The sequence below is a fragment of the Melanostigma gelatinosum genome, assembly GCF_949748355.1.
Source record: "Melanostigma gelatinosum genome assembly, chromosome: 11".
Classification (NCBI taxonomy): Eukaryota; Metazoa; Chordata; class Actinopteri; order Perciformes; family Zoarcidae; genus Melanostigma; species Melanostigma gelatinosum.
In genome coordinates, this window is record NC_136644.1 from 17150467 (window position 1) to 17211414 (window position 60948).

Here is a 60948-nt window from a genome sequence, read left to right on the forward strand (position 1 = left end):
GTTAGATGAGATGATTGATGCCATTCAACTACAGGGATATAGCCTGGTTATAATTAGCATAACTTAGCATAAACTCTGGAAACAAGCGGAAACATCTAGCGTGGCTCTGCCTCATGTTTAAAATCCACGTAGCAGCATGTCTAAAGCTTGCTAAAATGTTTTAACTGGTTTGTCTATTCCATACACAAACATAAATGAAAGAGGATCTCATGAAACAGACACTTACCATACTATTCCTGAGCATATAGAAAGTTTCCTAATATTTGGGGTCTTGAAAAGATCCACAATGGTGTACTTCTTATCTAAGGTTTCACCTTGTGCAGATTCCAGTAATTCCTATTAGAAAGCAAACTGTTTTTTCACAACATTTTCTGCACATGACCGTAGTCTTCTATCACTGTGAGATTGTCAGTTAACCAACGTTAAAATGTACCGTTTGTGTGATGGTGGTCATATACTTAATTCTGTTGTTCATCTTGGCACATTGCATTAAGTAATGATGGGCAGCGTCTGTCTTCCCGTTTGCCAGGAGCCACCTCGCTGACTCTGGAAGCCACCTGAAGAAATAAGTGTGGTGAGTTCAGTGTCTTCTGATAGGATTCAGCTTTTTATGCTGCAAAGTGAAAAATATTAAACTTTAATACCTCCAAGTAAGGATGGACAGTATTAAGGGGGAGGTCACTGCTACAATAAGCATCCTCCAATGATGTACATAGTATGCAATTCCAACCAGAAGCATGTTTCCAAGTGTCCAATCCAGGCTTATGATTATACCAGAAAAGGTTCTGTGTGCCAAGCCAAACCACTCAACATCTGGAGGAATGTCAGCACAGATGAAAAGTCAGATCGAAATGTTTTCACTTTTAATTTCTTGAAACTAAAACCATTATTATTCTATTATATTCTATTTTCCTCATCTCATTGTTTTAGAAGGCTACTTACTTAGAGCAATAGAGATGATACTTATTCCTGCGAGTGACATTCCTGTAAAAAACCTCATGATGACAAACATCACATACGATGGGGAGAATGCACTCAGGACTGCAAATGTCAAGGACGACAAATAAGACGCCAATAGCAGCGGCCGTCGGCCAAACCTGGTCATGAAAAGAAAATGTTAAAAGCAATGATTGTGTTCAAAATAATGAGATAGAGATGAACCAAATATTATTCTCAACTCATGAGATCGGACATCATTTGCTCTGTTTGTTAAGAGGAACATGCTGAACAACACTTTTAAGCAAGTCAAGCCTGTAAAATACGTTAGATTATTGACATTTTCTTCTTCTTCGTCTTCTACTTATCATTATTATCTTTTACACACACAGCTTATGCAAGCTGAAATACCCCTGATGACACCACCAGGGTTAATTTTTCTGATTTTGGAAAGCCACAAAATGAATCAGACCTATAAAACTGCAAGTGTAAAATTGATGCAGTTAATCTTATCTGACATGTTTTAGAGTGTCAGTGTCTTTTTGGAATATAGAGGACATACTGGGTCTGTTCTTTAGCAATCTTACCTATCGCTGAGATACCCAAATAACGGGGCTCCGCACATAACACCAATGAAGAAAATGGTGACTGTTGCCTTGTTCATCCCTTTTCTGCTGCACACGAGATCCCACTGCAAATAATTCATTAAAAGCATTTTAAAAGCTCAACCTTTATTTTGGTGTCAACTACACATCTTTAAAATGCTGTGACTGTGTCTTGCACGGTTGCGATGCGTTCTTAGCCACAAAACTCTGTCCACAGACACACAAACGCACACTGTGAAAACAATACCAGCGTCACTGCAGCTGCTGGTAATTAGTAATTTTGGAGTTCTCCATCATGGAAGTTGAACTTGGTCAAAACCAAAATTTGTCCGACTTTTTGCATTTTATTAAAAAGAATTCAACCACATTGAATGCTGACAAACATTTGATTCCAATAAATATATGGAATATAATATTGATCAAAACATACACAACATGAAAGAATACTGTTAAATTGAAGACACTTACTTCTGTTGCCAAAGTAGATTTAAATGTGCTGTTGTCATACACCCATCCGTTCTGACACTGAACAGTAGCTGCATCTTCACTGCTGTTCAAGCCTGACAGATGTTGATATTGGAGCTTTGAAAACATCTGACAGGAGCTCAGAGTCCCGTCCTGATCTGCTGGTACACCAACAGACAGTTTCTGTTCCCGAGTTAAATTCCCGAAGATGCCTCCATCATCCAGAGCAACGACGTTGCAGTGGTGAGAGGGAACAGCTGCCATGAAGTTATTCAGCAGGAAGTGACATGGCAGAGTAATTCGAGATAGCATCTGAATCAACACTAGCTGGATTTGGAATTTTCCAAATCCGTCAATTTCTGAAAGTATGCTGTCAAATTTCATTGTGCTACTGTGCTTTCAGTCGCCAAGAAGCTAAATGTTCAGACAAGTGAGGTGCGGTAAGGTGGCAGACGCATAACAAGATACATTTACCAACAACACGTTAATGATTGTTGGAATGCTGTTAAGCATTCCAACTATTGTTATCCTGTTCTTTAATCCTCTTTTTTTTAAATTGTATTTTTTCCGTCCCCCTTTTTTTAAACTCTTCTTCTTCTTCTTCATTTTTTAAGCTACAGAAACCATTCAACGATTAAAATGTTCAGCTATTTCAGGAGAGGGGTGCTCTGTCTCTTCATATTTCTAATCTTTAAACTTTTTGAATTATTAAGCTTTTTGCAATTTTATTTTGAATGGAATGTCTATGGAGAACATTTTCAAATCCTCTTAATCTTTTTCAACTTTCAAATCCTCATTCACTTCCTCACACTTTCAGCTACAGACACTATTTCAACTTTAAAATGTTGAGAAAACCCTGGTCTATTACCCCATGTACAAATCTCCCTGTCGAGTCCAAGCTCCAAATACTCTGTCAATACTTTATCATCACACATCTGCTCATAATAAACTATTGTCTTCATCATTTTTTTCTTCATCTTACTCGTCTCTCCTGATTGAAATGATATACTACAAATGAGCATTGTTGCCTTATAATAATAAGCTACTGTCTGCATTTAACATGTGAATGAAGCAGGGACAAAGAAAAAGTGACAGTGTCTCTTGTTCCTCCTATCAGGCAATTTAAAGCAACAACCTGAAGGCCTGGAGTCATTAAATGTCGCAGGGGTTTTAGTCTTAGCAACAGGGGCAATAGTTGAATGTTTCCATAACTTTGGGACTGTGTTGCTCAAAAGACAGCATACAAATAAAATGAAGGACGCTACAAGGCTGATCAGATTGTTGTTGCCACAGATATTGTCGTGGTGTTCTCACTGACAGCTACAAGTACATTTGCAGTCATGCTTCATTTTTCTTCTTCTGGCTTCTTCTATGGTGTTCGACTTCCGTCAGTGCAGAACATCATTTAGACAGTACACCTTTGGATATGGTTTAAGTATTTATTGGGATTTTCACAATATTATTCAGACTTCATACATTGCATAACAAATATACTGTGGACAGACTGAGTATCACTGTCAATGTCAATGAATGTGATTTTCATTGAATCTCCTTCTTCCTCATGGATTGTCCCCTGCAATATAGATACACCTTAATTTAGTCATATCATGAATTCATTTGAGTTCAGGAAAGGACATGGACAACAATCTTTGAGACCTGCAAATCATTAAATCCTGTCAATTTTTTAGGAAGATGTGTAAACTGTAAAAGTACAAGAATTACCCATAACCCACTTGCCTTCATGGGGTTGATTGGATTATTCTTTAGTAAGTTCAGTGAGCTGGCTAATAATTTACAGTAGCTTTAATATTAAAATACATGTCATCTTCCTTTCCTTATTACCTTGGTTTCTCAATATCCTCAATGCTCTCTGGCAGTCGGGCGTTTAATGTTTCAGGCAGGAGCCAAGACACTAAACCGGATCCGACTGCCACTGTACAATAAATGATTGCAGGGAGGAGATGCCATACGTCCTCCAATAGCATGATGAGTGGAGAGATGGACACGCCCAGCTGCGCCAGAAAAGAAGCGTAGCCTAAACCATTCTGTCTGAAAAATGAAAGCACTGAGGTAAATGTAAATCATTGTCTGTGGTGAAAAAGGCTCCATAAGTTTGTTGTTAACTAACCGTATGACTGTAGGAAAGAGTTCAGTTGTGTAGAGGAAGAGGATCGTGAATGAGGCTTCTGACATGGCTTTTCCAAGGACTGCCACGACAGTACGAATGGCCCACTTATCTGAGGGAAGATGTTTCGATATTTAATCAGAAACATTCTCAGATATGTTGACAATTTTTTGTTGAATTTTGATTTAAATAAAAAGAACCTTTTGCAACAAAAATGTTGATGAAGAGAGAGAGGCCAGTTAACAGCAGAGTTCCCATCTCACCAGACCTTCTACCAGCTTTCTCCAGGAAGAAATACACACCGATCTTCATTGGCACTTCGATTATTGCAAATATGATTTGTGTGAGGTATGGGTCTAGTCCAAACCCGGTGATATTCAGACATATCCCATAATATGTTAATGCAACTCCAAACCTAGAAAATGGAACAAAGTATATAAACTTGCTGACGTGATCATTTTAACCTTGACTGTAATTAAAAACATGGCTGATTTCAGTGCCATTGCAAACAGACAGCAGTCATTTTAGCCTCACAGCTACAATGCATTATAATATGTTGGTATCCTCAATCATCCTTTAATTATATACAACATTGCATAATATGTGAAATATATCACATTAACATGTACGTATTGATATCTTTATTAGAGGGATAATTGTCAATATTTAACATTTACTCGTGTTTGATCAATGTCCTCAGTATGTTCAAATAATAGTTCAACATTTTGGAAAATATGCTTATTTGCTTTCTCTCTCAGGGTTAGATGAGATGATTGATGCCATTCAACTACAGGGATATAGCCTGGTTATAATTAGCATAACTTAGCATAAACTCTGGAAACAAGCGGAAACATCTAGCGTGGCTCTGCCTCATGTTTAAAATCCACGTAGCAGCATGTCTAAAGCTTGCTAAAATGTTTTAACTGGTTTGAATGAATGAATGAATTTTATTTATATAGCGCTTTTCACAGACAGTGCTATCACAAAGTGCTTAACAGAGCAGACATTTAAAAGCATAAAAAACACAATGTGACCCTAAGGTCAATAAATTACATACACAGAGTGAATAAAAAATGTTAAAGAATAAAATAAAAATAAAATAAAAATGTAAAACAAATATTAAGAGCAGGTCTAGGACATGGGTTTACTTTTACACAAACGCCAGCCTAAACAGGTGGGTTTTGAGCTGGCTTTTAAAAGTATCCACAGTATCTGCGAGGCGTAGAGTTGCAGGCAGAGCATTCCAGAGCCTCGGGGCCACTGCCTCAAAGGCTCGGTCACCACGGGTCTTAAATCGTGTGCGTGGGACTGACAGAAGACCTAGAGCAGGGATTCCCAAAGTGGGGTGCGCGCACCCCTGGGGGTGCGCGAGCTGCCTCTAGGGGGTGCGCGAGAGGAAAAGTGTAATGGCGGTGCAGTCCTGTCTCCTAAAAATTACGTTCCCCCAAAACTAAAATGCATTCTCAATTACGTTTTACCATGAACGTATTTTCTCCCTGATCACGTTTGTGTTTGACGTACAAATACGTTTCTCATCAACATATCTTTGCTGTACTCTAGTCTTTATTATGTTTCTGTGATCTGCCTCGCCTCTACCCCGCCACCCACAAGTTATTGACCCGCCGCCTGTTCCGAGGGCTGACAGACCTGACGATCGGGTGCCTCACGGCGGGGACGGCTGGAGACCTCGCGTCCCAGCGCCAACGGGTGAGCGAGCGCCACTCGGAACCATAAAACCAAGTCCCGGATTTCACCCGGGGGACATTCTGGAGGTATTGTGACCGGGTGATGTGCCTCGTTGCTGGGGAGGTATGAGCCGAGAGTGGCGGGGTGTTATTACAACTCTGTGTTGTTCCCGTGCGTCGATGAGCGCATTTCTGCCGGAGACAGGCGGCGTGTTGTGGTGGTATTCTGACCGCGTAATAGGGAGAAGGTAGAGGCGGTGGTGGAGAGGGGAAAATGTTAAAGAGATGGTGGAATGTATGATTGGAGAGAGAGAAGCGAAAAAGTTGGACGTGATCCCGGTGTCCAACAACACTGTCGCGCGCATCGATGCTTTGTCCGAAGACATCCTGGCTACATTGGTCGGTCGCGTGAAGAAGAGTGAGTTTTACTCTCTGCAAGTAGACGAGCCTACAGATGTGGCCAGTCTGGCCAATCGTCCGTTACCTTCGTAACGTTACGTCCGTTACCTTTTGGAAGGCACGGTGCAGGAAGAGTTTTTGTGTTTTTTATCTTGTAAACAAACGCCACGCGCGAGCAAACTGTTCTCTCATTCGTCCGATTTTTATGCGGCTCTGTTGCTTTTTTTTTTTTAAGGTGTGTGTGTGTGTGTGGGGGGGGGGGGGTTGGGGGTGCGTGAACCCGGTCGGGATGTAGAAGGGGGTGCGTGGCCTAAAAAGTTTGGGAACCGCTGACCTAGAGCATTTGACCTGAGAGTGCGGGCGGGTGAATAGGGGCGAAGTAGATCAGCTACATAAGTCGGAGCCTGACCGTGAAGTGCTCTGTAAGTGATGGTGAGAATTTTGAAGTGTATCCTAGATGCTACAGGGAGCCAGTGGAGAGATCGGAGTACGGGGGTGATGTGAGACCGTCGGTTTGTCCTGGTGAGTAATCTGGCGGCAGCGTTTTGGATGACCTGCAGACGGTTAAGAGCAGATACACTGAGTGATGTGAAAAGTGAGTTGCAGTAGTCAATGCGAGAGGAGATAAATGTGTGTATGATCATTTCTAATTCAGGCGTTGATAATACAGATCTCAGTTTACTGATATTTCTTAGATGGAAGAAACATGACCTGGACAGCTGCTTAACATGAGGGTCAAATGACATGGAGCGATCAAAGAAAATCCCAAGATTGCGCAGGTTGCAATGGGAAGCAGAGGAGAGAGGACTAATAATCTGCCTGATCATGGGGACAAACTCCTCTGGAGCAATAACTAGGACCTCCGTCTTAGAGTCGTTGAGTTGCAGGCAGTTTTCTGCCGTCCAGTCTCTGATGGCATTGACACAGTCCAGGAGCCTAGTTAATGTGAATGCCTCGCTGGGTTTGAATGACAGATGAAGTTGGATGTCGTCTGCATATAAGTGATAGGACACATTATAGCTTTTTATGATCGGTCCCAAAGGTAACAGATAAAGGGAAAATAACAGAGGCCCCAGAACCGAGCCCTGCGGTACACCACAAGACAGTGGAGAGGTAACAGACACAAAAGCACCCACAGAGACATTGAAACTTCTGTCACTGAGGTAAGATGTAAACCAGTCTAACGCTATGCCAGTTATGCCCACCCAATCACGTAGCCTCTTAATCAGGATGTCATGGTCTACAGTGTCAAATGCAGAACTTAGGTCCAGAAGAACTAACACTGAGCAGTCACCTGCATCAGCACACATGATAATGTCATTTGAAACCCTCAGGAGAGCGGTTTCAGTAGAGTGTTGCTTACGAAACCCAGACTGGAACTTGTCGTACATGTTGTGCCTCTCCAGTGCAGCAGTAAGTTGTTTGGCCACCACTTTCTCTAAATGTTTGGACAGGAAAGGCAGTTTTGATATGGGCCTGTAGTTCATGGGCAAAGCTGGATCTAAGTTAGGTTTCTTTAATATGGGCTGGATAGTGGCATGTTTGAAATAGGAAGGGACAATTCCTGTAGACAATGAGGAATTGACAATAGATGTTACTGCAGGGCCAATAGTTAACAGAACGTTCTTAAATAGAGAGGATGGAATTATATCCAGAGGGCAAGATGATGGCTTTGTTTTGTTAATTAAGTCCATCAGGTCTTGAAGGCTGATAGGCTGGAAAGAGCCCATAACAGCAGGAGATTGCGAGGAGCTACAAGTAGCCGAACAGATCCCAGGCTGAATGCCAGACCTAATACCTTTTACCTTATCATTAAAATAGATCAGGAATTTGTTGCAATCGTCAACAGAATAGCATGGTACAGTGGAGACAGGTGGTGAAACAATTCCTCTAATTGTGTCAAACAGAATCTTGGGATTTTTCTTTGAAGAAGAGATTAGGTTGGCAAAATAAGCAGTTCTAGCTTCCTTTACTGTGGTATTAAAAGAAACTCTTAGGTCTTTGAGATATAAACGATGCACTTCTAGCCCAGTAGCTTTCCAGAGCCGCTCTGCCCTGCGACACTTCTGTCTCACGCTGCACACAGCTTCTGTCATCCACGGAGTAGTGTTATAGGCAGCCCTGGTCCTTTCCTTAAGAGGTGCCACTTTATCCAGCAAAGTGGTGCAATGTTCATTAAATGACTGTATCAAGTGTTCAACATCATTGAGATTTGTGTAAAAGTCACAGCAGAAGTGCATCGAGAACTGATCAGCTGTACTCTGAGTAATAATGCGTGAGTGGAATGTTTGTTTCAGACACAAGGGGTCAGCATTGACAGAAAGATCAAAGAAAATACATTTATGGTCACTGATCAATAGGTCCTCACAACGGGTATTATCAATATCAAGACCCAGAGAAAACACAAGGTCCAAGGTGTGACCACCCCTGTGAGTGGCGCCAGAAACATGTTGCGTGAAATTAAAAGATTCAGTAATATTGAGAAACTCAGTAGCTATACAGTCTGTGGTATCATTGACATGCAGATTAAAATCACCAACCAGAAGCACTTTGTCTAGCTTGATAATAGAGGTCAGAAAGTCTGTGAATTTGTGGTTTGTGGTTTGTCTATTCCATACACAAACATAAATGAAAGAGAATCTCATGAAACAGACACTTACCATACTATTCCTGAGCATATAGAAAGTTTCCTAATATTTGGGGTCTTGAAAAGATCCACAATGGTGTACTTCTTATCTAAGGTGTCACCTTGTGCAGATTCCAGTAATTCCTATTAGAAAGCAAACTGTTTTTTCACAACATTTTCTGCACATGACCGTAGTCTTCTATCACTGTGAGATTGTCAGTTAACCAACGTTAAAATGTACCGTTTGTGTGATGGTGGTCATATACTTAATTCTGTTGTTCATCTTGGCACATTGCATTAAGTAATGATGGGCAGCGTCTGTCTTCCCGTTTGCCAGGAGCCACCTCGCTGACTCTGGAAGCCACCTGAAGAAATAAGTGTGGTGAGTTCAGTGTCTTCTGATAGGATTCAGCTTTTTATGCTGCAAAGTGAAAAATATTAAACTTTAATACCTCCAAGTAAGGATGGACAGTATTAAGGGGGAGGTCACTGCCACAATAAGCATCCTCCAATGATGTACATAGTATGCAATTCCAACCAGAAGCATGGTTCCAAGTGTCCAATCCAGGCTTATGATTATACCAGAAAAGGTTCTGTGTGCCAAGCCAAACCACTCAACATCTGGAGGAATGTCAGCACAGATGAAAAGTCAGATCGAAATGTTTCACTTTTAATTTCTTGAAACTAAAACCATTATTATTCTATTATATTCTATTTTCCTCATCTCATTGTTTTAGAAGGCTACTTACTTAGAGCAATAGAGATGATATTTATTCCTGCGAGTGACATTCCTGTAAAAAACCTCATGATGACAAACATCACATACGATGGGGAGAATGCACTCAGGACTGCAAATGTCAAGGACGACAAATAAGACGCCAATAGCAGCGGCCGTCGGCCAAACCTGGTCATGAAAAGAAAATGTTAAAAGCAATGATTGTGTTCAAAATAATGAGATAGAGATGAACCAAATATTATTCTCAACTCATGAGATCGGACATCATTTGCTCTCTGTTTGTTAAGAGGAACATGCTGAACAACACTTTTAAGCAAGTCAAGCCTGTGAAATACGTTACATTATTGACATTTTCTTCTTCTTCGTCTTCTTCTTATCATTATTATCTTTTACACACACAGCTTATGCAAGCTGAAATACCCCTGATGACACCACCAGGGTTAATTTTTCTGATTTTGGAAAGCCACAAAATGAATCAGACCTATAAAACTGCAAGTGTAAAATTGATGCAGTTAATCTTATCTGACATGTTTTAGAGTGTCAGTGTCTTTTTGGAATATAGAGGACATACTGGGTCTGTTCTTTAGCAATCTTACCTATCGCTGAGATACCCAAATAACGGGGCTCCGCACATAACACCAATGAAGAAAATGGTGACTGTTGCCTTGTTCATCCCTTTTCTGCTGCACACGAGATCCCACTGCAAATAATTCATTAAAAGCATTTTAAAAGCTCAACCTTTATTTTGATGTCAAAATCTTTAAAATGCTGTGACTGTGTCTTGCACGGTTGCGATGCGTTCTTAGCCACAAAACTCTGTCCACAGACACACAAACGCACACTGTGAAAACAATACCAGCGTCACTGCAGCTGCTGGTAATTAATAATTTTGGAGTTCTCCATCATGGAAGATTAACTTGGTCAAAACCAAAATTTGTCAGACTTTTTGCATTTCATTAAAAAGAATTCAACCACATTGAATGCTGACAAACATTTGATTCCAATAAATATATGGAATATAATATTGATCAAAACATACACAACATGAAAGAATACTGTTAAATTGAAGACACTTACTTCTGTTGCCAAAGTAGATTTAAATGTGCTGTTGTCATACACCCATCCGTTCTGACACTGAACAGTAGCTGCATCTTCACTGCTGTTCAAGCCTGACAGATGTTGATATTGGGGCTTTGAAAACATCTGACAGGAGCTCAGAGTCCCGTCCTGATCTGCTGGTACACCAACAGACAGTTTCTGTTCCCGAGTTAAATTCCCGAAGATGCCTCCATCATCCAGAGCAACGACGTTGCAGTGGTGAGAGGGAACAGCTGCCATGAAGTTATTCAGCAGGAAGTGACATGGCAGAGTAATTCGAGATAGCATCTGAATCAACACTAGCTGGATTTGGAATTTTCCAAATCCGTCAATTTCTGAAAGTATGCTGTCAAATTTCATTGTGCTACTGTGCTTTCAGTCGCCAAGAAGCTAAATGTTCAGACAAGTGAGGTGCGGTAAGGTGGCAGACGCATAACAAGATACATTCACCAGCAACACGTTAATCATTATGTTTGCTCTGCTGTGTTGGAGCATTTAATCACTCTAGGTTTGAAAAATGTTTGCAATATGAGATAGCTTTCAGCAGTGGCGGCTGGTGGAAAATGTTCTAGGTAGGGCCATCCTATCAATTTCAACAAACATCCCAGTATGATTTAATGCAAACTAATTAAAGTATCAAACACGCATTACTACTTAAATATGTAACGTTTATTCCAACATGAAAAAAGCAGTAAATAACACTTATAGAATATAATATAATACAACATGTTTATTTACTGAGATGCCCCTATGGACCTTGTTATAGGAGGTAAAGATCAGGAGAAATAATTATGAATACAGATGTTAAATTAAGCTATGATGAGTTTTCACTGTTAATTTAACATCTCTATTACATGTTGATGTCTCCATGACCAAGTTAAGCAGATGAGACTGAGGACAACTATGTAGAAGAAAAGATGTTCACTTTGCCTGATATGTAGCTTGACAGAGTTCTCCATGTGTGTCCTGGTGTTCTCATGTTTCCTTACCTCCTCATCAATCACTCCCTATCCTGGTGTTCTCATGTTTCCTTACCTCCTCATCCCTCACTCCCGTAACTGTCCGTGCTGGATCCGTCCCCGTTGTTTTAAAAAGCTAAATGAGTTATTAGCATGACGTCATCCAGCTAGCCAAACCTGTCTGGTGTACAGCTAGTACAGAAGCTTCGCATGTACTGCTTCCCTTTCCCGCGAGTCTGCTGTCTGATTGTGAGGTCAGGCTGATCTGATATCAGCTCATTGGCTGCAGAATCTCTGCCAAAGTTCACCTCTCAAACGAGACCTGGAGGAGGAGTGCTCGCGTTGGTGCTCACCTGTAGAGACTTCTCCTGACGAGAACGCGCAGCTAGGGGGGCCAAATCGTTCTGGCCCCACGCTGAATCTATTTGAGGGCGCTGATTGGCTAAATTGTATGTCACTCATTTATATCTTTAATCAGCAATTGGCTAAACGTTTTGGCTCTTTTGGGCCAAAACGATTTGGCCCCCCTAGCTGCGCGTTCTGAGACGTGTTGTGCACACAGGCGGAGCGCACGAGCAGAGAGCACACAGGCGGACAGGACAAGCAGGAAAAGCATATATTTTGCGCAGATTGTTTGTACACATTGTTTTTAGATTTTACACATTTTTTTTTTGTGTGGCTCATGGTGGGGCCAGGCCCCATGGCCCTCTATTGAACAGCCGCCACTGGCTTTCAGTCTGTGTTGTAATTGTATCCTTCAGGCGAGGACACTAACACTTGATGCATGAGCAGGTCCTTTCCCCGGGGAAAGCGGGGCAGGCTCACACCTAACACGGTGGTAACGCCGTCGGTAGTCTGACCAATCGTTGTGGGTTTTAGTGTCCCACAGAAGTGTCAGAAATCCGTTAGGATTTCGGAATAATAGTCTTTCTGAGAGTCCTGCTTTTAAACCATGTTTTAATTTAGTATTTTCTGTGTGTATGTAAATGATTGGCCCTATGGTCACATTGTGTTTTATATGTTTGTAATTCTGCCCTGTTAAGCACTTTGTGACTTATGTCTGTAATAAGCACGTTATAAATGAATTGCACTTACTTACTTGTACGGTTACGCCCTAGGCGCTCTCAGTAGGATGTAACCCTAACACCCAGTATGAATAGTTACGTAGATCATCTATACCTCACTATTGCCAATTTTAAGTCTCTCGCTCAGCTCTGCTGGCTCCTTTTATGCTGGTCTGCTGGTACCTCCCTTATTTCTTGCGTCACTCAGAAATGATTCATCCTGCTTTTATGTCTGCAACAGAATGTAACTGGTTTGATCCTGTTTTGAACAGGAAGGATTATATAAGTTTTGAGTGACTATTTTACATAAAGCGTCTAAGCAGTTTATATGTGTAATTTCTTATATTATGAAATAAAACAGGTTATATGTTAAATCACTTATATCATGAAATAAAACAATTTACATGTTAATATTTATACTTTTTAAATCAAACAGGTTACTTTTATGCTTTCATATTTGTCGACAATCTTCTAACACACTGAATGGCGGTGATGAAGATCATAAAATGTGAGACGGAAGCGAAGCCAAATGACTTCCAGTACACTCCCAGAATGCAGAAGAAGAACTGATGACATTGAGCGAAGGTAGGGTACACCCTGGACAGGTCACCAGACTATTGCAGTGCATGACAGACCATTGATATTTCACCTTATACGGTCAATTTAGAATCATCAAATAACCTGCTGCACAGAAGGGCCGTCCAGCCCGGGATCGGCCCTCCTAATGTGAGGTGACCGTGCCAGCTACACCACCGTGCAGCTCCTGAAAATAAGATGTCAAGAGAAAAGATTGACTGACTGGATAGTATTAATTCACTTTCATTGCTTATTTGATGACGCAAACTGGGGCAAGTATGGAGGAGACATGGGAGAGTTGATATGATTGAGTGACAGTGATAAGAGGTTGTTGAAGAGTTTAAGGATTAATTGAGTCAGTATCTGTGGCTGGAGTGGGAAGACTTTTATTTTTTTTGCTGCTGGAGAGGAGAAAAGTCATATCTGTGAGATTATCGCACTACGGTAGCAGATTAAATAAATAATGTTGAATATGAATATATTCATATCGTCACATTTATGCTGTTATGTCATCAAAATGAATTGATTTAAAATAATAATGCAAAACTTTGTTTTTTAATTAAGGTACGTAATAATAAAACTATTAGATTCGATTATGAACTCTTGACAAGAAAATGCAATGATGAAATATCATCTTTACTGTCTATAAGATCTCCCAGCTGATGTCTTATGAGACCAAGAATGAAGCCATGAGGTCAAAGGAATGTCCTGCAGATTTCAGAGACATGATGGTGTTGGTCACTGATCCTGGAAAGGCTACACAAAAATGATGTTGCTTTGAAGGTTCCAACGATATAACTCTCAAATGGTATAAGCTTGGAACATCCAGGCTGGCTGGCCAAACTAAGCAATTTTAGGAAAAGGGTCACTCTGGCTAAACCCCAGAGATCCTGTGTGGAGAAACTTGGACAACCATCAACACTCCACTGATCTGGGCTTTATGGAGTGACCAGCCAGAAGTCTCTCCTTCTCCTCTCCTTGCAAACCAGAAAGCAGATTCTCTGGTCTGATGAAACCAAGATTGAACAGTTTGAACTTATTTCTAAGAGTATGTAAAACAAAAAATCGAAATTATTGTTTTTGCTCTGTCATTATGGGATATTGAGTGAGGATTGAGGGGGAAACGATGAATTTAAACGATTTCTATCAAAAGGCCGCAACGTAAAAAAAGAACAAGTTACTGAAAACTTTCTAAACGCTCTGTATGCTGCACTGTCATTTAAAACCAAAATACACACATATTAAAGGTTTTAATTGAGCCAAATGTGGCACTTTGTATTACTGAGAACACTTCTGTACCTTTAGAATTTGGGGTAAAACACTTTGCTTAAGTTAATGATCTGAGCACTACTTCTACTAAGTAAGAATGATCTCAACCTGGATTTGTGAGACTTCGTCTGACATCTAATAGATAGTAGTGGAACTGAACTGCTGCTCTCTAGTGGAGGTGATGAAAACTAGTTGGATCTCAAACTCAGTCAGACCAAAACACTTTATCTATAGCTACTGTATCTCTGTATCTCTAACTTTATACACAGTGGCATGACTACATCCAATAAAAACCATCTCATATGTTGGCTTAACAACTGAAAATAAGACTATAAAACAATTCATGTCCTCTTAAATGATTTGTCTATGAAATGTTACCATTCAAGTGAAACGTACTAAATAATGTTGAATGCTCTATGGCTGAGGAAAATCAAGAATGCTTGAGAAAAGCCTTGCATTGATAATGCTCCCAAATGTATTAACTGATCTGGATTCATGCTGATAAAATGTTCAATATTTTTGTCATCACAGGACACTGTAGCTTCCAAAGAACCACTCAGGTTCAAATAATAAACATAGAACTGAGTTTGTTTCGTACCTCAAAGAATGCTTTCGGACGGGATTACTGTGATTGACAGGTTGCTGCCGCTACCAGAACCATATACGGTGTCTCTACGTCACTCCTCCGCATTCAAAATATAGTAACTTCCATTTACCGGTTGCAAAAAACAACATGGCGATGGCGGTAAGCCAATATAGGGAACGGCAGTCCACAAACCAACGTGTGATGTCACGATGACGACGTCCACTTCAAGGTGTTTGAAACGGCAAATCACATTTTGTAGGTGCAACATTTTGAAACTGTTGTGCAAAATACAGAAAGTAAACAAACACACCTGTTGTCAGACTACATCCTCTTTAATATAAAAAAAGAAAAATCATTCTATGTAGTAAACTAAAATATTTTTTGACACAAAAAATGTGTGATGGATTTGGAGAGCGTTACATGTTGTGAATCTGGATGGTAAACATTTGAGGGAACATGTTTGCATCTAGTAAGAATCTAGTTAAAATTTAAGGTATAATTACATTTGGAAACTTCACCTCAAATGTTATTTCTGCCCCTTGTTGGAGGATGAATGCATTCACAACCACTGAATTAGTCATGACGTCAAGTAAAGAAAAATGTCCAATAAAAGCCTGATAAATATATTCATTTGTGTCGATAACCTAAATGAAGGACAGCTTAAGGCTCAGGGAAAGCAAATTACACTCATTTGTTTCTAAATACTTTGTCAGTTAAATCACCTTTTAAGACTCAATGTTTCTTGATGCAGTTGAGTCGTATACTGTTGCACAATCATAAGCATTTTGGTCAATTTCAGTTGAAACACTCATCGGGTTTTAGTAAACTGTGTACCACATGTTATGTATTTATCAGAGAATTACTTTTATACTGATCTGGATTCATGCTGATACAATATTCTTGTCCTCACAGGACACTGTAACCAAAGAACCACTCAGGTTCAAATAATAAAAACAACATAGCGATGGCGGTAAGCCAATATAGGGAACAGCAGTCCACAAACCAACATGTGACGTCGCGATGACGACGTCCACTTCTTATATTCAGTCAAAGTTTTGACAACCTTCAAGGTGTTTGAAACGGCAAATCACATTTTGTAGGTGCAACATTTTGAAACTCTTGTGCAAAATACAGAAAGTAAACAAACACAGCTGTTGTCAGACTACATCCTCTTTAATACAAAACAAAAATAATCATTCTATATTTTTTAATTATTCTGCTCTTTCTGTGGCGACTGTGGCCACAGCTGTTACATAGTAAGGTCCCTCTCTGAGATAAGTCTTCAGGCGAATGTAATACTGGCTGCCCAGTACGTCTGCTGCTGTTGATGAACCAACAAGGGACCCCACCAGCTCAAACTTAGCATCTTTGGCATCCTTTGTCAGACCCATTGACCGATCCAAAACGAACTCCATGAAACTGGGAGTGCTGATCATTAACTTCTGGCCCCACAGCTGAGTGGCAATGGCCTGGAAAACACACACAGATACCTACTGATGAAGACAGTAATATTACTGCAGCAACAATGATGGTATCATGCTTTTATGTAATCATCAAAAAAACAAGAAACATTTCATTCTCTACAGTTTTTTTTTTTGACAGGATATGAAGAGCTCAGTAACACAGGGAGAAAATGAAGTTGGAAATAGCGTAGCACTCACGGTGAATATCTGCAGAGCCCCACAGTGCAGCTCTGGGAACGGCTGAGTGCTGATGTTGCGGATCATGTCCATGGGCTGGTTAGACAAAAGATGGAACCAGGACTCTGTGAGGGCCAAGAGGTCTTCTGTCTGCTCCTCTGGCTGCAGTACAACATTAAACATTCAGAAACTGATCAACTTTGTTTCTGATGGCTTTTTAAGAAAAGAATCATAGCAATGACTGTTCCTCATGTGTGCACACACATACCTGTAGTGTGAGAAGTTGTGATATCGCATCCAAGCTGCGCACTCTGAGCTCTGCAGCTCCAGCACTGGCAAGCTGGCTCATCCTTGTTAACACAGTCTTGAACTTTTCTCCTGAGGACACACAGAGAATCAGTCTCAAAGAGCCCAACACATCTAATTACAAGAACTATTTACATTCGAGAGGGGCAATTGCTCATTTGGCTTTTACTAAACAAAAGCTGGGAGAACTTTGAAAAATTACAAAGATGACAAGCTAACCTGCTTTTTGAAGGACCTGCTTGCCCTCCACAGTAGTTCCGAGTAGTCCTAAAGTGTCCAGAGCCACACCGATCATTGCAGCGTCCGGGTCCAGAGCCATCTCAAACACCTTGTTCTGGAAGGCTGGGTAGGTTTCACAAACCTGCTGTGGGCTGTCCATAATGGCCAAGTTTCCAAAGAACTTCACCAAACCTAAAAGGAGTATTAATCAAACTGTAGAACTGAATTGCCACCTAAACATAATATTTCTGTGATTTCTAAAAAGAGACCCACCAGGAAGGTAGAGGGAGGAGAAAGGGTCGGTCTCTGCTCCCCTGATCATGTTAGAAAACTTGTCCATTATACCCTGCTGGGCCAAATACTGCCGACCATGCTGACTTTGGGCTAAAGTGGTCACCATCTCAATGGCTGTGGCTCTGGAGAAGAAAACAACAACAGATACACATTTACATAATGCCAGAAGAGTGGAGACAATTGCATAACAATAAAGCATCTCTTAATTTGCAGTAACTACATTATAATTTTCCTCACAATTTCAATTTCTAATCTTATTACCTGATCAATACATCACCTCCTGTCAATTCTCCAATCAGTTGAGAAATGAAGCCGCTTTTGGCACAGTAACCAAGGGAAATGGGAGATACAGACGAGATTTCAACCACCAGCTGCAAACAGCGAGAAAAGTCTTTATTAGGGATTCAATATGAGAGCTGTGTAATGTGGGTATATTACTATGCATTACAGACCGCATTACAACACCACAACACACAAAGTTGAACGTACCTCATATATTCTGTATCTGACTACGTCATTTGTGGCCATCACGTCCTTCATAACTTTCAGCAGGTCGCTCTGGAACAACATGTCTAACCCAGGCTTGGAGTGACTCAGTTTGGACAGGGACTTGATGGCCTAAGAAATAAAACAATCACTGCACCCGCCGTAGATTTATTACAATGTCATGCAGGATATTTCAGTGCTTGCTTAAATCAACCTGCTTCGCCACGGCCATGTTTTCCTCTCCGATGCAGTTGATCACCGCTCCAAGAATGTCATGGTTGTTGAGGATTTCAGTGGCAGCGTCTGGGTGCGCCACCATTCTACCAATCTGTCAGAAAAACATGAAAAACTTTGCAAAGTCAGTGGTTTAAAAGCAAGTGTGTGTGTGTGTGTGTGTGTGTGTGTGTGTGTGTGTGTGTGTGTGTGTGTGCGTGCGTGAAACCTACCTGTGTCACGGCCAGTACCTTCACCGTTTCATTAGGATGGGTCAGACCTTCGTGCAGCTCCACTCTGTAGTTCTGGGCCAGCGACACAGGGCTCAGGGCCAACAAGATGCGTTCAAGGATTTCCACACACAGCTCAACCTGCTCCCTGTGAACACAGCTCACATTAGTAACTAATTCATTAATCATTTGATCTTTAAAGTGTCAGAAAATAATGAAAAATATCATCACAATTACTCACACACGATACACATTAAAATTGCACCAAAGCACAAAGTTATTTTAGTGCATAGAAGACAAACACGCGTGACAAAGTACGTAATATGATTTTCATTTCAATAACAAAAGGCTCTACGATGGAAAATGTGTCACTGTATTATTAGTAGCATTGTAGCCGGTTAGCTTGCTAACAACTAGCACAGGTAAAAAGGCAACATTTGTAAGGTAACGCAAGCTATATAATGTACACTATCAGCACATCAACTTATTGTTAAAGTAACTGTTAATGACATTGATATTCAATACAACCAGGAGAGTGACTCAGCAGTCACCAGTTTACTAAACAATGTAAACAGATGCACTGTGTCAAACCAACCGTTCATTTGAGTGCAACAGAGAGAATATCACATTGAAACGTTGTCCGCTCAAAGTGTCTTTCAAAGTGCTGAGAGGAATCGACAATAAAGCTGTTTTTAAACTCTGTAACTCCTCAATTGGATCTTCAATATCGGAGATTTCTGCCAGTAAACCCTCTATGGAAGCCGCCATGACTTTTCAATGTTTTGGCGAACTCGTTATCTTCTTCATAGTTCACGCGGTTGGCATCCGACGTCATGGCGCATTACCGCCACCTGCTGGGCTGAGTGGGAGGCGTCACTCGATTTATGGATATTCTTCCAACCTGTCCACTTCAGTCAAATACAAATAATGGTAAAACATGTCTTTCTTGAAATCCACCGCTCCCTAAATGTTGTGTTAACTATTAAATGTCCTCTTTCCCCCCAAAGCAGGAAGGTGCTGTATGATCAAGTACATGCAAGCTACTCTCCACAACTTTGGTTTTTGATATTCAACCTAAGACCAATTTTCGCAAATAACACATTGCTTGCTCCTAATAATTTCATTGTTTGTCCTGGAGGAAACACAAATACTAACCACAAGTGCAATATCAGTACTTTTAATATAATGTATTTTCACAACTGCAGTGCTTGATAATGTGCATGTTTATGGGAACATGCATGAATGAGAAGTAATGTTACTGTCTATTCAGTTGTGCTTATGAGACGTCCTTTTTTGTGTAATCCTTTGTGAATTGCTTTACTTATTTTGTACTAAAGAGCTATAGCTTAATCCCCAACTTGAGCATGACCTTTAGCCTTAACTTGAATGTGGTACACTACAGCAAAATTAATTTCGTTCGAAAGTTTACTGTATATTTGATGTGGGTTTTGTATGCGCAGCATTTGACTATCGAACGGTGTTTTCACATTCCTCTGCAGAAAGGGACAAAGTTTCTCTTTTTTCACCTTAAATCAGAGTTCACCCCACTTTTGTACGCACTTAAAACATGTTTTGGGGTGTCCTTGATGTCCTTCTGGTATGATCAAACTGTTTATTCTCTGTATCATTAATATTGTAAGCATGATGCAGGAAACTCTTGATGAAGCATGTGACTTGGGGTGCAGGGTTACATGCTGCTAGAGTTTCATGAAAGTGGAAACCCTGTCGGTCAGCTATTGTTGTTGAAGCGACAACAGCAGGAGGTCCTCTGATCACAGACGGCTAATACACACAGAGAAACAACGAGGCTGTTAAGACAGGTGTCATGCAGGTACAGTTTTATTTATTTGCAGCTTAAACATTATAATGTAAGTTTAATTGGCTATACCTTCATGGTGATTCATACTCTGTCTTTTTTACTCTCATGCTCTAGTGCTCTCTGTGCAAGCTGCGAACCCACCAGTGGTGTTTCCTCCTTTTCAATGTCCTCCTCTTCCATGCCCTGTTGTTTGGGGCAGACTTTGTCGAGGAGTATCTCCTGCAGCCCACGCCTGGGGTCTACACTGATGGCATGGTAGTTGATGTAAGGGAGAGAGCAAGGAAACTAGATCTGAACAACGCTCGGGAGAACATTTCCCAGGACTACCCAATAACTAACCCTAACGCCTGCAGAAACTCTGACCTCTTCCTCCTCACTCTGGTCTTCAGCTCCACAGCTAATATCACCCAAAGAGATGCAGTCAGGAAGACATGGGCCAACCAAACGCTCATCCAAGGCTTCCCAGTGCGGATACTGTTTTTCCTCGGATCAACTGAGACTTTCGCTGCACAAAAGGCCCTCATGATAGAGTCTGACCGCCATGGGGACATGGTCCAGGGTCATGCTGTGGCTGACTCGTCCCTCCGTGGCCCAACAGAAAGGACAGTATTGGCACTCTGCTGGGTGATCGCCTTCTGCCCCGTGGCTCGCTTTGTTCTGCTGACCAAGGACTCTGTGTTTGTGAACCTCCCTGCCATCGGAGGCTACCTACTTGGGCTGCACATGCACCCTGAGGACATTTATTTAGGTAGGGTGATCCAACAAGACTCCCCTGACCGAGACCCTCACAGTCTTGGCTACCTGTCCCCAGTACTTTACCCTGAGAAGCACCTGCCTGAATACTGTGACGGGACGACCTATGTTCTATCCCAGGATGTGGTCCGAAAAGTGTATGTGGCGTCTGCAGCAGTCCGTGCACCCGTGCCTGTTGATGTTTTTGTGGGCCTTTGTGCTCAGAAGGCTGGTGTGACACCAATCCACAGCTCCAGGTTTTCAGGAGAGAAACATATCCGCTACAACGCCTGCTGTTACCGTTATCTGTTCAGCTCAGCAGTGATGGAAAGCCATGAACTAGAAACAGTGTGGGCAGAACTGGAGCAGAAGGGAAGATGCTCACTGTTACAGACCTACACTGGCCTGTTGATCTGCAAGACTCTCACATACCTGGATAAACTGTCCTTCAACTCCAAGGGCTAAACTGAATCACACAGTTAATTGATTAGATTATGTGTGATTAGTTCATGTGTGTGCTTGTCAGGGAAAGAGACTGACAGGAAGTGGGGTTGAATGAAGAAAGCGAAAGAATCTAAATTATTTTCTTGTCTTTGGGAAACCTGTGTGCTAGTGTTTGCATTCTGCCTGTCAGTATTGTTGATAGATAAATCTGTGTTACATACTTTGTACGACGGTGGCAAAGATCCCTAATAAAGGAAACATTCAACCTGGCACACTAATATATATCAACATTGCCAGATTTATGTAACTAAAAGTGCAGGGCAAATTTGACTACTAATAGGACAGGAAGAACAGTTGAGGAAGGATTGGTTCTTTTTTCTTTCTTTGAGTGGATTTTGCATCAGATTGTTCAAGTAAATAAAATCCAGGTGTATGACATTGTCCACTGTCTCACAGAGTCAATGCAGAGGGGATGGACATCACCAGAGAATGTGAAGTGAAACTAAAGTTAAATATGTCGTGTCAACTGTCACACTGTCATTACTAGGACACCTGAATGGAACGGAGCCATCGTAATGCCTTTGCTTTTCCTTTACTCATTCTTAAGTGACCATTACACATGCAGTATAACAAGCAGGTGAGTCAAGGAAATTGAACAGATGCCGTCAATACATGCCCACACTGTCCTGAGATGAGGTCTGTGTGGGTGGACAGTATAGAGACTCTTTAAAAGAATGACAACATTCTGTGGTATGATTTATGGCATATACGCTGCCAGGCATTGCTGTAATTTTACATTGAAATACCACAGAATGTCCAATAAACCTACCGAGCCTTAGGACAGATGTTGACCTCCGCTCTACAAAAGCAGGCCTAGTAGACAGCAAGCTGTCCGCTAACAACGCCCCGTAGCTGTTGTAAAATCACTGTCTCGCATGGCTTATTGCTTAAATACTTCACTTCTATCTATAATGCTCCATTTCTGAAACTATCATCAGCATTTCCCTGCATTACATAGAAAAAATATTAACGACACAATAAGTATTTTGGCAGCCCTGATTTAACATACATTTTAGTTTGTAACACTTCATGTTAGTTTACAATATACCCAGAAAAAAAGGAGGGCAGCTGCTCAATGAGAGACAATTGAATGTGCTCAATGCTTAATACACAAATACAAGCACTCGATAGCAATGCAGCCACTCAGATTTGCAACACACTTTTATATCGAGGGAGATCATCATTTCCAAAACAGGGCCAAACAAATGCATGGAAGCAGTACGAAGGAAATAAACAAACCATTGATTTATCTTCACTTGATAAGCAGAGTACTTTGCTGCAAGGAAAACGAAACAACTATTAATAAATACACAAGTAGACTATCAATTTTAATCTGACTGGAAATAATGACTGAATGTGACCACCGGGGTCTTTACTGCAACTGTAGAGTAGTTTCTCCATTCTCTATTACTTCTGCAAACCATGGTTTAAAACTCAGATTTAGTTCCATGTACGGGCATCCTGTCAAAGAACGACAGTCTTACCTCATCTATTTTCTGTACAGCACCTTTTTAATATGCAACCCTATTTCATAACCTAATTGACTGCTATGGGCAAATGCTTAATATGGCAACATGTGACTGTAGTGGTTGAAGAGCAACATGCGGTAAGTCTGTGTTCATTTTACAAATGGCAGTTTGTTCATTTTTGCATTTCTTTCAGTAGTTAACCAGCTAAAATATTATTAAAAGCATAACTCCTGCACTAATAACAAGCAAAGGCACATTTCAAATCACTCTAAAATATGAAAATTCATTATGTTGACGCGCTGCAGCAGAACGATGCTAACTGAGCTGTGTCTGAAGGAGGTTGGGGGCAGGAATACTTTTTTCTTCTCTCTCTTTAAATACGGTAGCATACATGAATGAGCAATCCTACACTATGAGCAAGGTGGCAGGACCTGAGCCTGAACATCTGGACTCCACAACAAGTGCTCAGATTCTTCGACTGATGAGGCTTTTCGTTATTTGGACAGACTTTTTGTCTTTTACAACTGCTTCAGGGATGATTACTGTGAGTAATGGATGATGTTTTACGACTAATTCCTTGATCCACCTTCCATCTTTTGATAGCGGCTGTCTTGTACCATAAGCCATATCGCTCTCTTTCATTAACCCTGCTGTTGAGAATTTAATTTAGTGAGATTATCTCATAGTCTGCCTGCTTTTGGGTCTGATGGACACATATGTGTAGTAGTAGAGGACCAGCCTAAACTTAGTCTCATATCTGTTCTGTTTTATTCTGTTCATTGAGATTCTATGGCTCTCTGCTGTACGATAAACTATTCAATAGTAAGATATATCTCTCTAATCGCTGCTGCACCGATTTAATTAATTATGGCTTCAATATAATTTAGTCAGTCTTTGTGTACTTACTGATTGCAACATCTATGTTGGTGAATACTGGTCCAAGCTGTGTATTCAGCGGATTGTTGTTCTGTTGTGAGGCTCATGATGGGAGTATTAAAACTGTATTTGTGGCTGTTTAACAGGTGTATGTTTCTCATTAGCGGTTGAAGTAAGGCAGTCTAATTGTGTGGAAACATCTAATCTGCTAAAGCTCAATCCTCACGGGGGTCATCCCCCAGACCAAGATTTCAGTCGTTAGTCAAGGATGCTGACTCCCTGTTTCCATGGCAATGAGTCAACATGCTGAAGTTACTGCCATACTAGGAAACAGAAACTCCTTCAGCACCAAAGTAAGGCTTGATGATGGTTGAGTGTTAAAACGAAGTGTAACCAAGTGTGAAGAGAAGCGTTGGCAGAAGACAAAGTGTCCAAGAGTCTGTGTCTTTCAATAATCCTGGAGCTGCATGTGTCATAGGGCCTCTTGATAGCAGAAATAGATGAAAAAAAAGTTATGGCGAGTGCAATTCACCTGAGCCTTCAACAGCCTTTAATCCAAAAGTTATCCAAAGCCATGCCAGATGCTGCAAATACATGTGTGCATGAACTGTATGTTTTATTGTTAATTGTTGTTTTTTGTCATCAATGATGTTCAGTCACTCCTGATGCAGTTGAGCAACAGCTACAATGTCCTACTTTCCTGTTTTTATGGATTAAATCTGTTTTTAGAGCAAATGCTCATAAGTGCGTGACAGGAGGGCCAGTAAATTACCATTACAAAAACAAAGTCAGCCAATATCTAATCTGGGAGACACTGTATCTAATAAGTATGCCTTATTGTAAATTTGTTGTAAACTAAATCTGTTTAACATTGAAATTCAAATGTGTTAATGAATATTGCAAAATAAATAGTTGTATTCCTATACACGACAGAGCGTAATCAACAAAGATACATTTGGTTTTCAATTGATTACAAATCATATCAAACCTTTATACGACATTCAAGATTTTCTGTCAGTGGATTTAATGCTTCTCTAAGTGTGTAAACCAGAGGAATTGACTAATTTGAACAGAAGTACATTTGTGAAATACAGATGGACTGAAGTGTGAAATCATGTAAATAACTGATTCCACTATAGATGTCAGTCTGTCTCACCACTTACCAAATGCTTTGTTTCATAAAGCTCTTAATAGATTTATAGATCTATAGATTGGTGTGACGATTATTTTCATATTTATTGGTCCACAATGGATGAATCCTCATGTCGACCTTTACTTCACCTCTAGTGCTACATGAGCCAATGTTCTCTTGTACAAATTATTCATGGATTCTAAAGTCGCAGATTGACATTTCAAGCATTATTTTTTAAGCATAAATGTCAACTCATAATCTTGCAGTTGGCAGATTGATATTGAACTTCCAGACCTCCACTGAAAAAACACTTTTAATTTGAAATTACATTCCCTCTCGCGCCACCTTCAGGACAAACCTCTACTCTTTCGACAAGAATCTAATAATAGCAAATCATCAGCTTGTAGTGTCCGACACTTGTGTTTTGTGACTTTAGTACAGGATGCTTGCATGCCTTTATGCCTTTAGAGTTAGATGCTAGTGACATTTATTAAATTGTTTTATTTTCTGGTTAGACTTTGGGCATATTTATTTTCTGAGTGCCTTCAGTTTTTGGCTCACCAAATTAAGTTATTGATTCTGTTGGATGTGTGCATCTGCAACTGCGTAGAAAAAAAAGTTATTGAGCATTTTGGAACACTGGCACTTTATTGGCCTCAAAACAAGTCTTTAGCTGTTTAGGTTGAGTGTTTGCTACTGTGGCTGCATGGTATCTGTTGAAGGAAGGACAATGGTGTCTTCACAGTGACATACAGCAAACAGCCTCAATCTCCACGAAGTTACTCTGACACTCAAGAACTTACACACAACAATCTGTTTATTGAACAGCTGGAATTTAGTATATTATAAATACTATGAAAACGTGAATTATGTGTGTAAACCCCCCCCCCCCAAAAAAATAAGTTTTTACAGTCTTTTTAGTTTTAATCTGGTGATCAGGAGGTGAATCTATCCAAGTCATTCTCTACAATGGCGCCACCCTCTGTTGGATGTCAGTATGTATGTTTGGACAATAAAGGGCTTGTGTTTTAGTAAAACCTTCATGTTTTGGATTCCCTGCAGTTGTCGAACCGGTAGCAGACGGCTGAAACATTCTTTGTTTTGAGCTCTGGTCTGGAGATAAACATTGGGTCAGAAGTAACATGAACAATTTCAGCATGATGTCGATTATTAATTTTACTAATATATTTTACCTAATATAATTATTATATTAGGTTATGAATTCAATAATCTCTGTTAACTTCCAAATACTAACCTGAAAAAAAGTCAAAGCAGCAAAACTTTGTTTTAATGTCAGTTTTAGCTAAAATGATTGTATGGAAAAACATTGACAGCAGCTGTTTTGCACTGGATAATTGTATCAATCGAATCATTTTCTACCATTGATTTTGATACAACAACTGATTACCAGAATAATTTGAGGGAATACTTTGGAAGCCTCTTTGATATATTAACTGTTGATATGATTTAACTTGAGTAACAAAACAAACACCGGCTTTAAGTGAGGGAGTAGGAGGCCTAGTATTTCTACTATGTATAAAACAAATAGTCTCTCAGATTCAGTTCTTAAATGGAGATGCGGATTGCAGTGCAGTTTGGTGCAGTGATAGATGAGAGCAGCGAAATGGAAGAAACCTCACTGTATAAACAGGAGTTTGGAAAACAGCCTCCCAATTGTTTTGCTTATCCCCTTGCTATTACATACCATTCCATGTAGAGCGATGGCAGCCCCGATGTAACTGCCAAAGAAAAGCTGCACTTCCTATTGGGGATAGGAATAATTCAGACAACTTCATGGTAGTTTGAAATACTAAAAAGTGTACTAATCTCTTTATCTGAACAATAATCCTTTAAATCAAAAGGAGTTGATGATCATAATTGTTAGAATTTGAATATTTCTACAAAAATGTCTGTGCAAAAATGTGAACTATTTTTCAAAAGGCTCCTTGGCCTGTTTGTTTTTGTGTTAATGAAGTGAAACCACATTAGAGATGGAACCAGAAGCTGAAGACCCAGACAACAATGATAACTCGGTCCCTTGGTCAGGTTCAGACGGTTCTGGGGAACTGTGTGATGATGCCAGTGATGAAGAGTACCCTTTTGACCCTCTACCTGCTCAAATCCTGAATTCTGATCTCGAGTCCCCAGCACGCCTTCAGTCACAAGACTGGGAATCTGCAGGTGAGCAACAGTCCCTGCCTGAACTCTGCGGAAGTGAAGAGGAGGCTTCATACCAAGAAGAGGACGACATCTACCTTAGTGAATCTGGAGAGTCCATTACAGAGTCTCCTCGAATCCAACCCTCACCCACATCACTGTCCCCACACCCAGAGCGCCCCAACTTCGAGCCTCACGCCGGCCAGATATCACAGCCGCATTCTTCTTCGTCCTCTTTTGGCCGTGCAGCTGACATGACCCTGGCCTTGACCCTGACCACAGAGCAGCCCCTGGGAGCCAGAGGTAGGCAGAGCCTAGGGACTGTGAACAGGAGGGTTGAATCTTCAGAGGAAGGAGGGAGTAGTGAAGCACCTCCTGCTTCTCTCTTCTTTGGAATTTCAAACAAGGCTGCTGAGCAGGCAGAGAAGTGGAACTCAGAGGCTGACACAGATCTCTGCAGACTGGACAGGCAGAGGGCAAGGTCCACACGTAAGTATCTGTCTTCTACCCTCATTTGTTAGACACATGAAGCTAGTAGTGCAAACTATACAGCATATTCCAAATTATTTTTGTTCTTAATTAAAAAAAATGTACAACTTATTAATAGACAAGATATCATTTTGTTTTGCTTGTTTTTTTTGGGATAATTACCTTAAATTACGTTTCTCTGCCTGTAATTATTGTTGGTGTTATATGAAGACTTCATTTCATATATAACTTGTGCAAAGCCCTATGGGTGCTGGTTATTTTCATGCTGTAACGTGGGGTCTATTTGAGGTGGACTTACAGGGAGAATTCCCATGGCTATAAAAGTCAGAGCGGGTTAAGAATAAAATATGACCATACGATGAGGCTGGCAGAAACAAATTTGACAGACACCAGCATGTGTCACCCCGGGCCTGTCACCCGATCCCTTTTCCAATCGTAAGACTTGACGGCAATGGAAAGTGAGCTCCTCATTTTTATTTCCTAATGGACTCCCCCAAGTTAGCTGTAAGTGAATATGATGCTTTTATTAGTGTGCTGGCTTCAGCAGGGGCCGATTTTAGATTTTTTTTTTTACTTCTTATTAGTGTGCTTGCTTTAAAATCCCCAAATATCAAGCATTAGTTCATTATTTTACTTTTCTGAGCATTGATCAGTTAAAAACTGTAGCTTCTTACATGTCCACTGACTGACAAAATATCAAAATGAAATGAGTATATGTTTACATCTTCCTCACCTCCCTTTTGTTCTCACTGTCCCTCCCTCTCTTTTGTCTCAGCGCTCAGTCACAACGAGAGCCAATCAGAAAGACACGTCAAGGAGACCAAGTCCAAATGTAAGCGTATCGCTCGGCTTCTAACGGATGCACCCAACCCTCAAAATAAGGGAGCCTTGCTGTTTAAAAAATGCCGCCAGAGGGTCAAGAAGTATATACTCGTGAGTTACGGGACTGGGGAGAAAAAGCTTGACAGCAAAGACCAAATAGAGGAGGAAACTGAAGTCAGATCAGCTGGTTATAACTTTGTGGCAACAAGTGAATCTGAGTTAGAAGACGACTATTCTGTTTATCAGCACCAGCACAATATAAGTCTGAATTGGGAAAGTGGTAGAGAAATGGAAGCACTACAAGAAACAAAAGGAAAGGGTGTTATGATGTTTGCCCAACGCCACAAACGCATGGATGAAATAGTGTCAGAGCATGAAGACCTGAGGAATAAAGGATTACCTGTGGAGATATTACGAGAAACCGAATGTACAGACGCACAGAATGTTTATGACACTGAGGAAATGTACATGCATACTGATCAGGCCACCTACATGGATGCAAAACGTAGGCAGCACAAAGAATACCAAGAAAGTATTCAACAGATGAACCACCTATCCAACGTGCCAAGACCGTTGGTGCCAAACAGAACTGCGAAGCCTTTCCTAGGATTTCCATCCAGCACAACTGCTCCTATCATGCCTGGCGGTGTTGTTCCAGTGAGAAAGAGACAAGAACCAAGATTCAGAGTACCTGTGCCTATTAACACTAGCCCGCAGGTTTGGTCCCCAACTGGAGAAATCATAGCCTCAAGAGATGAGCGAATATCTGTGCCAGCAATAAAGTCCGGCATCCTTCCAGAGTCTAAAAGGAAAGCCACTAATAAAGCGCATCGCCTTCAAAACAAAGGGGAAAGGAGGTATTTTATTGAGTCAGAGGAAGACTGTTTTAGTCTAGGTGCTGAAGCTTGTAACTTCATGCAACCAAGAACAATAAAACTCAAGAATCCCCCACCAGTTGCCCCAAAACCTACCATCAACCAAGCCTGTCCACCTTGGATGAGTAGCCCCTCTTGTGAGCCCTATATTCAACCAAGAAGTCCACTTTCACAACCCGCTCACAGTCATGTGGGGCCTCATAGTCAGCATTACTTACAGCAGCAAGATTGGGCTCAAACTCAACAGATGGCCAACCATTGGGCACCAGATCACCCTCAGGCAACACTTCAAACACCTGCCAATGCCTGGGCTCCTGTCAACTCTTCTTCTCAACTTCATCTTCAGCCAACAACAAATAGCTGGAGTCAGCAGCCATCACGATCCCCAGTGAGTATGCAGACCTGCAGTCCTACTTACAGGCCACATCAGCCACCCTCACCCTCAAGGAATAAGTTAGACAGTGCTCAAAACTCAGTTGCCTCTTGCCCCCCACAAGCAGGGAAGTTAAACGGCCATGGATCAAAACCATCACAGGCTTCACCAAAGGCTCGAGTCTCAGGCAGAGGTACTTATCGGGCTGGCGATGGTCCAACTATGGCGGGAAAAGGTGCAGAGTTGTTTGCCAAAAGACAGTCCCGTATGGAGAAGTTTGTTGTCGATGCTGAAACGGTGCACGCTAACAAAATAAGATCCCTCTCCCCAGCCCCATCACTCCCTAACTCCTGGAGATATTCTTCCATCGTTCGTGCCCCACCTCCTTCATCGTACAATCCCCCTCTTGCTCCTTTCTATCCTCCATCAGCAGCCAAGCAACCCCCTTCCACAAGCCCCAAAATCAAGCCTAAGACCAAAGAGAAACCTAAAGCAGCCCCAAAGCACCTCAACCACTTAGATATTATGAAACATCAGCCCTATCAGTTGGACTCTTCACTATTTAAGTATGAGGCAGTACCTGAGGCCAAAAGCCCCAGCCCTAAACCAGCTCCGGCATCAAAGTTTGAGGCCATCAAAAGCTTTAAACATAGATCTGCCCCTTCTCATTCTCCTTATAACGCCTCTGAGCTTGTTGTTCAAAGCAAGGCAGAAGTTCCTGCTAAGTCTCCTGTATCGGTAAGTTCCCAAAATTCTTCTGCCCGCCAAAGCACAAGATCTGTTGAGCCTCTTGCAACCGACAAGCGCTTGGATGAAAAGCACACTGTCACACCTGCGGCCCATCACAAAACCGACAAGCAAGCACCAAGTGCCCGACCTGCAAGCGCATCCTCGCAGCATTCATCTATTGGTGACAGCATTGCTTCAGCTTTTTCTCCTGCATCTCTTATTGCTAGAGGCGCACGTCAAATGGCACCTCGCCCAAAGTTTTCTGCAAAGAAGCCAGTGGTGACAGGCAAACAGTGGAGACCTGTTTCTGCGCTTTATTAGCTCTAATACTGTATATGGTCATGCTTTGGTGTAGTCACCGCTGAGACGACAGAACACAATTACATATGCAACGCGGTATCATCTAAAATGTCTTACTCAACAGGTGGACATGTACAGACAGTCTAAATGTATGTCACGTCCAAAATAATTGACAGTATGCATCTATTAGGATGTATTTAGCTGGTCATGTGAGGAAATATGTTGAATGTACAGGAAAGCTAGCTTAATATTGCAAATCAATAGAATACAAACTAAAATAAATACACAAATAAATCATTTAGTATTACATATCTTCCTCGAACTTGGGAGGTGCATGCGTGCTTGAAAAAGGAAATGTGAGACGAGATAATGTTGAGTGATTCTCAGGAAGTGCTATCACATGTGCAATAATGTGTGCAGAGAGCCTTGTTCAACTGATGTCTTTTTGAGTTTTTCTTTTAGTTGTTTTCCTTTTGTAAAGATTAAGATTACGTGCACTTATGTCTCGTAGTAGTCATCACTGACCCCAAAAAGCAACCCAGTAATATCATTTATTAATACATTTGTTTTAAACATCAGTTAAAAGAGACTTTTCATGCCATCTCAGAAAACAATAACTCACGATTATATTTACTGAATATGTTTGATCATTTAGCGTGTCTGGGGAGAAACTGTCAATGCGCTTCTCTTTTTGGATGCATGCAATTTGCAATTCCTTCAGTCTCATTCCAAAACTTCAATGGCATCAGCTAAACGCACTAGCTTTAGTTGTGATTATAAACCCTTATGACTTTAAATATTTTTTTATGTGGATGTATTTTCTGCAGTTGTCGGTTATGGCCAGTTATTTAACTGTCGATAAAATCATCAGACATTCAGACATCCTAATCCTGTAAAACATGAGATATCACAGAGATTTGAGATCTAGAGATTTATTCACATTACCAGTAGCAACTCAAAATGAAAAAAGGAAACAATTGTCTTGTTTGTGTTTATATCTGTCCTTCAAACATATTTGCACTTCTTGTTCTCATCACAATCATGCTATTAAATTTCTCTTTCGCTCTACTTGTGAACTTCCTGTGTGTGTCATGAGCTTCTTTTTCCTGAACTACTGTATCATTACTTTTTCTGAGTGATTTATATTTCCTCCTTCATCTTTCTCACTGCCTCACGCTTTCACACAGAATTTACTTATACTTCACCTACTTACTGCACCTTCAGCGATATCAGTTTTAAGATTCACTACTTTATTGAATATTTTCAATACAGTTTGCTCTTAATAATGTAAGATGGTAAATTGCTGAAGGTCAACACTGTCACTGCTAGTATCACTTTATGTTTCTGGACCATTGTGCTTGTTTGTTATCACAGCTTTTCCATCAGTCCACCTTTAACTCTAAATGTGAAAAGTTTGGAACCAAGATCTCGGCCCTCAAAAGATTTTCTGTACACTTTTGTCGGACGTCTATGACCAACTACTGAAGTGAAATCCACCCTAAAGCAGGATTCACATTTTGCTATTCCAATGATTTATTGAGCAATTATGTACTGTCAGAGAAAAAAAGTATGTTACCTGCATTTCATAGAAGTATTTTAGAATACATTTAGTGCTCAGCTATATATATATATACTTTTTTTTTCTCTGCTTGTGTGAGAAATATATATGTATATATATATATACATATATATATATATTGCTCTGCTTGTGTGAGAAATAAAAACAATATTGAATTGATAAACAGCAATGCAAAAACTGGTTTCTCAGAGGAGGAGTATCAGTCAGACATCCTTATTAGCTCTGAGCACTAGCTATTAATAGTGGCTAATGTTAATGCTAATGTTAAGCTACTCGTGTCCTGGACATCTTTTACTTTAGATGATTTAAACCAAAAGAAACAACCGATCACAAACAGGACTACGGCTATATTACTGCGATATGGTTGATAAATGTTTGTCTCATACGTCTGCTGGTAAAGGCTGCTAGATGAGCTAATAATGAGGTGGCCAAACTGCAGAAAAGAGAGATGTTATTAGTCAAGTTTCCCTGAATATTGATAGTTAAAACAGTGATGTACAAGATTTGAGAAAGTATAGGTTGCAGTACAGGTCAGATACGACTTAAAGGAGAACAGCAACGGGTATATTGCTGTTGTATAATACACTTGCCAGTGTGGGACAAATTAAAGTTGTCCTGGGTGTTCTAGGTTTTTAAAAACGTTTTATTACAAAATTGGTGAAGTGACCCATAATGGAAACACGAAATGAAACTAACATGTGAATTGTATTTTGGAGTGGATTTTCTCTTCAAGCAGATTAATCAAAGAAAAGGGGGCACAGATATGGTTCCAAACAAAGGTTCATCATCTTTTGAATCTGTGATAGTAATATTGCCACTGTACTTATTTCAAGTTTATTTAACCAACAGCAGGTAAGTTCTTAAATCAACATGTATCAAATGTTTCATGATGCTTCAAGACTTTAATTCAAATCTCATCCATAAGTTTATATCACTCAAACCTGTTTTGGTATTAAACGAAAAACTCAATCCTCTAGTTGATCTATATATCTGAAATGTTTTAAGTTAGATAATCTTGTGAAAGGGTTTGCACTGTTGAATCCAAGATTTTAGGAAAGATGTTGTCAGATGTGTGTGTGTAGCCAGAATTCCAAAGTCCCATTTTATAATAAAACTACAAAAACAGAAAAAGCACAAGAGGTTCTTAAGATGCAAAATAGTATGTGCAATAAGTGACATAACATAATTTTTCTATGAAACTGTTATTTTAGCAAGATAATCATTCATTTCTTTTTGCCCTTTTAGTAATTTAATTTAAAAAAAGAAATTACAAATTTATTGCCGAGGCTTAAATTAATCCGGTGGGTGGCAGCAAAGTTTGCAATGCTGCAGTCACACCAGTCAACTGACATGTGATTTTCTTCTCAGGGCTTTGGAAGAAGCCGCTCCCTGAGCCTCCCCAAGCGACTGAATTCGATGCCTTCTCCCAGACTTTTGTCACCTGTGAGCACACCTGGAATCCAATCGTCATTTTTACCAACACAGAGGCAATTTTCCTTTCAAGAAAAGGTCTACAAGCCAATGTCACCGTGGGAGGCGGCTTCCAGAAGCCTAATTGGTTCAGTGGATGATGCCTTTGTGTGTAAGAGCCTCTCGTCATCTGTTGCCTCTAATGTCAAAGCTGCAGGGCACCGTAGATCTCTGCCAGAGCCTCCGGATGAATGGAAGCGTAGGGTGTCTCTTGATCCTGCACCTGTCAGCATGGGTCATTATCATGCGGCCCCAGCTTTTCAGGCACCGTTCATGAGCACATTTTCACCTGAGAGACCAGCCTTCTATGGGCCTCCCTTCAGACCTGCTCAGCCTCTGAGGCCTGTCAGCAGGGGCAGTATTGGATACATGGGACAAGGCTCCGGTCCAACAAAGTACTCCCCAATGCCTAGTGCAGTCCAGAAGAGTTAATACCACTAAGATGAGGTCAGACATACAGCCGATGAAGAGAAGTATACTTTTAAACTAATATATATGAATTATGGTAAAAAAGGTTTATCGGACATGAAACACAAAAAAGTAAATTTGGCTTAAAGAGATACAATATCTTTGTTCTATTATAATGGAACGAGGTTTAAGCTTCTCCAGTAGGTCTGAGGCATATTTTACACAATTTACTAGGTTTGTTTGACGTTGCTGATGGATTGATGAATGTTGCTATCTTCATGGTACGAGTGGCCACTTGTTTAGAAGAGCACAACGACTTACCGCAGCTATTGTGTTGTGTTACTGATGAGATATTACCCTGCTGAGCATTGATGGGAGATTTTGCAACTGTGGATAATTGGTTATTTCTCAGTCATTATGTTGTATCCGTTTGTTTCAGACTGATCTAGGACAGAAGTGAATCAGAACAGTGTTATGAGAGCCAAAGTGAACGTGTTGTAGATGAAATAAATGTTTGGTAGATTTCTTTTTTCAATGTAGATCGGTGTTGCTCATTTTTACATTATTGGTTATAAATATTTAGTGAGAAATAAGGCACTCTGATTGTGTGGCTTTTCCGTCATGTATCTTTACTGTTGCTTAAAAACTCACTGTGACTTTATTATCACTTCTGCACATTTCATACAGCGATAACCATTACAGGTGTTACTCATCTTGTTTTATCCTGCTTTTTCTCTCACTACTAGTGGTGATGGCAAGTATATTAAAGAGTGAACATTTCTCATCATCTGCAGCACTTCCTAGCGACCACTAAATGACACGCACACAATTAATAAGTGTTGCATCTTAACATTGACTTTTTTCAAACTGATGACCCATATATGATATTTTAAAATGGATTTAAGCTATTTCGCTTCTATTTAATGTGTTTTTAAGTCAAGAGGAATAAAAGTTGCATGCATGACGTATCCCACCTTTGATCACACACTGTGTGGTGTTCAAATGTAAACAGAACAACAGATTTTGCCATTGAGCTTCAGGGTTTCAATATGAATGATGTATGTTTCTTGTTGATTTTGCGGGGACTTTACCCTGTTTGATGATTTTCTTGAAGAAAATGTTTAGTTTTTGCACCTGTTCAACACAAACTGAAAAAATAAAAGACAAGAAAACATGTGTTGTTTTTTTGTTGTTGCTTTAATCCACATTGTGATATAATTTAAAAAGTAGTGCAGATGGTTTTGAGTCATCTTTCTCTATTCAATAATTGTATACCAATGTTTTCAAACAACACATGCAGTTTACACTGGTTCAAAAATTGACAGTAACGTTCATATCTCAACATTTTTTTAACGATTTAAAGATTAAATGTCCAGTATGTCTGAAGTATGTCAACAGGTTCAGCCAGGGTAATGACCTTGATGCTGCTTTATAAACATCTTTGCACATAATGACTCAGTTGGAAGAGAGGCGTACATTAACAACCTTCCTAACTTGAAGGTAGAGCCTCGGAGGTTACATCAACCCATGGGGACATGCTGCCTTTGAAGATTCAACTCAAGGAAGGACATGTGTCTCTGGAGGGGAGTCCTTGCCTCAAAGAACATCAGTGGACATGTGTGTGTGTTGTCCATCCCCTCTCTCTCTCTCTCTCTCTCTCTCTCTCTCTTCCTCTCTCTCTCTCCCTCCCTCTCTCTCTCTCTCTCTCTCTCTCTCTCTCTCTCTCTCTCCCTCTCTCTCTCTCTCTCTCTGGTAGCTATCCTTGCCCCATGGTGTTTGAGAGTGGTTTTGAGTGTTTGGCAGGTTAAATTTAGCCTATTGATGTAAGCTGCATTCCATTCACAACAGACACAGAGACACAGTCACAGTTTAGCTCTAGTGTCCGTGAGTGTGAAGATCAGGGAAGATCAAACTACCTTCTGTAGGTTGACCCCTGAGCCTCCGTGTCTCTCCTTCAAGGATACAGGTTGCACCCTAGGGATACCATTACAGGTACGAACAAGCGTCGTCAGGGTTTATTTTGTGAATAATGGAAACGCAACATTTGACAAATGATCTGTTATGTTTCCTAGTTTTGGAATTGTATTGCTTTGCTCTCTCTCTGTCGTTTGCATGGAAATTATTGCTGAAAATTCAGCAGATGGTCACAATTGAGTACTAAACAATATTTTGTGTTGTACCATGTATCATCATGTTCTGCATTTGGCAACAAAGCAAAGCTAAAAATATGTGGTATCACCGGGCACTGCAAATGTAAGAAAGTTATTTTGGATATTATGTTTAATGTTTTGTACTGCTGGACACTTACTGTGTCCAGCCACACATACAAACTTAGGACACAATAGTCACCCTTGACCTTTACACAGGTGATTTATCTTGTGACAACCTTAAGGGGAGATAGCACTAACATTTACTCAAACTCAAATATCGGTCCAGTGACGAGGCCAGATTTAAGAATTATGTGTGTGGAAACCGATCCTAGTACAATAGGGCTTTGCGGTTATGCAATGCATTGTAATCTATTAAATCTAACCCCGACAGAGAGATTATTATAACATGGCAAACACTGATATGGCAGATTTATTTAACGGGTGCCTTATGAATCATCTTGAAATTCTAAAAGATGCTGCCAGGAAATGTGAGATATAATTGAAAGACTTTTATAGACTTTAAACTTTGTGACTCGGGCAGAACAACTACATCCTGTGTCCTGTATGTGTTTCCAGTACTCCTGAATTCTGCCAAAACTTGCCAAAGCTACAATGTCACAATTCTGTACAATGCCAACTGGAGAGAGGAAGAAGTGTGCAGCAGCTATTTGCCAGGAGGTCCACGGTACCAATGGTATGATGTTAGAACTGAGGACCAGCAGACAAACACACTGCTGCAAGACAATATCCATTGTGATCTGGGTTAAAAATGTCAGGGCTACACTCCAGCCTTTGCCATAAATAAGCTAATGAGATGATCTACTACCTATGGCGACTAATCCTTTGTCGTTGTCCTTTACAAAAGTCTATTTCTGGAGAGGGGAGGGAAGAAGTGAGGGACAACTGTGTGTAGCCATTTGGATAAAGTGAAGCTTTGTGACAGCTGGGGTACATACCGACTGTTGTGGCAGACGAGGAAGCATCATGTCCATCCAAAACTAATTCTCAAGTACAATGACAACACATTTTCCATGACAGGGCTTACAAAATGGAAAATATAAAATTTTGTGACAACTTTGATGTCATTTATGGACCCCTCCCCCAAACCTTTCCATCTGACAAACTTATATCAGGGTATATTTATATTGTGTATCCACCATGGTCCAGCTCTAAAACCAGCCCCTTCCCAAGTTAGTTTGTCATAGTTAGATTATATTCAATTTATTTAAGAATATGTCTATAAGTATAATATCAACTGATGCATTAACGGTATTAAAACAAGATCTTTTTGACACAGGACCATTCTAAGAAACAGGGATTAGATTAAAGTCATTCACCATTTCAGTCTAAATCTGCACATTCTACAGATTCTTTTTTTCCTCTTTATCTTCATCTTTATGGATATTGTTTTCCTCAACAGGGGACGTAATCGATCTCGGAAAGAAGCTCAGCACTCCTAAAGACATTATGTTGGAGGAGTTATCATTGCTTTCCAACAGAGGTTCCCGGCTTTTCAAAATGCGCCAGAGGAGATCTGATAAATATACATTTGAAAGTATCCAAAATGAGGCAAACACACAGCTGAACGTAAGTCAACTTGTATTAAGTCACTTCATATATGTTTGAATGCCTTCAGGAGTTCTGGCATTAAGTGCCGTCTGCTTGAAAATGTGTTGAATGGTCTCATTCAGCAAATTTATCTAAAACTGTTACAAAGCACGGATGAATAACAAAGACAAGTGCCTTTTACTGTACATCATGCAGCCAGATCTTCTGAGAGCTACTCAGGCCCTTTGCTGAGGAGCTGCTCCCCTCTTTATCAGTGCCTGTTGATGTGTTTCTGTATGTGTGCACACACTGTAGTTATGTGTGTGTGTGTGTGTGTGTGTGTGTGTGTGTGTGTGTGTGTGTGTGTGTGTGTGTGTGTGCATGCGTGTGTACCTGAGTGCATGGAACACAAGAGCAGCTGTAGATGTGCCAGCTTCACTTTTTGTTGCTCAGTTGATAACCAATATATTGACTATAATTGAATTGCATTCTGCAGAATGATATTTTAACTCAGAATACACACACTGTGGAAATTAAAGTGGACGCACCAGCCGATGGAAATACTGCTAATCCAGAAATCACTATTTCAGGTAATTATGCTCTTCAGTATGTTTACATTGAGGCCAATATGAAGCATTAACATATAACCATGAACAAAAAGTATCTTAATCATATGTAAAAATAAATATACAAACCGTAACATTAGATTTGGTCTTTGGAAATCATTCCTACTTTAAATCTATTATTTCATCCACTTTAAAACAGTAAAAAACAAACACTGCATACTGCAGAGTCAAATAACAGTGACTGATTATGTAATGCTGTCATGATACTGATCATAATAATGTATCATACAGCATACAGTCATAACTGCTGGTCTTGTTTTATGGCATTAACTTAAGTTGTTTGCTACCATGATTCATATTACAACCTGAGAAACTTTAAATGCTTTATTTTATGATATTGTACTTTAATAAGCCGACAGAGTCCAGTACATATTCCAAAACCCTCCAGTAGGGTGTCATCCCATGTTGACACATAATATGATGAGTGCACACTTCAACTATGTGCTATTTTTAGGCCTCAGAACTCAATGACGGATAACTCAGTCTGCCCATAAGTGTTCCCTAAGCACCTATATTCATAATCCATTCAAAAACTTTAGCCTCCCCTCAAAAAAGGCTGAAGAAAAAAAAGCTCAACATTAACCCGCAATGTTGGAACAATCTAATCGTGTCTCTCTGTTTTTGTTCGCTCCTTGACAGACATGACTGAAGAGAAGTCAACAGCCACAGCTATGCCCAAGTCCTACCACTCCCCATGGGATCAGGCAATCCTCAGTGACCCCTACCTCGCCGAAACACTCAAACTGACAATGTCAGGACCTGATCCGAGACCAGACCTTCCTGAGTACAAAAGCTTTAACCGGTGAGAGAACGACAATATGAGCAAGTTTTAGTCGATTAGTACATCAGTACAACAATGAGGAACTGTTCACACTTGATGTCAATTACAGGGTGGCCACTCCTTTTGGTGGCTTTGGCAAAGCTCCCAGAGGAATCACATTCAAGCTCCCAGAGGTGGACCTGAACCCACCCAGGTACCTAGAGCTGGAGGAGCCAGGAATGAAGCGACCCACCTTTAATAGGTCGGCCCAAGGGTGGATATCTGAGGGCACCCATCTGATCATACCCACTGTAACCCTGGAGCCCATTGAAATCCCAGAGACTGATGACCTGTAGGTGGTCTAACTGTATGTAGTCTGGCCACATGATGTCAGCTGTAGTATTTTGGCCCACCTCTGATTAAGGCAAAACACCCCATAACACACTCACAATTACATTTAGTGGACAGAAAATGTTTCATGCTTTTGTTGACGAGTGTGTTTGGTGTACACTTAAACTGTATTCAAAGAAAGTCATGTAAATAACTCAAGAAGGGTTTCCAATGATACAGACAGCAAAACTGTACATTTTATAAATGTTCAGTTGAATTGATTAATATGTAATGTAAATAAAGAATGCAACTTATTTATTGATGGCACACAATTGGAACATGCAGTGAGTTATATTTAGCTATTGTGATGAGTAAGCAGTATTTCATTTATATCTATTGTAAAGAATTATATTACAGACAAATACACAAATAAGGTGTTCATTTATATTGATTTATCATATAGATATCTATTATAAATAACTCTTAACATCATGCAAGCAAATGTTGAATACATGAATATAAATGAATTAAGCTATAATTTAAATGAATCTAAAATTCAACACAAAAAAAATCAATAGTGAAAGGTCTGTTTTATATCTCTGATTTATTGTTGACTGCTGCTGAAAAAGAAAAAAAAGAAAGCTAAGAAATATTTTATCTTGAGGAAATAACTGAGGTCACATCAATCTAGGAAGACTGAGAAATCTGGACTTGGACGATGGAACTGATTATTTAAAAACACAGCAAATGCATGGACTCAGAAACAGTGACTTCATACGCAATTATATTTAATAATTGTACAACATGGATATAGTCTGGCCTGCCTTGTTTGGAGTGAGAGAAAATGTAAATGTTTGTTCTGTATTGTGTCTTGTCACAGATGTAGTAAACACATGTAACTTTACAGCATCTCAACCTAGAAGCAATACTGTGTATGAGTGCAAAATACACTGAATGTCTGTGAGTGATAGTTTGTGTTTTCTAAAGAACTGAGCTGAAAACATTCAAGGTGCATGATTTTACTTCTACAGTTTAAGTGTATTGCTTTCTCGTACATACTCTACATTGTATAACTAACTTAATATGCATAGTTTTTATTCTTCTGAATGTAACTGGACATACAATTTACAAACTTAGAGCAGGGGAGATATACAGGAGAAAAAACTCTGGCAAAATTAAATTCAAGGCCAAAGTATCGGAGCTCATGAGCAAACTTCATGTATGACTATCATTTCTCCAAAACCTCAACAGTCCGAACAATTTGCATTTCCATTGACACAGAATGTTTTGTGGGTCAATTCATTACTGTCATAAGAAGTGTCCATTTGTATCACTTTAAATTAATTAATACAGGAGCTTTGCATTTTTTAAATTTTTCTCACTCCCAAAAAAAATGTTGTTTTGAGACTTAACTGTGAGAAAGTTGACAAGGTTGTTCACTGAGTTTTATCATGTATTATACCTGGTATCACAGCAATATAGGTTCATTTTAATGGTAGAGTATGTGTTATCGGGTACAGGATCTGACACAGACCTCAACATGCAAATCCTGTTTTATACAGAAGATTTACATTGGGGCCAGTTTTTCTGTGATGAAAGTCTAAAAACCTGATAACAATAGAATTGACGGAATTAAAACTGCTGTCTGAACTCTAATTGTCCTTTTAGCCACTGAGTTGCTGGGAGTCTATTTAAGTCACTTTTGGCTGAACTATTGCACTCTGTAAACTGAAAAAAAGAAAGAACAAAACAGATACAAAAAAACTGACTCCAAAAATAAACCAAAGAACAGTAGAGTTTGACAGTTATCTGAACAGAGCTCAGCTGTGCAACACTCAGAGGGTGAAATATGAAGCCTAAAATAAATAACACCAAAAACACTTCATGTGTCTCAAGGGAGGTTTCAGTGCTATTGCTGGAGCCAAGATATGATCAGAGAAAAGCTATATACAGTCAGGCTATCTCCCCAAATACTGCACACGGTCCACGCTTTTCCCATAAGTTAGTTCAGTATAGCATTTAATATATATTAGGACCTGTATGAAAATATTAGTAAACTGTGAATGTGTTGCAGTCACAGTGTCTTGCAGAAGATGCTGTTTAATATTCTCAAACAGATTTCATTCTTGGACTCAAAATCTTCTCAGTGTAACAACTCAAAAAGATTGAATTACGTTATTTTTCACAGCCGCCCCCCCCCCCCACACACACACACACACGTAGCGTGAATGATCCACTGTGCATACTGTATTTGAAGTGAGAGAAGCAGCAGATGATGAACACTTGGCATAATGCATGAGGAGGGTAAACTTTGTTAGGTTCACTGCATCATCAGATCACACTTGCCTTTATATAGATATATTTTCTTAGTTTATTGGTGTACTGTGTCTTGAAACTATTCAGCCAAACACCATTGTGGACAGACCCACTCAAACATATGTGGAAATGAGTGTCATTTTTGCTGATTGTGTCTTGAATGCACCATCAGTCTACACCTCAAATCTGCTCAGGCTGTCCCCTTCCAGGCCCTCCACCTGCTCCGATCTTTATGATCCATGTCCTCTTTACTGCAGCATGACAATAGCAGAGACAGAAATGTTAGAGTTAGACTATTCATATTACCATTTGAGGGAAATGAATGCTTCATATGTGTGATATGCACCAGTGGGACAAATGATACACAAGAGGATTAAAGCAGGGCAACGTATGTCCACTGTGGCTTGTTATGGTAATTATGGCATATTAACACTTTTAGTATTTCACTTTAAATCATAAGATAAAACAGTATTCTGTTCTGTTGTTTGACATTTAAGTGAGCACATTTTCAAAATAAATAAATAAATACAGGCAGGGTTTAGTCCCCACAGTGCTGCATGATTATGAAACCAGTGCAGTCATGTGATGTCTTCTCTCATCATCATCATGACAAGTTGGAAGTCTGACCTTCCGCCAGGACACAGTTTGCCATGCAGGGATTGAAAATTGCAATACAGCAGCAATGCACTTGAAGCTACACTAGGGGCGGAGTTTGACCTATCAAGTCTCAAAACATCACTAATCCGCGTCGGGCATTCTGGCACATGCACAGGCCATCACTGGCCCCGTTTGTACAGAAAGAAGGGACGATTTTTTTAAAAACCGAAATAACACTGTCCTGCCCAGGTCTGTGCGGCTGCAAACAGCGGCTCGAGCTGCCACTTGTGTTCGTGTCGGAGGGATTGGGAATGCTGCAGTATGGCAGATAGTGCGTTACATGCGTCTGGACATATCTGCAGTGTTTTCTAGCCAGTTTTATTGAGAGGATTCGGGGGGAAGTGTTGGGATTTGAGTGTTGACAGCTGGACCGCCCTGCGCTTCCATTGGAGGCAAGTATCCGCTTCCATTTAAGGTGAGTCGGCACTTGGTTTTGTTTTGTTAATGCATGAATGCGAGTTGCGGCATATTTATGCTCCTGTCGCTGATCGGGCGCTGTTCCCACATGCAGTTGACAGTGATGCTGTTGCAACGCTGGCAGCACGTTTCCTACTGTGGGAACGCACTCGTCTCAGCTTTAGGTTTTGTTTTTTTGAACCCAGGGAAAGCTCAGGATGGCCAAAGGACTGTTTGGTGAAGGATTTGCGACCTCTTTGTGAACGATATTGCAAAAACGTGCTTTATGTCAGACCATAGATATCACATGTTGTTAGTGAGGCTGGTGCAGAAACACATGTGTGCGCTGAGACCAAATGTAGGCTTTAAACAGGAATTTACATGAGAAAACGTTGGAATGTTTATGAAAATTTGTTTTTGTTGTTGTTTATTGACCCCAAAATGAATTAAATGCCTGCAATCAGTAATTGATTGAGCATATATATTTCAGGTACATTTACAAATGAGACGAACAGAACTTTGCGTGACTTTCTCATCTAATCACAAATACATACAGATCTACCCCCCCCCCCCTATAGTGTACAACTGTAAACAAACCAGAGCAGCACCAGATTGAGATGAAAACAAATCATAATTTAGTCGCTGTCTCATGTGGGACCTTGTGGCAGACAGTCGTTTTGATATTTTGGTGGTGGTGAACCTCCTATTTAAATGTATGTTAAAGATTGTAGCTTGAAGCTTCATGTAATTCAGTTTAAACTGTAACATGGGCTATTTTTGTTGATTATTAATTTCCTATAGCAGCTGTTTATTGTAATAGCACATTATCCATAAGAAAATAAAATGTTTCAGAGCAAAGCACCATTTCAGGCTTTATTTTGATATAATTATAATACAATTATATGAATATAAATTGCATTTAAATTAATTGTTTTTTGTCCCTTGTATCATTGTTCTGTTATTCTATTTCATCTTCTTTATTGACCTGTCTATTTAAAAATAGACAGGTCAATAAAGAATAATAAATAAATGGGTTTACTGGAACAGTCTGATGAAGCAATGGGATGGTCAAGTACAAAAAAAAGCAGACCTAAAGGATCTGAATGTCTATCAGTTATGAGATTTGTATTGTCTTTTCTCTATACGCATGTGTAAATGTATTGACATATTGCTATGTCCGTGCATCAGCCGGTGTGGTCACAATGCAGGTCGTGAAGTCTGCAGATTGTAGAGGTGGCACACATCTCAAAGCTCATATCTTAGTGTTCCCGAACAAGTAAAGAAATGCAGGAAACGACTTCTGCACTGCACGTTGAGCATACGTTGGCGATTGTATTAGCATGTTAATGGTTTCCCTCTCCTTTCCCACCTGTCCTCAGATATTGTCCAGTTGCCATTCAATGTCCAGTAGCACATGGCTGAGGCTGCTCTGTGGCTGATCCTGACAATGCTTTCGACTAACCGCTCCGGAGGGGTGTGGGGATGAAATGGATGGAGCCCATGGCCAGACCAGTGCACCAGCTCCCACCTCCCACCATGTCCAGCCGCAGCAAGTCTCCACCCAACTCTGGAGAAGGTAAGACATGATTCATCTGGCAACCAACCGTCAGGCATTTGGAATCGTGATGTTATGAAAGCTGTGTCCAAGATGCACCACATTTGTCATCCAGGGTTGCCTATTGTGCCTCCATAGTGCCATGCAATAATAATCACATTTTGAATCATTAGTGTACTAGTGTAGCGATTGAATGAAAATGCATTGAAGATGAATTGAACATGTTTGTATGTTTTGAGTGGGTAACATCCACAATATATGATATGATTTCACATGATGATTTTAAGGTTACCCATGAGGTCTAATTAGCTTTTTACTATCAACACTTGAAATGATGACGGCACTTAGAAATGTCAAGGTAGTACAAAATGTAAACCTTACTTTCATGATTCATTTTCACCTCTTTACTAAATACATAAAGACACAGACACACACTCTTTTAGGGAAACAAGAGAGTGACATCATGTAGAAGATACATGTCAATCAGGGGATTTATTTTGATCAGCTGCAGGCTCTAACTCCATGGCATGGGTAAAGATGTTCAAAAAACCTGGAGGAGGCCTGAAGAAATCCTACCAGCCTGGGAGCATGCTGTCTCTCGCGCTCACCAAAGGCCTGCTGAATGAACCCGGGCAAAATAGCTGCTTCCTAAACAGCGCTGTTCAGGTGAAGAATCATTTTCTACCAGCTCGAAAATAATGAAAAAATACTTCAATTAAACTGCTTCACTCCACTGAAATAATGACAAAACTGTTTCAGTGTTTGGCCGCATCATTTCATTCAAATATCAAACATCTTGTTTTTAACATCCTTCTCTTCAATTTGAGCTTCTGAAATCCTTGAAATGGGTTTCATGTGCATGTCTGTATTTTGATGTTTTTTTTTGCTGTCGTTAAACCGTCACAGGTACTTTGGCAGCTGGACATCTTCAGAAGAAGTCTGAGGCAGCTCTCAGGTCACTTCTGTCTCGGTGATGCCTGCATCTTCTGTGCTTTGAAGGTTTGTTTCCGCACTCTGGGCTAAACCGGGCTTTATTTGGAGTATGGTTGAATATTTCTAATTTCATCCGTCATTACTTTATGATAGCGGTGAAGAAAAAATAAATTTGCAATCGCTGTTCATTTTCATGACAGCAACTAATTATAGTTTTCCTTTTACAGAGCATCTTCAGCCAGTTTCAGCAGAGCAGAGAGCGCGTGCTCCCCTCCGACAGCCTGCGTAACGCCCTCGCTGAAACCTTTAAGGATGAGCAACGCTTCCAACTTGGCCTGATGGATGATGCTGCTGAGTGCTTTGTACGTTGATGCTGTGCCTTTGGCTTTTATTCAAAGTAGCATCCAGTGGAAGACCTTTCCACTGTAACTGTGTATTATGTTATGGTGCTTTCTTCTCTGTAACACTGAAGGTAGAAAGAAGTAGAGTTGCAGTGTGTTGGATTTAGTTGATCAACCTTCCCTTCCATTTGTGTGTTTGATCTTTGTCTGTGTAGTGCCTATATCATCTAAAATCCACTTATTTGTAGGACATATAGTTCATGTTTTGTACATTGAAATCATGAGGAAAAAGGGTGGATACCTCAGTTCAGTCTGACTTCACATCAGAAGCGATACAATTTCATAATCTACATTTCATAATCTACAATACAATAGATGTTTTAAGTGTTTCACAAACATGTTCTGATCAGTTCATAGTTTGTAAGGAAACACTGTGCAATTGCATGTATTCAATATTTGCACTATATCTGCTTTCATTTGTTATAGGAGAACATCCTAGAGCGAATTCACTTACACATCGTTTCAGACACTGCGACGGACGCATGTTCATCCAAATCCTGCATCACCCATCAGAAGTTTGCAATGATGCTGTATGAGCAGGTAACTGTCATTTTATCTGCTAAGAAAACCCATAATTAGATGTATATTCATGTGAAGTACATAGGGACAAAAACTAAGTGTACTGATAACAATAAAGTAAGACTCCAACAGCTGCTCTAACTGCATGTAAATGTTAATGTCTGGTCACAGGAATATACACAGGTCTTTTACTAAAATACAATCTGTAAAATAACGCACAATTTCTTCTTTTGCAGTTTGTGTGTCGCAGCTGTGGTGCATCTTCAGACCCACACCCATTCACAGAATTCGTACATTATGTCTCAACCACAGCTTTATGGTGAGTGCTTGATTTACTGCCATGGCTTTAAAAAATGGGACACAAAAATCAGGCCAGAGTGCTAATCCTGATTTAAATGTCAAAGTATTAAATAAGATTACAAAAAAATGATTTGATTGCAATTTTAAGCATCTTAGATCAATTTCCTTCCTGTCCTCTAGCAGTCACACCTTAAAAGCAAGTGCTGATTATTATCAACGAATCTAAGGATTGTTTGGTCTTGTGTTTTTATGAGCTTCTTTTCTCTTTTTTGCAAAAAGTGCACAATTCCTCCTCAACTCACTTGCTGCATGCATTTTCACTTGAGTCCTGTCAAAGCAAGGATTAGATAAACAAAGCAAATCTGCACACTGCACAACATAACTGTATGTTATAGATATTGTAAATTGTATGTGTCCACCATAAATTCTACATTCACAATGATACAAACGTTCAGTTTTGATTGACACTGACAGGATGGTATTATTATAACTGTATTTTATATTGTTGTTTATTATTGAGGTTTGCAGTGGTGTCCAACTGGATTGCATGATATTGAGATGTGTTTGTAATGTTTTCCTTTATTTCCAAACATGAGGGGGGAATAATATTCTAAATACATTTTTATATAATGCAGTCCAGTTCATATATTATGACATTAACCTCTCTGACAATGTCAACAAAAACTAAACATTATAATCTTCCTGATGTACCTAATAAAAGTCCCAATTTAAAACATTTCACATGGATTACAAGAAAACAGTTACTGTTTGTCACAGATACACAGGAATATATCCACTGAGTGCTAACTGATAGTTAAAAAATAAATAACAATTAGAAAATACATTTAAAAAGATATTTGGAACTAAATATTGATACAGTCTCTGTTTTTATGCTCAGCCAACAGGTTGATCGCATGTTGGGGAAGAACGAACGGCTCAGGTCAGACATGTTTGGAGAATTGCTGCAGGCAGCAAACAACACAGGTGACCAACGAAGCTGTCCGGTATGTGAATTATTGTCCTTGTTCATTTTCATTGTGATGTTTTTCTGAACAAATCAGACATCTTTAAGTCGTGGCTAAATACATTTCCCTGTTCGTCTGGCTGAATCAAACCAAAATTAAAGTAAATGCTGACTTGTCAGGCTAAATTATTCTTTAATGGCTTTCTGCTGAACAGTTAGTATACGTTTCTGTAACATGGACACAAAGATTATTCTTGCGGCTAAGTAGAGTACATTCTGTGCTTTCTGCTACGACTCTGCACTTGAAGCGGCCGGAAGGAGACGGTGCCAGACTAGTGTTAGGATATAAATAGCAGTGTATATCCACTGTTCGCTCATCTGTATTTGCTACCGCTGTCTTCCTCTTCAGTGTGCATCAGTTGGATGAAGCCGAGTGCTCTGTTCCCTTAACCCGTGATTCTTACAGAAAATCCGAGCCCCAGTACTGACTTAGTGATACTGACATGCAGATAATACGGGCTGTCTGGCACTTTTCACATCTCGCAATAGTCCTTATTATGACATTTTGAAGTGGTGAGTTACAAGTTTTATTTCAGTGTGTGACAGAGAGAGATACAGAGACAAAGCCACAACCTATTACTTTGACATTTGGGGAAATTTGCTCATTTATTTATTTCTGAGATTTGAAAAACAAAGTGGTTTCTGTTTTGTTAGTTTTATTCCTGTATGTTTGATGTATTTTTCATTTTGAGTAATGCTCCTTGTTACATTGGTTCCTACTGGTTTGCCTTTTGATTTCATTCCTGTATCTTTGTTTTTATTGTTTGTTGTGTGTAAACGTTATTGAAATAAGATTTTTGTATCTTGTTAGCTAACAAACTTATCAGCAACACATCCAAGAGTCTGCACGATTTTGTTCAGAATTACAAAGTTTGACTTCATTGGGCCAAGCTGTTTGTCAAGAAACAGAAATAAAAATGCTTTAATGTGCAATACAGAACAAAGCATTAATATATCAGTAAACAACTATTTGTTATGTAAAGATATGGTTTAGTAATGAGCAGAGAATAAAGTTGTTCTCCCTCATGTGTGAGTTGTTATCCGAGCTTCTCCTTGCTTTGTTGACAAAGTCAGGCCGGCCGTGCGTGCTTTTATTTCATGTTCGTGCATGTGAGCGAGCCCCACTGATTAGCTCATGCACTGCTTTTGTACAGCGGTTACAACTGATAACACCGTCCTGACCAACGGCGTCATTGCGGAAGCGTAGCACCCATCTTCCGGTTCCCCCTTCAGGTAAACACGGTTAGCTCTGCCAGCACTTTTGCTTTATTTTGCACTGTTAGCACCGTTGGCTACGAGCCGCCGGCTCAGACGTCGCAATGTCGAGAGCCGTTGACAGGCAATACAAATGCTTCCGGACTCGTATAAAGCACCTTTAAACCAGCTGCTCCTCGTCTCATTTTCTATTACTGTGCATCTTAATTTCAGATATTCAGTCTCTTTAAAGAAACTGCTTGGAGAAAGTTCTTGCACTATTAAATTGCAAAGTAGTATTAGGACTTCATGTTTTTGTTGTTGATCAGTTGATAATATTATGGACCGTCATTTGTTTTTCTTCATATTTTGCAGAGCAAATGTGGTCAAAGTATCAAGATCCGCCGTGTGCTCATGAACTGTCCAGAGATTGTCACTATTGGATTTGTCTGGGACGCTGAGCAGTCTGATCTCACGGACGATGTCATTCGGTCACTTGGCCCACGTTTGAACCTGTGTGGGGTAAGAGCTGAAGCAAACTTCATGAAATGACAAATCAGTTATAGCTATAGACATTGATATTTTATTTATTTCAATTTTTGTCTTTTTTTGCTCTAAAATAGTCATTTACTCATACTAAATTACAATAACCACAGCTGTCAGCTATTGTATGATTCTTTTTCTTCTATAAACTAGTAATGATGAAGGTCTGTGTACTGTAATGTCGAATAAACAACAACACTTCAACAGAGTATCAAAAACAGATGCATACATTTTTGTTAGGGGAACCTGGACGCAGCATAATATAAGGTCTCCCCCCTTTCTCCCACTCCCAAGAACGACCATTGCTGCTGTGATATAGTCCATAATATTTATTATTTTACACCGTTTGTAGCAATTTGCATCAGGGTGAGCCTGGCCCAAAACAATAAACAAAACAATCTTTATTAATCAACTACCTTTCCTCCTCCAAACTGAACAAAAGAAAAGACAGGCAGCTTACCTAGCTCCCTAACCAAAAACAGGAGAAAACAAATGTAAACAAAAGAGCGGCTCACCCCTACCACTGCATGGACTGTTGTTAACATGTACGATAAGTGGTCGCCCCGATCCGTATCACAGCGATGCCCTTTGCTGTGCAGCACGGTCCGGTTGGGAGCCGGCCTCCACAGGTTCCCTCTTATACCAGGCCTCATCAGTCTCCGTCCAATCACCTGCAATTCAGCAGATACAAGAAAAACACAGACACTATGTACAGCACCACCCTCAGGCACAGCATTTCTGTAATATATATATATATATATATATATACATTATGAAGCTCGAAGTCATAACTATTTTATTTTCATAGGATTTAGTATCTGCCAAAGAGAAACATCTGGAGATCAAACTTGTCTCAATTTGCTCTATTTCAGCTTTTCAACCGTGTCACGGACGAAAATGCCAAACAGAGTGAGCTTCATCTGGTGGGGATGATCTGTTTTTCGAGTAAACACTACTCAGCCTTTGCCTATCACACCAAATCTTCAAAATGGATGTTTTTCGATGATGCTACTGTAAAGGAGGTTCGGCTCTCTGTGCTATTAATCTGCTTTATCCCTGTTACTGTGTGCTACATGCTGTTATATCGCACTCTCCTTTTTTTTTTTTTTACCAAGATTGGATCCAAATGGAAAGATGTTGCCTCTAAATGTGTCAGGGGACATTACCAGCCGCTTCTTTTATTTTACACCAATCCTGAGGGATCTCCAGTGTCTCATGAAGATGCACCGAGACAAACCACCATGTGTCCTCGGTACAAAGCCCAAATGAATGGTGACGTGACAGGTAAGACAATTAAAACCTTGTCTACTTTGACCACCTTGGAATACATATTACTTCATATGACTTAAGGCCTCTACATCAGCATCGTATAGTTTATATACGCCAGTCAATGCACTCTACAAGAAGTGTAGACCCAGACCATGGTATCACAAACCACGACCATAACAGAAGGACTCGGTCCAGATTACCCCAAGATGATCACGATGAAACTTTGTAAAGTACCATGGAATTATTCAAAAAGTGAAGTTTTTCCGGAGTAAAGTATGTTTGAGAGTCTCACTCTAACACACATGATGGTGACGTAACATTAGGCAGCTAATATTCTGCAGTTTATGTGCCCAATAAAATGAATGTAACTGTACATATTTTCCCAAATGTTTTTCGCAAAGGTGCACATATGCCTTATATTCATATAAAAATTCTGAAGTTACGATGTTTTGTATTGCTGTATACATAGGTGATATAGGTTGTCTCACTAAACTTTCCACTGACATTAATACAATAATATATTTTCGAAATAATTTAGAAAAAGAGGGTAGTTGCTGCCAGACAGCAGTGTATTTATAGTGTATTTAATATTGACAATGAATAACTGCTAATTTAAATTAGTCTGATAATTTCATTTCCATAAATCCCAGTCTATTAGAGCGTCTGAACAATTGTTATGAATGTATCACTTAGCCAAATTCAACATCAAATCGACAGCACCCATGGGAATAATCATTTCACTCTGCAAATTACAGTTGTGGTTTGCATCAGGATTGAGAGAATGCTGTTAAACCGTAGGCAGAAAGATTGTCCTACCCAGTGCGCTGGCTTGAACTTGACATGAGGATGATGCCTCTGTTGCACGCAGATTACCACCCACGCCTCCCTCCCTAATCCCTGCTCCTGTGGCCAAGCGCGCTCCTGTTCCTGCTCCACGGTTCTCACTCCTCCCCTAGACATTTCCGATGTTTGCCTCCATTCATTTATCTGCTTGGTTTTTCTGGCAATGGCGCCTTGTCCGTTTGGATGGATTGTTTTGCTTTAGTGTGGAGCCCAGACACTTTGACTGGCATGGGACTGGATTCTTGTTTTTATGAAAATAAGCGTAAGTGATTTTTTTTTTTTTGTTTTAGAGTGAGAAATGGCTCAGTTGAAAAATATCTATTACCGGTACATGTATTGAATGCATTCTTTGCTGTTTTGTCTTTTATTTAATTGGTTTGTATTGAGGTTAACTGATACTTTGCTGTTAATTTGCCCTGCTGTACATCTCATCCAACTAACAAAGACAACTGCCCAGCAGTGTTACACTTTACTTGCATTACTACGCTTGAGAGTCCCTGTATAACTTCAGGCAACATGATGGAGTGTGAACTGGTTCATTGCTTGGCAGTTGTGGAAGGAGTACTCCATCTAAATCTAGTGTCTAGTATCTTTTCAGTGGAACTACCCAAATGTCAGCATTAGGCTTCATGAACAAATCTGGATCTGTACTAAATAATAATACTGAAGCTTACTCACTGCTGTTACTCACCGCTGCTGTAACATCCAGCAGACATGCACATGCACACAGCATTACGCTCTCCTTTTTCTCCCTCATGTTTCAGAGAGGATTTATTATACTCTTAATATTGTGTTTTACTGTGGATCCTCACAATAATATGGAGCATCTTCTCCAAGTGTTAGATGAATAAAAACACGACGATTAAGAAGGAACCAATGCAAACATGCAGAAAGATGAAGTTAAGATGTAAACGTGAAAGACTGCTATTGGGTGAATGTGCTGACTTAGAAGCAGTTCACAGCCTCTCTTGTTTCTCACGGGGACTTGCCACAGAGCCAAAGAAACACACCATAGGGTTGGCAAATGTGGCAGCATTAATGTATTTTAACATTGCTAGTGATGTACTAGCATCTGTTTTTTGGTGAGATGTTTTGGGTGGTTTTGTCTCTTGCCTCGTTTGTAGAAAGGATTCAAGGTGAGAGTGCCACATTGCAGAAATTATAGCTACATTGAAATATGTAATGAGCTGAGCTGGCTGGGTAGCCCTTGTTACCTCAAACTAAATACCTCCAGTGTGAATTTGTCTGAGACTTGCACCTAACACGGCTATCACCTATGGTAAGCCTCATATATCATGTTGTACCCGTTAAAATGTACTTACATAAATGGCTGCATCACACCCTAATTGGTTGTTCATAGCCCATGATGTTTTATGCAGGTAAAGGGAATTTAGGGCCAAATAGTAATTATGTTCTATTTGCTTCACTGATGTCTTCAGTCAGAATCAGAAAAGGTTACCCAAAAGAGCCCAAAATATATCAAAAGTTAAAAAACATCCGTGAGCAACCATTCATCTGCCATTTCAATATTTCTTTTCCTCAGTGAAACTTCCCCTTGGCAGTCCAAGCAAATTCCAGGAACCTTTCATGGAGAATTTGCAGAGGCCAAGTGAAACATCAAAAAATGATAGAGGGCATCGGAAAACGGACCAATCACAACACAAAGGTAGAGCATTGTATCTGCATAATAGGAAACACTGATAATAGAGAGGCAAAAAGGCATACAGGGGCAAGCCAGTGTGGAAGAATAACGTACATCAGAGCATGTGGATCGATAATACGTGTCCACTCTCTCTAGAAATGGCACATGCAAGATCTTCATCTCCTCCAGAGAATGGACCGAGGACTCCCATGGACCAAAAATTAAAAACCTATCCACGCACTGAGAAGTCGTCAAACCATTCAAGCAGAGGATCTCAGGAGCCACGAGGGCAGTCCTTCAGTACGCCTGGTGGTGGGCACAGCCGGAGGAACAACACCTCACCAAGTCACCCTGATCAGGATAGCTGCCAGGAGCAATGGGAAAAAAGTGGAGGTGAAGGAAGCCGCAATAAATCGAAGTCCACTTGGAGACCCATTCGGGAGGTGTTGAATGTAGACACTGTTCTGAACGAACTGGAGCAGCGTCGTCAACAGCAACACGACAGCCCCCGGCACAGTAAGCCTTCATCACAGGAAAGAGTGCACAGTGAACACAGCCGAGGCCGCGAGCGGGAATACGTACGAACCAGAGAAGATAGGAAGCAGAAGTGTTTAATGACAATTTATGAGGACGAGCAGCGGCATGAGACTGAGAGCCACAGCTCTGTCGAGTCAGAGAGCAGGGCCAACCAGCAGAGGGGCAGCAGACTTAAGGGGGGGCCAAAGACATTGCTGCGAAGTGATACCTGGACCATCCAAAGGACAGAGTCCGGCTATGAGAGCAGCGATAGACTCAGCAGTGGCTCCACCAATCCTGACTCCCCTGGCGTCGATGGCTTTGTTGTTAAAGACCAGAGATCAACACCAGAGGCACAGCTGCAAAGGTAAGAAACATTGTTCAATGGACAGTTTTTATAAGGACACATGGAGGTTACACATTCAAGAAGTGGGAACATTACAAGGTACATTAATCACTTAGTTGGTACAGCTGTAAGTATGGAAGTAAATAAATAAGTACTGGATTATTGAAGAACTACAAGTGTGGTATGTGAGTTTAAAGGATAGGCTCAAAATGTTTCAAGTCTGTCTTCAAATAATAGCCAGGTGCCCATATTAAGGTTGGAACTTGTTTTTGTTGTTGTTGTAATCATCCCTCTTCCAGTTCAAGTTGACCATTAAAATATTACGTACTTCCTAATGCGCTTTCAATGGAAGTGATGGGAAAAGCATGTTTTAGTGTGCATTTAGAGTGCATTCTAAAGTGTATCTGCACTAGAGCACGAGCCATTCATATTATTCATAAAAATGACACGATAGACAAATGAACACAGTAGTAATGCTACTGCAGATGTAAAAAAACTAAAGCAGTTCACTTACCAAAGCTGCCTTCACTTAAAGAGAAAGTCCATCCTCCTTTCTTTGTTAACAAAGTCAGTAACTCTCAAATCCATTTCTCCTCCTCCTTCAGCCATTGAGTGTTAAAAAAACAAAGCTAGGTAACACAAGAAAAAGAATCTACACCAAGCAAAACGTTAAAAATGTCCAAACTTCTCTTACATATGTTTCAACCTGAACTCTTACTAAACACTAAGATCTGCTAGCTATCTTTCTGTTTGACAAAATCCACGCTGGCCCACTGACCAATCACAGCGCACGTTAATGCAGACGTACTTAGGAGGCTACCTCGATACCACTGGCACGTCAAAGAATACGCCCAACATGTCAAACTAAAGATCTGATTGTTTGAAGACGATGACAATCAACAATATCGTCCCCATTTACTTAAACTGTAAAGGCTCTCTAGCGGGCATCGGCCTCTCTCCTTACACAGAGACATATGGGGCTGAATCTGATTGGATAAAAGCTCTCCTTAAAACAAGCTGTGCTGGAAGCAGAGCAACAGAGGAAGACAGGAGCTGTGCAATGAGAAAATAAGCTGATGGGAAAAATAATTATAATGCATGTAGTGTATTTGTGAAAAATTATTAAATTATAAAATAGCTATAACTTTGTGATTCTGTTTAGGCCAGCAGAGAAGGCTTAGCTGGCCCTGACGGCCCACCACTGGAAGATAATAAGAGGCCTTCAGCAATCTGAGTCAAACATATCAACTGGATATCTTCCAAACTTCCAAAAACCTCGAAACATCGCATACAAAATGTTTATGCTTGGCCAAGGTGGAAAGTTTGGTGTATTGATCAAAGCAAAATTCGACGAAGCTTATTCAAGGTAATTCAACAACTAAATATATGAAATAACTCCATGGTTTTGTTAAAAACTATTAATAAAAGGATACTTTTTCTCAAGAACTTCAAAATCTGATAAATTTGAGTTAGTTTATATGCATGTGATTATCAATTTAAGAAGTTATTGTGTATCACGATATCTCAATTTAAGTTTTCAGCACAATATGATTCCATTGAAAGACGATAAGGTATATTAAATTATTGCCAGCCCTAATTATACACATGCAATACATTTCTGCATCCAACAAAGACTGGACATTCTGTCCCCCATCACTTGCATAGAAAGTACATTAGGAAGGAATGTTTTAATGGCCAGTATGAACAGGAGGAATGATGAAAGGACGTGTAACAGGATATTTACATGGAAATTAGAAACCCTTTAATTCATGGAAGACAATAGTGTTGGTTTACATTATATATTATATATTAGTTTATATAAATATCTTTGTCATTAAGTAATTAGGCTCCACCATGGAAATAATGACATTTTTATGTAATTAGCAATGAATATTGACGGACCACATGCTTTTCAACCATTTCTCGGTACACTTCCTTCAGTACATTCTTTCACTAGTTTGTTATTCTGAGAGTCGTGATGGGTGATACCACTACAGTGTCTGCTTCATCAATCAGAAATACTTTGTATTTCCTTGGAAACTAAAACTAAAACTGAACTGCACATGACATTACCTTTCAATACCTTGTGCTGTATATAATCTGAATGCAGCAGGAAGAAAGCTGAAACTTCTCGATTGAAGTAACGCTGAGTGAAGTTCATATGATCTACACAGACTGTTCAATCCTTCTCCAAAAAACATCACACCTTGCTGTTGTTTTACTTTAGTGGACAATAAACATCTGTAGGCAGAGCATTTGATTGAATGCTTCATGTAAATTGCAACATCTAAATAGAAATGTTTTCCTGAAATGTTCTGATCATTACTGGCGATATGTACTGTGTGTATAAAAGTATCCACGGCAGGATTTTATTTAAATGAAGGATATCGTGATAATAAATTGATGATAAATGTTAAGATGTTGTTGGTTAGTGTTGCAGCTGTATGTTATTGTTAATGTGCTGAAACAACTCTGCATTTATTAGGAGAAAATGCACTTAATATGACTGTAAAAGTAAGTGATACCAGGAACTAGTGTTTATATATTAGGGCTTGAAATGATCACCAAAGGCTTACTGTCACCAAATACAAACTGAATCAGTATCAAACAATACATAATGCTTTATATAAGACATTTTAAGCAACAATAGTACAAATACAATCAAATAAATCTTATTTGTAATAAAACTTATTTGGACATTAAAATCAAGTTAGACATGAGCAGACTCTGCCAGTGTTTTTCCCTTGGTGCTTTGCAATATTTGATGCCCATGACCATGAAAGTAGGTTTGTTTGTTGCTTGCTGTGCTTATTACTGCTTTTTCAAAAAAACGAATTGACATATCATGAAAACAGGATTGATTGAAAACTTGTGTAGAATAATTTTAGTGTTTTATTTTCAGTCAGCTGCACCAAAAGGGAGGCGATGCCAATTCAAGTATAATGTCCTCTCCTTCAAACAATGGTAAGTTCCAAGATGTTAAAGGCTTCCTTTTTGAGTCTTTAGACTGTAATAAGTTAATTAAATAAATGGTTTTGATAGTCACTTGACTAACGAGTGAAATTAATAATTAATTAATAATCAACCCGTGGCAACAAATCCACATCAAGTCATCTTTAAAAAAATATAATGGCAGTGTTTTAAAAAGCAGAGGAGGAAAAATAAGGACAGGATGAGACACCAACAATCAAAATAGCATGAGGTGAAAATCATAACATGATAAGAGAATAGAAGAACATGTCAGGGAAGGTTATGTCTTACATCTAATCTGCTATACTTCCAGAGAAAGATTTACAGGGAAGTTAAGAACTACGGTATCAGATTTGTAAATACAAGACATACCAGTTTTCCGTTATTGCAAAATACGTTTGGTATTTATGCGCACCTTACATCACTTAATTTCAAAGAAAGGAAGAAAGGTTATTCATTTCTTTCTTTCTCTATGTTTCTGTTAGTCTAGCAGATGAAGTGTGAGCTGGTAATGTGAGAGTAATTGAAGATTGATTTCTGAGCTCGGACTGGCTTCTTCACCTCTTCACCCAGTCCGCCCCGCACAGGCATTAATCTGATGATAATCCCACAAAGCTCATTCAGATAGCACAGCTGGACGTGGCTGCCGGTCATTGTCGTAAATATCTTTCTGTTTCATGCAGTACTTTGAGTGTGCTGCACATGATACTTTATCGAGGCTAGACGTGCATCTATAGCCAGTGTTACCAACAGACAGCTAACGCTTTTATCCTGGCATGGGCCTCTCCGGGGCAACAGCAAAGAAAAATATGACAGATCTATTTTTAAAGGGAAGGAATTCAGCACCATGCTGAGTGAGCGTGCTGGCTGCTTCATCCAGCTGTGAGAAAGTCTCGTGTGATTAATACTCTTCTGCTGCCACCTGGTGTCCAGAGAGAGCATCCGTTTCATCGTTGAATGTGTGGATGATTTTGTCTCAACTTGGTCTCTACTTTTGATTCATTTTGTTTTATTGTAAGTGTGTGCAGATATGCCTAGTTAATATTTAGGAAAGAAGATTAGGAGAAAAAATAAATCTGAATTTTGTGATTAAAGTCTAAAATCTGCAATTTAGCAGATTTATTTATTGGTTTATTTGAACGGGACAGTGCACATTAATAAAAACATTTCTGCAAAAATGCGCCAGAGTTAGCCAAAGGGCTATTTTTCATCTGTAGTCCCAATCGATTATGACTTAATTCTCAGGATTCTGCATTCGATCTCTAAAGTCTGAGAAAGCAAGTCATGAATCTCACTCATTGCACTCAAATCTCTTTTTCTTCCACTGGTCTCTAATCTTCTTCCTCAAACGCCTTCTCATTTGTTGTATTCTTAAGATTTTTATTTTCTGACATAATTTAGAAGATTTTCTCTGTTCTTAATTTGTTAAATTGAACTCTAAAGAAGAGGAAAGGTCAGAAGATAAAAATATGTTACCTCTTGCACTAACTACAGTATGTAAATATGAATTACAGTATGTAATACTGTAATTACTTTAAAAGGAGGTGAGCAATACAACTTTATATTTCATTTTAAAATATAATTCATTTTTCTTCCTCGCTCACTATATTTTGATCACCTTTGTTTTTATCTGTCATAGGTAAACATCAACCCAAACCTCAGGGAAAGAACAATGACCAAGTTTCACATTCACAGCTAAAGTGCAGTCCAAGTGCGAGGTAGTGCCCTTTATTGAAAACGATACATAACTTGTTCTAGTATGACACTATAAGGACTCATAAATTGGATTTCCATTCATATTCAATTATAATTTCCATCATTCTTTCTTGTAGACGGAAATCAAAGCACACTTGTAATACCTCCAGAAAAGCAGTATCCTCAGAGAGGGAGTCCACTGGTTCAGACAACAGGCCGAGTGAGCAGACCAGCTGCAGAGGGCACACGGGAGAAAGCACAGCTCTGAGGCACATTACAAAAACCAGCAGCTCTGAATGGAACAGCTCCGATGATCTCGCTCTCTCTGAGCCCGAGGACAGAGAAAACACTGGCACCTCTGAATCCCAGTGTCCTCATATAACCCTGCCACACCACCCTCCCAGCAATGTGACTGCAGAACTGCTCCAACTGAACAACCAGCGTCATCTCGGAACGACAGGGTCGCCTCACCTTCGACCGCCCCAGCGGATCTCTCCTCACCAGGGGGAAACGAGCCACGCGGCCTTTCGTCCGAGGATGCTTCAAGAACCCTTTCCATCGAGTCCTCGACTTTCGTCCACGTCCTATGTCAGTGCTCACAGGAGGCCTGACATTTCAGGGCTCAGAACCTTCTCAGATGCAAGTTCCAAGTCGGGCTCTGACCCAGAGAGGAGTACCCCATCATCATGTGAAAGTGAGGAAAGACTGGCTGGATGCAGAGTGGAACAAGCAGCGCCAGCTCAAGAGGTTTCTCTAACAACATACTTCACTGTGGATAACTGCATGACGGAAACATACCGCCTCAAGTACCACAACCAGAGGCCTCTTGTCCTCTCAGCCACGGTGCCGCAGGCAGTGGTTGTGACTGAGCGCAGAGATACCAGCCACACACTCCCCACTGACACATACTCACAAGATGTGCCAAAAGCCAGACCTGATACAAGTAAGCCTCTCTAATATGCAAACCTGAATGTAGGGCTGACCATTCTGAAAACATTCTGTATAAACTGAGAAATATATCTACATATTCAGCTGTAGCAGATATTCCTTTAATTTCTGGTGTTTCAGGCCATTGAGGACAGTGTGGTAAATCAGTCAGTTGTATTTTTTGATCATTTCTGCATCAATGTAATGAAGTACCTTGCGTTGATTCCTGTCTGGTTATTTTGAATACATTAACAGTTGCTCAATTAATTATTAAGACAATTTAGTATTTCACTATATATAAACCACAATATAAAATGATACACCGGAGGATTTATGCCCACTACCTGACAGTTATTGGAAAAGACAAAATGACAGTATTCAGTTTTTTTCTTTGTAGTGGTGTAAATGTACACATAAATCATCAAATATAAACAAGGCTCTTTTTCTTTACAGGCCATAATAGCAATAAACCCACTGCAAAATGGAACCAAGTGACAGCCAAAGGACTGGATGACCGTGGTTTTTTATGAGTGTTACTTGGTAAGGTTTGTGTACATGGAAGGACAGTGGTCAGTAGAGTACAAACTGGATGCCAAAGAGTTAAAGAATGGAAACATGTGTTGAAGAATCTCCAAATCGAGTGGAATTTGTTTATGCAAGCTTGTCACATAAGTAAAACCTATTTCTGAATGCTGTGCGTATATTTTGACGGATAGTCAACCATCACGCATACTGTACTGTCTTCCATCGTCCCGCAGATTTAGTTTTAACCAAAATCTGGACTGATTTTAGTTTGCACAAAGGGTTCTTGAATCTTTATTATTCTTTTTCATCACCTTATGTCAGCAGGTTAAAAGCAGCAGGTTATGGCTTACTTATTTACACGAGTCAAAGGAGTAATATCTGGGCAACTTCAAACGTTATGCACTTTGAGGGCTTTCGGACACCAGGGAACAGACATTGCAACACTCCAGTTTTCTTTAGACTGTTGTCATTTATCTTTATTTTACAACATTGCTGTGTTAATGGGGGCTGCCCTGTACTTGTCAACTTGTTTGGCTGTAAAAACAAATCTGTCAGCTGGATAGTTGACTTGCTATCCTCCATTTCTTACCCTCTCTTCAATTTTGTCCACCACCCCTCCTCTCTCTGATACCCGGGTCTCCACCATAGACTCTCTGTGAATTCAATCTCATTATTTTCCCAAACATGGTCATACTGTGTGGCTCCCCCTCAA

The 60948-nt window shown here is 40.0% G+C and overlaps 7 protein-coding genes across 7 annotated transcripts in view; 4 read left to right on the top strand and 3 right to left on the bottom strand.

Annotated features, from left to right (window-relative positions):
* LOC306784245 (solute carrier family 22 member 7-like) overlaps positions 1-2390 on the bottom strand; it is a gene marked incomplete at both ends in the record, with an annotated part of 3434 nt that extends 1044 nt beyond the window's left edge. The window contains 6 exons of the mRNA XM_079278128.1: positions 227-336; positions 434-557; positions 645-813; positions 943-1097; positions 1524-1627; positions 2010-2390. Coding sequence (XP_079134254.1) covers positions 227-336; positions 434-557; positions 645-813; positions 943-1097; positions 1524-1627; positions 2010-2390 — 1043 coding nt within the window. The remainder of the gene's footprint in view (positions 1-226; positions 337-433; positions 558-644; positions 814-942; positions 1098-1523; positions 1628-2009) is intronic.
* A 1454-nt stretch (positions 2391-3844) lies between these two features.
* Positions 3845-11035, bottom strand: LOC306784246 (solute carrier family 22 member 7-like; the record flags this gene model as incomplete). Its single annotated transcript, XM_079278129.1, has 9 exons — positions 3845-4055; positions 4135-4243; positions 4332-4546; positions 8876-8985; positions 9083-9206; positions 9294-9462; positions 9591-9745; positions 10174-10277; positions 10655-11035. The coding sequence occupies 9 exons, from the start codon at positions 11033-11035 to the stop codon at positions 3845-3847; spliced, it is 1578 nt and encodes a 525-aa protein (XP_079134255.1).
* Positions 11036-16289: 5254 nt separating this feature from the next.
* On the bottom strand, positions 16290-19305 carry psmd5 (proteasome 26S subunit, non-ATPase 5). The gene is made up of 10 exons (XM_079278247.1): positions 19113-19305; positions 18521-18665; positions 18289-18402; positions 18078-18206; positions 17850-17959; positions 17568-17710; positions 17295-17486; positions 17038-17147; positions 16791-16931; positions 16290-16598 (listed from the first exon to the last, which is right to left on the bottom strand). Exons 1-10 carry the CDS (start codon positions 19283-19285, stop codon positions 16341-16343), a joined length of 1515 nt encoding a protein of 504 aa, XP_079134373.1. The 5' UTR covers positions 19286-19305; the 3' UTR covers positions 16290-16340.
* A 1037-nt stretch (positions 19306-20342) lies between these two features.
* b3galt9 (beta-1,3-galactosyltransferase 9) lies at positions 20343-21533 on the top strand (the record flags this gene model as incomplete). The annotated part of the gene is made up of 2 exons (XM_079278642.1): positions 20343-20348; positions 20451-21533. The coding sequence occupies 2 exons, from the start codon at positions 20343-20345 to the stop codon at positions 21531-21533; spliced, it is 1089 nt and encodes a 362-aa protein (XP_079134768.1).
* Positions 21534-27040: 5507 nt separating this feature from the next.
* Positions 27041-35379, top strand: synpo2b (synaptopodin 2b; the record flags this gene model as incomplete). The annotated part of the gene is made up of 3 exons (XM_079278517.1): positions 27041-27695; positions 28471-30503; positions 33742-35379. 3 exons carry the CDS (start codon positions 27041-27043, stop codon positions 34273-34275), a joined length of 3222 nt encoding a protein of 1073 aa, XP_079134643.1. The 3' UTR covers positions 34276-35379.
* Positions 35380-36083: 704 nt separating this feature from the next.
* myoz2b (myozenin 2b) lies at positions 36084-40629 on the top strand. Its single transcript, XM_079279096.1, has 6 exons — positions 36084-36243; positions 36978-37095; positions 37822-37988; positions 38446-38539; positions 39215-39377; positions 39466-40629. The coding sequence occupies exons 2-6, from the start codon at positions 37014-37016 to the stop codon at positions 39689-39691; spliced, it is 732 nt and encodes a 243-aa protein (XP_079135222.1). The 5' UTR covers positions 36084-36243; positions 36978-37013; the 3' UTR covers positions 39692-40629.
* Positions 40630-42797: 2168 nt separating this feature from the next.
* usp53b (ubiquitin specific peptidase 53b) lies at positions 42798-60279 on the top strand. The gene is made up of 17 exons (XM_079279385.1): positions 42798-43053; positions 44414-44610; positions 45101-45255; positions 45496-45588; positions 45750-45884; positions 46350-46463; positions 46679-46761; positions 47641-47746; positions 49336-49482; positions 50376-50525; positions 50619-50787; positions 53159-53281; positions 53414-54140; positions 57022-57083; positions 58729-58807; positions 58922-59727; positions 60165-60279. The coding sequence occupies exons 2-17, from the start codon at positions 44517-44519 to the stop codon at positions 60239-60241; spliced, it is 3120 nt and encodes a 1039-aa protein (XP_079135511.1). The 5' UTR covers positions 42798-43053; positions 44414-44516; the 3' UTR covers positions 60242-60279.
* The last annotated feature ends 669 nt before the right edge of the window (positions 60280-60948 follow it).

Excerpts from the sequence above, each read along its gene's own strand:
- myoz2b (XM_079279096.1), top strand. The coding sequence starts at position 37,014 with ATGTCACAATTCTGTACAATGCCAACTGGAGAGAGGAAGAAGTGTGCA. Across the intron at positions 38,540-39,214 it reads TCCAGAAATCACTATTTCAG|ACATGACTGAAGAGAAGTCA; the intron begins GTAATTATGCTC and ends GCTCCTTGACAG. Across the intron at positions 39,378-39,465 it reads GAGTACAAAAGCTTTAACCG|GGTGGCCACTCCTTTTGGTG; the intron begins GTGAGAGAACGA and ends TGTCAATTACAG.
- psmd5 (XM_079278247.1), bottom strand. The coding sequence starts at position 19,285 with ATGGCGGCTTCCATAGAGGGTTTACTGGCAGAAATCTCCGATATTGAA. Across the intron at positions 18,666-19,112 it reads CTGTTGCACTCAAATGAACG|GGAGCAGGTTGAGCTGTGTG; the intron begins GTTGGTTTGACA and ends CTGTGTTCACAG. Across the intron at positions 17,487-17,567 it reads CTCCTCCCTCTACCTTCCTG|GTTTGGTGAAGTTCTTTGGA; the intron begins GTGGGTCTCTTT and ends TACTCCTTTTAG.
- usp53b (XM_079279385.1), top strand. The coding sequence starts at position 44,517 with ATGAAATGGATGGAGCCCATGGCCAGACCAGTGCACCAGCTCCCACCT. Across the intron at positions 45,885-46,349 it reads ATGATGCTGCTGAGTGCTTT|GAGAACATCCTAGAGCGAAT; the intron begins GTACGTTGATGC and ends CATTTGTTATAG. Across the intron at positions 46,762-47,640 it reads GTCTCAACCACAGCTTTATG|CCAACAGGTTGATCGCATGT; the intron begins GTGAGTGCTTGA and ends TTTTATGCTCAG.